This window comes from Nuphar pumila, chromosome 11 (assembly GCF_984573655.1).
Source record: "Nuphar pumila chromosome 11, dmNupPumi1.hap1.1, whole genome shotgun sequence".
Classification (NCBI taxonomy): Eukaryota; Viridiplantae; Streptophyta; class Magnoliopsida; order Nymphaeales; family Nymphaeaceae; genus Nuphar; species Nuphar pumila.
In genome coordinates, this window is record NC_143259.1 from 1,986,349 (window position 1) to 2,058,437 (window position 72,089).

A 72,089-nucleotide genomic window follows, 5' to 3' on the forward strand; every position below is an offset into this window, starting at 1 on the left:
TGGGATTTGGAGTTAGAGTTTGATGGTTTTTGTCGGTTTTCTGTTGAGAAATGGACTCGACTAGGAGCTGGTTTCAGAAGTTTCAACCAAGAGATAAGCTGCGGTCGTCGAGTAAGAAGAAGGACACGACGAACGTGAAGGAAGGGATGAAGCCCACGAACGAGGACGCGCCGTCAAATGTCACTAAGCAGAGGGTCGCGGCTGCGAAACAGTATATCGAGAATCACTACAAGTCTCAGATGAAGAGTTTGCAAGAGCGGAAGGAGAGGTATAGTTTTCGTATTTTCCCCTGATTCCTTTCTTTATTTGGGTTTGGATGATTGTGCTTTTTTTGTCTTATCACTCCTCCTGACACCCCACATGTTGCAAGATTGACTAGGAAAAAAAAACTATAACAGTTTGAATTGCAACATTTATTTTTTGGATGCGCATGGGAATTCCCAACTTTAATACCGTAACAAGTTGATGTTTGCTCGTGTTTTGTTTATTTATGTATGAAATTGACACTTGCATCTCTTTTACGGTTTGCTGGACTCCAGCAGTTGCTACATGTGTGTATATGGGGAACATATTATTTCTATTTTTCTTCCCATTGAAGGGTTTATGAATATCTTTCTTTCAACTTTTACATGAAAATTTGTTTTTTTTCTTAATTGGCAACGTTGTATATCTTTGGAAAGATAACAGTTCATGGATCATCACTTGAGGTATCTTTGGATACATTCATTAAGCAATCTGTTTCAGCTGGAATTCCTGATCCATACGATATTTGAACTTGGATACCTGACAGATGTGTACAGTGTTTTTATTAAGTCCCATATCGCGATCTCCAATCAATTTGAGTTGGAGTTTAAGACCTGATATGTGGGTGTTAGTTTGGAATTATAATTTTGATTTTCAAAATTCAGTTAATCCTGGCACATTTCTATAGCTTGTAAATGTTTAGTTATGCAGGTGGAGATTTAGGTGGACATCACTGTAATTTTGATTGGGAGAGGATTCTGTTAAACTGTATATACATATAATGTATATATATCAAGGTTGTAAGTATCGTATCGTTATCTGTATTAGTCGTGTGGAAATTAGCCTGTAACGTATTGTATTGTAAATTTTCAAAATTTCCAAAAAAAATCAAGAAAATCAGAAAAAATTAACAAAAGTTATAAAAAAAGCATAACACATGAAACAATGATGAATTGCACAAAATACAACCATAAAATCACAAATGAAGCATTTCTTTCTCTATGAGCTACATAATGTCTCTATGAGCTACATAAGACTCATGCCACAAGACTCATACTTTCATATTACAAAAACAAAATATTATATAAAACTTCAAAAATCATCATCATCATCATCATCATCTTCTTCTTCTTCTTTTCCTGCTAAAATTAATAACAACCCATGCAATTGATAACTGACATTGTAAATAAAAGGCAATTACATTATTTAAATTTTAAACACAATTAAAGTCTTAACTAACAATATTAAATTCACATCCAAGTTATACTAAAATGTTATAAGTCATAACTAAACTACTAAGAGTTTATGATAACTAAAAACATTACATTTAATCAATGTCTTACATGCCAATCTTCATCTCTAAAGTTCTAGATTATAAGGATCTTAAAACTAAACTATCTTTTAGAGCCTATTTGCCAAACATTAGGACAATAATTCCTCAGTGATGCATCCAACTACCGCACGATGATCTCTTTATCTTCGGCTATTTTTTTGGCAAGAGGGTCATCATCATCATCTTCAGAATCTGGAACAATGGTTGAAAGTTTTTTTTCTTTACATTTTTGCAAAATTCTTCTTCTTTGAATTTTTTCTAGTTCAACAATAACATCATCATGAAAAGTGGCAGGAATAGATGAATAATCACATGAATGTACATTTTGATGAAGACCTGCAATATGTTGCTTAAATCTATGCAGTCCACCTCTAATAATAGCTTCACAAAACGGACATCTCAATGATGACCCTGGTCGTGTTTTATCATCCATGCTTCTACAATATTGCCATGCAGAATAATTTCAATAAGATGAATATGAAGACAACATCAAAAGATCTAAAATAAAACATAACCAATTAACCACCAAATTAAAATATAGGCATACAAATATTCGACAACAAGTTTACACACACATAACAAACTTAAGTCCTAGCAGTTTCCCTAAAAAAACTCAATAAGAAGCAAAGAATATAATTTTTTGAGTGAAAAAAAGTGTGGAAATGCACTCTTAAGAAAATTGCAAAATCCCTCTCTCTTGCTCACAGATCGACCCCCAAATTGCTTTCACGACTCCTAGGGTGTGTTTGTTCTCCTGTAATGGCCATCTATACAAATGATGGAGTTGGCCTTCAAGAGGTATTTAAAACTCAAAAAGTAAAAAAATAACTTTTAGTTTTAGCTTTTTTAAAGCGTGTCGAAGGTGTATCGTACAATACGAGTCGATGCAAGAGTGTATCATATAATACAGCCAATATAGATACGATACACACTCGTATAGTGATACGAGTGTGTATCGTATCGGTTTCTCCAAAAGTTGCGATACATACAACGCTGACATATATCTTCTATATATATGTGTGTGTGTGTGTCTATATGTATACATACTCATGTATGTATAAATGTGTATTATATATATTAAATACTTGTAATATTTTTTTTTCTTATTTTCCTTTCTTTTTGACTAGTCAACCTAGTATTGACTAGGAATTTCTAACCATTGGAGCAAGTCCAACGGTTACAAATAGAGACGTTGGACTATCTCCAATGACTCTTTTGGGCTTCTTTGTGTTTTTACAAAGGGGGTAAATTCCCTCGTTCATGTAATGCTTCTTGCATTTTTGTGACTTAATAAAATAATATTTTTTACTCTCTTATGCAAACCCTTAGTGGCATTTGTGTGAAATATGCTCTTAGTAGCACTTTGTGAGTGATCCCTTAGTCGCATTTGTGCTTGTTTGTGAGTGTGCCCATTAGTGGCATTTGTGCTTGTGCACTTTGGAATCCTTGGTGGACACTTGTTCGTGCATGAAGGCCTTTTCTTCCTCTCTTTACATAGTATCAAAGCTTGGTGGTGCTTGCTCATTGGTGATTCACATTCAAGTGTTTGTGTGATCGTGCATTGCTCTCTTGAAGATTGGCTTGGTTCGTTGGTTTGGGTGCTTGTGCTCTTGTTCCTTTCCTATATCTATTTCTCTTTGTCATCTCATCTCTTTCCCCCTCTATGTATCTCTCTTACCCTTGTAAAAATTGATGACAAAGAAAGTGTCACCATCGTGCCCATTAAGCTTAACAATACAATCTATGTAATGTGTTCTTCAATTATGAAACACCATATTTGGGGAAAGGGTTGTGAGCAGTGTTGTGAAAAGCGTTGAGGCGTAGCGAGGCGCTCCACCAAAATCTGAGGCGAGGCGTAAGCCTCGAGTCGCAAAGCGTAAGCCTCAAAAAAATTTGTTTTTTGTAACTTAAAAAAACTATAAAAATGATCTAAAATTATAAATAAATAAGAAATGCTTTATTGATGAAGCAACAACCAATAAAAAATAAAAAAATCTCAAATAAATACGGAAAAAATATGAGATTTTTGCTAGATTTATTTTGAATCTTTTAAAATTGTACAGTATAGAAAAAAAATCTCTAATGCTTAAGTAACTAGATGCAAAGGGGTTAAATTCATCTTTATTGTAGGCATTACAGAATCCAACCTAGTAAGATCTTACTTTAAATTCAAATTCAGAGTCATATGGGAAAATATAATACGGAGCCTACATTGACTGGTAATCAGATACATTCTATATGTAATTAGTTCATTATCCTATGGGTTTAAATTCTGATTTGGTTCAGATTCAGATGTAAGACCAGAGTTACCAGTCGAGGAAGCGGGAGCGGGAAGCGATACGGGAAGCGGGAGCGGGAAGCGAGGCACTTTCAAAAATTTAGGAAGCGGGGAAGCGTGGGACCACTTAGAAGAAAATTCCGAACCGTCTCGGAAACGACCTAGGAAGCGAACTGGAAGCGAGGGGAAGTGAAAAAAATGGAAAAAATGGGGAAGCGAGGGGGAAGCGTGGGGGAAGCGCTTCCCATAAAAGGGAAGCACGCTTCCCAAAAAAGGGGGACGCTTCCCCTCACGCTTCGGAAGCGCGACGTTTCGCGCTTCCGAAGCGCGCTTCGGGGAGGCGCGCTTCCCCTTTTGCCTAGGCGCTTCCGGTAACTCTGTGTAAGACTGCATATTGAACTCGAATCTGATTATTTACTACCTGCCAGCTCTACTGAATCCTGCTAATTGGATATGGATTTGTTAGATATTCAACCTAAATCTAAACCAGAACTAAGTTTGAAACGTGATCATTCCAATGCCCCCAAGGCCACACTAAATCTATTGTAAAGAAGTGTAAAATCTCTTATTGCTTAGGCGTTTCATGCACAACCAAAATCAATACAAGAGTGCAAATGGATCAGATTTGAATTTTTTTCCCAAACAGAAACCTTAATTAAAATAAAATCAAATTTGTATATCTTGATACTTTTTCAGATTCATGATCTCAGGCCATTCCCTTTTTTCTCGGTTAGAAATTTTGGATTTCTAACGGTTTTGAGACCTCAGAGATCCCCCAGTTGAATGAAGGTCGGATTTGGGGTGGTCCGCATGTCTAGATCGGATCTTGAACCGCAAGCCATGCAGACACACCCTAAGTGTGTTTGTTCTTGTGTATTTCATCTTCCCATCTCCCCTTTTTTCCTTTATCGGAACATTTTGAAGAGTTTGAGCATGCAGGGCAGTGAAACAAGCCGAGCCACTCAAACTCATAAAAGAGGCTTAACAAGCTGAATGTGAACAATGGCTACTTGGCTTAGCTTGACTCGTATATGCTCGTTACAAATTTTAACACTAAAGGAGATTAGAACTCAACTGAACTGCAGACTGAAATTTTGCACAAAAAAATAACATAAAAGAAAAATATATACAAATATATAAAACATGTACCTCTTCTTCTTCTTCTTCTTCTTCCGAAACCCAAGCTCGGGTTAGGTTGACAGACGAGATGAAGAGAGGTGGGAGAGAACGAGAAGAGAAGTGGGAGACGAGTGAGGGATTGTGAGAGAGAGATGAGTGAGAGGCAAGTGAGAGACTACGAGAGACGAATGAGGGACTGCGAGAGAGAGATGAGCGAGAGACGAGAGAGAGAATGCGAGATGTGAGAGAGAGACTGCGAGACAAAATAAAAAATTAGGGCTTAGGATGGGGGGTGGGGCTGATTTAATAACATCTAAGTTTTGGTCAAATGGGGGCTTTGACCCCCGTTTTACCAACAAAATGAGGCGCATACGCCTCTCATTGAGGCGCATTTCGCCCCAAGGCGTGCGCCTCAAGGCGTATGAGGCGCACGCCTTGAACCTTTTGCGCTTTATATGTGTTCCTCAAGGCATAAAGCCCCTCGCCTTGAGGCGAGGCACGCTTTTTGCGCCTTGAGGCGCGTTTTTAATAACACTGGTTGTGATGATTAGTTGATGGATCCGATTCAGAGCCTAAACTAGTTCTCACTAAGGTGGAGAACGGAAAGGAAGTTCCTCTTTCAGATGAAGAGAAAACTAAGGCTTATCTAATTATGAGAAAAAGTGAAAATAATGGATATGCCAATAAAGCTTGAGAATACCCCAAAAATATGTATTCCCTTAAGGATATTGTACATGTTGCAACTTGCATGACAAAGTTCGAACTATGACTCAAGGTGACAAAAGTATAAGGGAATATTATAATGAGTTATTTGAACTTTGAGAAGAATTGACACTTTTTAAACCAAAATAGCATTGCCCAGAAGACATTGAGCTCCGACAAAAGCAAATGGACATGGGGTATTTCTATCAATTTGAATGGATTGAAGCCCGAATTTGAATCTACAAAATCTGCCTTTTTACGGAAAAGAGAAATTTCCTCTATTGTTGATAAAATAGAGGAGCTAAGTATATAAGATAATAGATTGAAGAAGCATTCTCTTAAAAATGATGAAAAATTTGTATTGGCCGTTTCTAGGCCCATAACCTATACTCATGCATGTAGACTACCACACTTTGAGAGACAAGCAAATGAGTATTACAATAAAAGAATTTTTTTTTGTCATTATTGTCATGAACCAGGACACATAAAACTTGTGTCCTAAGTTGAGAAGAAGGGACAAAAGGAAGATGGCTTTGGTTGAACCACCTCAAGAGACAAAGGTTGTTGATGCTCCTCAAGATTCATCAATTGGAGCAATGTCTTGGTCACAATTGGTGGAAGCTCTTCAACCTCTTCTTGGAGGTCCATATTCTTCAATCAAAGCCGCAATTTCATCTTATTCCACCCTTGGTAAGTCTCCTTGGCTTATCGATTTTGGTGCATCTTTTCAGATGACCCAAAGTCATGATATTCAACTGGATGCCATACTAACTTAAGAGAGTCAAATGTTTTCAATGCTGATGGTACCTCTTTCGAAATTAAATAGGAAATTTTGAGAAAAATCTTTCAAACTAAAAAAAAAATTCAAAAAATTAGATGCATTTCCAAATTAAATTTAAAACTTCTATGTTGGGTGTAGGATCGTCGGTCCGTGAAGTTGATTGGGAAAGGTTATAGAGAAGAAGGCCTTTATTATATGTTTTTTTTGGAGATATCCAAAAATACTTTTTGTTGTAATGTTCAAAAATTAGATATAGATTTGTAGTATAAAAGATTAGGACATCCAAATGTATCCAAAATTCAATAATTTTCAAGTTTGAAAAAAAATTGTGATATTGATTTGTAATGAAAGCAAGAGAAATACAAAAGAGCCACCAATGACATATAATGATCAAAAGAGAGTGCACAAGCACAAGTCCACAAGCACAAGTCCACAAGGGGAGAATACACAAGCCAATCAATGGCAAATACATAAGATCAGAAGAAAGCATTAATAAAAATAGGGACAAGGTGTCCCTTTTTATACATCTCAAAAGGGGCCAAGGGAGCCCTATATAGTCGTTGGAAGCTCTCAACAACTATATTTATAGCCGTTGGCGCGAGACTTTATGATCATTTGATCATAAAGCCCTTACATTAAAAGGAAATTACAAAAAAATAAAATAAAATACAAAAAGATTGAAGTGCCTCTAATGGGCACAACCTATTACATAAATGTGTAATGATAAAAGTACTCTTAATGGGTATTACCTATTATAATAAATTTGAAATGACAGTCATTTTGCTCCTCTACTTTGATGATATGACTATCATTGAATGGGACAAACATAGAGTTGAAAATATTAAAAAAATTCTTAAAACTAATTTTGAAACAACTGATTTTGATTTTTTAAGATACTTTCTAGGTATAAAGGTTGCTTATTCTCCTTGAGGGTATCTATTATTTGAGTCTAAATTTGTTTCTTATATTATTCTCAGGTTTGGTATCACGGATGATAAGAGGGTTGATAGTCCCGAAGTTACAAATTTAAAGTGAAAATTGGTGATGAGGAGCCTCTTAATGATCCAACACCTTATTGACAACTTATTGAAACTCTCTTTTATTTATCAATTACTATACCTGATATTGCACATGCTGCACACACAACTAGTCAATTTTAGCATGCTCCCATATCTGTTGACATGAGGGTTGTTTTGCGTATTTTTAGATATCTTAAAATTTTTATTTCTAGAGGCATGTTTATGTAGTATTCGTCTGCATTAGATTTGATTGTTTATATTGATGCAGATTGGAGAGGTGATCCCAACAATAAACACTCGACCAAAAGTGTTTGTGTTTTCTTAAGTGAATCTCTAATCTCGTGATGGTGCAAAAAGCAAAAAAATGTCTTTCTTTCTTCAGCAGATGTTGAATATCGAACCATGACTACTACTACGATGAAGGTGATATGGCTGAGAAGACTGTTGACCGATATGAAAATCTAAATTCAAGGAGCTTTAAAGATGTGTTGTAACAATAAGAGCACTATCTCAGGATCTACTTTGCCAACAATCACACATTTCATGAGAGAAGCAAACACATCGAGTTAGATTGCCGTTATGCATGAGATAAATACCTTCAAGACACCCTTGATCTACCTTATGTTATTTCAAAGTACCAATTGGTAGATTTCTTTACCAAACCTCTCTCAACTCTTAGATTTCACTTAGCAAACTTTCGGTTATTTTACCGTAAGTTCGAGGGGGAGTGTTAAATTGTATATACATATAATATATATATTCTATATATATATGTATCTATATGTATACATATATGTATACATATTATATATGTATATAAATATGTATTATGTATATATTTAAATACTTGTAATATTGTTATTTTCTTATTTTTTTTACTAGTCAACCTAGTGTTGACTAGGAATTTTTAGTCGTTGGAGCTAGTCCAACTGCTACAAATAGAGTCCATTTTGTATGGTTTTCTTCGATTCAGTTGGTTTCTCATGTTTTTCTGATATTTTACTGAATGAGTCAGTATTCGCTCAAAATGTCACAGATTGGTTTTCACTTGTCATTCTTAACCCTTTTGTCATTGGCATTTTAGTCTTCAAAATCCCTGGCTACTGTATTTCTAATCTTTAGTACTGTGATCTCTAATGTTTGTCTGTCATGGTCCCTCTCCTATGCATTTGACGTTGTCAACATATTCCTCATGCATCATGCGACTGCCATCTATGCTCCTGCATACTGTAAGGTGCAACTATGCCTGTAAGGGCTGGATTGATGCTGTTATGCCTTTTCCAGGTGGATTTTATTTCACATTTGAAGTTACTATCTGAATCTGAATTGTTCATGCTTACCTTCTCTTCATCTGAATAGAGGCTGGTGGAGATGTTTGGGTGCTTATTTCTATGTACCACCAAATTTGTATTGTGAACTCTATTTGAAATTAGTTAATTTCCCATGGGTGGCTTTTTTTTGTCATGAGTTCTGGATTACCTGACATCCCCCCCCCCCCCCCCCCCCCCTCATTTTTTGGTAGTCAAGCTTGTGATGTGCTCTTGGTAGTATTTGAACCCTGGAGGGCCTGGACCCCTTGGTCAACATACTGTCACTCTAGGCATCCAGCTTATTCAGCTCATTATCTGAAGTTATATTGATCTTTTAAAATATACAGTTTTTGATATTGACAATCTTTTCTCATTTTTTTTTTCTGGATCAGGCGATGGACATTGGAGAGAAAGTTGGCTGATGCTGATGTTTCTGTGGAAGAACAAAACAATCTTTTGAGATCTTTGGAGAAAAAGGAGACTGAGTATATGCGTCTCCAGAGACATAAAATGGGTTCTGATGATTTTGAACCTCTGACGATCATAGGCAGGGGTGCTTTTGGAGAGGTACTTTTCTTTAGTATTAGCAATCAGTTTTTCTATTTCCATTGAAGTATGTTATTCTTGGTATTTCTGTTTTTAACCAGTGATAATTAAGGGTTGGGAATCGGGCTGGGCCGACTCACTAATTGATCGGGTCATTGACCCGGTCAACGGTCCGCCCCGTTTACTAACGGGCTGGGTTTTGGCCCGGTTCTTAAGGGGCTCGGGTTTGAAGAGAAGCCCATGGCCTGGCCCAACTGGCGGGCTCGGTCCGGCCTGGCTCAATCTTAAAATGCATAAATGCTTGACTGAAATTATGGGTTAATGAGAGAATAGCAAGTTCCCATGCAACTAATTAGGTAAATAGTAATAATTAACAAATAGCAAGTTCTCATGCAACTAATTAAGTAAATAATAATAGTTATCCAAGTTACTATGTAATAGTTAATTTTAAAAATGTTTATATTATTAAAAAATTAATAAATAACTCTGAGCCCGGACCACATATATAACGGGATGGGTTTCGGCCCGGTACCTAATGGGCCTGGGCCTAAAATCATGGCCCAAACCCAGCCCATGGCGGGCTGGGTTGTCTTGCCCCATCGGGCTGCCGGGCCGGTTGCCCAACCCTAGTGATAATAGTGTCTGGTTATGCTGGTTTGCATTCATTGCAACTCAACTCATTTCATCACTTTTTAGCACATGAATCCAATTGCTCCTACCTTGTATTCATTGTTGTGTTCTATGATATTTTGGATACCTGCAATCTCTGCCGTTTCAGATGTTAGCTTTCTAGTTCTCTTCCATTCTAGTTTTTCCTTTAATTATAATCCTCTCAATACTTTATTTATGGTCATCCTACATTTGAAGTTTGAGCCTGAAGATGAGTCCTCATTATATGTGGAACAAATATGGTATAGATAATAGAAGCTGTTTTAGTAAGGTGGCAGGCTAAGTGAGCATTGAGACATTCTTTCCAATTGGAGCATGTGCTGAAGATTCTTGTTATGAAAAGAAATATGTCCTCTGCTTTTGTTGATTCTAGTTGCATGCTTAAATTGTTGGCAATATGTTCAGTTCATCCAATTTTCATATCAAAACACGTTTTTTCATGAGGTCTTCCAACGCGCTGACATAAATGTGCTACCTTCAAAAGGCTTATGATTTGTATTGTCACCATATTATATTTTGTTTAGCTTTTGACTTCTGAATGTTGGACCAGTTCCTTGTAGTCATGTTCTCCCTGATTTATTTTATTTGGTTGTAATTTCATTTTAATAGTGCAGGTTAGGGTTTGTAGAGAGAAGGCAACTGGCCATATTTATGCAATGAAGAAGCTTAAGAAGTCAGAGATGCTTCGTAGGGGCCAGGTGAATTTTGTTTGATGTGTGAAAAATCCTGTTTCCTAGCCTGCCTTATCCTGACTTCTGTATGTGCTTTATGATGTTGGGTTAGGTTGAGCATGTTAAAGCTGAAAGAAATCTTCTTGCTGAGGTTGACAGCAATTGCATTGTGAAACTCTATTGTTCTTTTCAAGATGATGAGTATTTATATCTGATTATGGAGTACTTACCTGGTGGAGATATGATGACATTACTTATGCGAAAAGATATCTTGACCGAAGACGAGGCCAGATTTTATATTGGACAAACAGTTCTAGCTATTGAATCTATCCACAAGCACAATTATATTCACAGGTTTTTTTAAGTTGACCATATGGCCTTTGAACTTTTATTCTCCCTGAATTATATATTTGGAAAGGGTCCATCTCTGCATAAAATCAGAAAGAATGGACTAAATTCATTGGTTTTTGGTTGCAGAGATATCAAACCTGACAACTTATTGCTGGATAAATATGGACATATGAAGCTCTCAGATTTTGGGCTATGTAAACCTTTAGATTGCACTACCCTTCCAAGCTTACACGAGCATGATTATGGAATGGGGAAAAGTCCTACTGATTCACTGCTGGGGGATGGTCGACCAAACGTGGCACCAATGCGCACACAGCAGGAGCAGCTATTGCATTGGCAAAGGAATAGGAGGATGCTGGTAACATTTTGTTGTCTACTATTCAGAGCCTTAATACCAACCGACCAAAATGGTCTAAGATCAAGAACCTAAACAAACAATTGGTTGCTTGTGTACTTCAGTGGAGTTATGCATCCTTCTTTTACATATATACAGTGTATAAGCACGTGTTGCACATTCACCTTTCTAATTTTTAGCATTCTCATAATTAGTGTCAAGCCATTAGTTACTAGGTTCTCTACATGACCTGGCATTCTGTGAATACCAGCATCCTTTAGTTCAAATGATCCTATGCTAATGCACCAGGGTCTTTGGGCCTTACCGACCTGAAAAATGCAACCAACTGGCTGACCATGGTCAAACTTTTTAACTTTTACATGGGGCTAGATTTGTGAATCCTGTGTCTTCAGTTTATTTCTATCCAAGGCCAAAACATGAGTCAGCCTATATCCTTTATTAACTGAAAATACTAATGTCAAGATCATATATAGCCATTTGTTTTAGCATGGCTGCAAAACTTATTGTTGACTTTTTTTCTAGTCAAATCATCCATTGTAAGATGCACACTCATGACATGGATATCTATCTTGATTAGGAGGATCCTGATCTGATTGATGGAGTTACAGAACTATGTAGAGATCATAGTAGCCACATAGCCTGATTCTCTAAGTATGGTTACGATTATTGGCCCAAATTTGTCTTTAAAATTGAATATCATGAGAAAAACTTTAGGATATATTTTAACATCATCTTATTTAATGATCTCATACTGTTTTAAGCTTATAAGTCAACCAGAGTTACCGGAAGCTTCCTAGATAGGTGGGAAGCTCACTTCTCAAAAACTCGCTTTGGAAGTGTGATACTCTTTGCTTCTGAAACTTGATGAGAACATCGTTTTCCCACGCTTCTCCTATGCTTTCCACACACTTGATTTATTCTTATTATATGTTCTGGTACTCAACTTTTCATGTTGTTTATGTGTTTTCTCTCTCTCTCTCTCTCTCACTTCCATGTGCTTTCTCTAAATTGTCAGTTATCATTTTTAGATTCTATTAAAACTTTAATTCTTACACTAAAAAATCATGAAATTTAATATTAATGAATTTTATTTTAGTCTTTATTTGTGTTTCGTTTTGTTTCCCATTCAATTCTTATATTTTCTTTTTTTATTCATCGCTTCCTATACATTTTAAAATGCATCGCTTCCGCTTCCGCTTCCCGTATCGTTTCCCACTTCCGCTTCCTACTCTGGCAACCTTGGGACCGACCCACAGTGCTGCTCCATACCCGTGATGGTCTTGATCTCAGTGAGAAACAAACTTGTGGCGTCCCGGGCTACCGGACATCTTGATGCTTGCCAATCCTAGTGGGCGCCCCTGTGAGGGCTGTGTATGTGTGGTTACATTATAAAAATTTTCAACAATTTTACTGTGTTCACTGAATCACTTTCTAAAATTTCAGGCTTATTCAACTGTTGGTACACCTGACTATATCGCTCCGGAAGTATTGTTGAAGAAGGGATATGGAATGGAGTGTGATTGGTGAGACTTGTTTAGTCTTTTTGTCTGGCTAAAATTTCTACTGCCCTCCCTAAAATGATCTTTTCTCAATGACACTCTGCAGGTGGTCTCTTGGGGCTATCATGTACGAAATGCTTGTGGGATATCCCCCATTTTATTCTGATGAACCCATGTCAACTTGTAGGAAGGTAAAGATCAGGATTTGGCTTATTGTTAAAGTGTATGAAATTATTGTGGTCTCTTTGCCTTCACTTTGAATTCATGGTAACTGCTTGATCTTTTTGTTTTCCTTTGGATATGCAGATTGCCGTATGTAACAAAAATTATTTACATATTAGATTATAAATGCGTAGCAGTTCTCTAAACCTGAAGCATTGATCTTGAGGGCATGAACTAGAAGGGCACATATATGTGCATGATTTTATCTTTATGTTTATTTGTGAATTGAACTTTCATTTTGAATATCTTGGTACTAAGTTTTAGATCTAAACACACACATACATGGAGTGCATACTTGAGATTCCAGTTTATATTAGGAAATTGCTTCGCCATAATAAACATATTTTTCCAATGTATGAAATGCAAATTCAGATCTCTTAAATAAAAGAAAAATAAAACTTTAGAATATGAAAAAAATGGGACAAGACATTTGAATAACAAGGTGATATGCGATACATGGCCTGAAATGGGGTCCCAGAATAAATGTGAAAATTTAAAGGGAATGGAAAAATGCATTCAATTTTTTTTTTATTATTATGAAGAAAAAACTATTGTGCTAAAAGCAGCATTTGTCATTTTCATGGGAAATTAGATGTACTAACACTGCTACCTGTGGTGGTCGTGTATTTTCGGTCACATTACAGATAAGAATATGTTATCTCATAAGCCTGAAGTTTGCACCATCGTAAGTGTTGTCTTTTTCTGCATGTCTTGTGCCTTGACTCTTCTATTTTTCTTCTACAGATAGTGAACTGGAGAAATCATTTAAAATTTCCTGAAGAAGCTAAGCTATCAGAGGAAGCTAAAGACATAATAATCAAACTATTATGTAATGTTGAACAAAGACTTGGAACAAAAGGAGCTCATGAAATAAAGGTGTTTTGTGTTATTGATGCCGAAATCTTTGTCTGATTTTGACAACACATGAAATATTAACAGCTTGTTAATATTAGGCCCATCCATGGTTTAAAGGCGTCCAATGGGATAAATTGTATCAGATGGAGGCTGCATTTATTCCTGAGGTCAATGATGAATTGGACACTCGGAATTTTGAGAAGTTTGAAGAGGTAGTACATGGCTTTCTTCCTCAAAGGAAGTATAATCTTTGACTATTCTCATAGTCTAGAAAGAGAAAGATATAAGCACATACTATGAGAGTGCAGCTAGCTTTACTGTGATGTACATTGTCTCCTGTATTCTCATAAATTTGTATGATTGGTTTTGCAGTCTGAAAACCAGATGCTAACTCCATCAAGATCAGGCCCTTGGAGAAAGGTAAGCTTGTAATTATCTCCTGTCTGGATGTTATTATCTTGTATGCCTCTGTCTATCTTCACGCCCATGTTCTGTCTATGGAATTTCTTTTTTTCTTTTTTTGGTCTTTATATGAAAAATCTCTTCTGTTTCTTTTTTAGTTTATTTTTATTTTAAGATTTAATTGTCAAATAATTTACAGATATGATTTGGCTCATTTATTTTATTTGGTGCACAGATGCTTTCTTCTAAGGACCTCAACTTTGTGGGTTACACTTACAAGAACTTTGAAATAGTGAGCGATCAAGTTCCAGGAATTGGTCTCTCTCTCTCTCTCTCTCTCTCTCTGATCTGCAGATCCATCTGATAGAATTTAGGGTACTGTTATTTTTATCATATAGGAACATGAGCATTTTCAACTCCTTTTTGTTTAAGTTTGTTACGTCACTTGTGCCTTTACAAACTTTATCTCTCTTCCTGTTTCTAAGTTCTTTCCGTTGAACATCTTTTATGCAGCTGAGTTGAAGAAGAAGTGCAAAACAAAGAAACCATCAATCAAGACTCTCTTCGGTAACATATCAAATAAACAATTTGGGATTGATTTTTGTTTTCTCTTGTTCAGTACCTGGGCTTCTAAAACTCTTTTGCTGATGTTACAGAGTCGACCCCTGGATCTAATGCGCCTCCTCTAGGGAGCTTCTTGAACCTCTTGCCTCCACAACTAGAAGTTGCTGAGGCCAAGAAGCCATCACCTTCATAATGATAACTACTTCAGTGTGGCCAGCATTGTGTTTTATATCATCCTTTTTTTTTTAATGAAGATGATTTGATTTGCAATATAAAGGCTCTGAAAGGCAAGAAATTGGCGCATAATATGGCACCCTATCTTTTTCCATCAAAAGGTAAAAGCGTGGGGAAGTGGAGAGTGATCCTGTTTGTTATTTTTTCTTGATTCAGGTCATGTAAATTAGTTTTTCTCATAAATATGATTCTTTTACCAAACGGCTCTTTAGGTGTATATATCTTATTTTCTTTCTCATAAATATGATTGCAATTTTTTCTCTTTTTCCTACTACTTTCTGTGTTATAAGTCACAAGAAACTTCATTCTTCCAGGCCCCTGGCCTAACATGTCAGTGAGCAGGTGGCCGCTTCTTTGGCTGCTGGCGACCCGATGCTCGTCCATTACTGAACAACCTGTTTGTGTCTCTTGAGACTGGTTTTGACCTGTGCCTTGGGCCATGTTTGCAAGCTGGAAGGTAGCCTCTGAGAAAGTGGTTGAAATTTGCTTTTTTAAGGATCAAGAATTGAGATAAGTTTCACAGGCATATTCTCTACCTGTGAATCTTTTTTGCTTAATGTCGATCTTGTGACCTAGAATCACAGGATTCATATGATTGTCATTCTCAAGTGAGAATTACAATCACAGCTGGCACCTTTTTATGTTAAACTTGAGAAAGCGGTGTGCTTGTGATTTGCAATCACGGGATCTTGAGAAAATCCAAAAATCACAGACTCTCAGGTGAGAAAGTGGCTCACAGGCTTTGCAAATGTTTTAGTGAGTCATCATCGTGCCTTTCTGTTTGAATCGAGGCTTCATAAGTCGAATTTGATGTCTTGGACTGGAATTTGGACGCCGATTCTTAGGGATAACAGGCCTTATGCCTTCCGGGTTAGTGACTTGACTCATTCCAATGGCTGTCAGGCAATAAGTATCTACCATTCAGGTAACCAGACGATCAGGCCTTAGTACCTGATGTTATATTGTTACCAACTGCAAAGAAGAAAACCAGGAAGAAGTCTAAGCGATGTTCAGGTGTCTTGGGCTCAATTTGCAGGCCCAAACCGAGCAGTTCGGATTGGTATGTGCAAGCTTGTCTTTCAGAAATGAGGCCGGTTTCATTATCGATGAGTTTTCCTCAGCATGGGACTATGCTGACTGTTTGAGTCAGGCCAAATAGGAACCAACTTGGGCTTGTGGTCTAGGCTCGCAAATGATTTCGGAGTGTTGCCATTAACTATACCTATGGTTCGGTCAACATGGGCTAAGTAAGAGGATGCACATGTTGGATGGTCTCCTGCTAATGTATGACTGAAGGTCGTAAGTTGATCAAACCACTTCGAGCTAGTGGTGAAAATGAATCGGTGTTAGTCAGACCTTTGATCTGGAACTGATACATTTTTCTTAGTTATGGACCTTAAAAAGAAGGCAATAATGTGTATTGGGATTGGATTTGAAGATATCTGTTTAGGCTTTTCTAGAATATTTTTTTTGATGATGTGGAACCCTCACAGAAGTGAGGAAAACCTCGGGTGGGGCCCACCTAAAAGCTAAAGATACACCCGTGTGCCAGTGGGGTTCGATCCGGTGCCTTCATCTCAGCACCCTCACAACTACCCCATGACCAGCGGGGTTTGAATTGATGTTTTTGTCAGATCCGTGTTTGTATCTGGACTAAATCCATTCAGATTCATATCAATCATAATCCAACCTGCACTTGGTCAGTTAGGGGTGTCCAAAGGATCAGATTTATTAAATATCCCACACGAATCTGAATCCTGTTAGTCAGATTTGGTTAAGAAAACTGAATCCAATTAATAATCGGATTCAGATTTGGTTTAGGATTTTATAACAGAATTCGACAAATGTCCAAATTCAATTACATGCATTTATATGGAAGTGGTGTTAGCCTTTTTCCATCTGAAACTGAATCCAAACCTAAGTCTGATTAGCCACGCCCTATTAGTCGGATTTGGTACAATTGGCTATATCCAACTCGAATCTGAATTGTTTACATATGTCAGTTCTCACCCTACTCTCAAGCAACCGTCATCCAATGTTGTCAGTATCGGCCTGAATCAGACAATACATATAGTATCAGCAGAATTTCGATACGATACTAACCTGAATCGTCTATTTTTTAATAAATGTAAAAATTGCATAAAATTGATTTTTAAATATTATTTTAATGCTTTTAACACGTGTCATGTTCTGATTGACACAAAATATTTTTAGCTGATTCAGAACGATTCACTTGAGAATGGGTATCGGCTGGTTCACCTGAATCTTTGGCCAAACGATTGGATACCGACAACATTGTCATCATCCGCGTCCCTCTTGCATTAATCAGACTTGTTCGCTCCAGTTGAATCAGAATATCTTGGACCTACCAAAATTGACACATTTTTTTAGTATATAGACCTCGATATAGAGTCCAAATGTGGATTCAGATCATACTAAAACTTATCTGATCAGTTTCATTTTAGATTTGGATAAGCATTCTGTCAGATTTATGTTTGGATTTGGATTATGATCTGATCCATTTTGTGCTTTTCACACGTGAAACACGTTTTCAGCCTTTTTCTTTATCAGGTCCAGTATTACCGTACATAGGGATGGCAGTGGGCTTGGGCAAAATGGGGCCCTGCCCCGCCTTGCCCTGTTTGGACAGGGGATGGAGGTTAAAATCAAAACCCGTGTTGGGATGGACTTACGTGTTCCTCCACCCCACTCTCCCCACGCCATCCCTGATCCCCATTAGTAAAATAACTAAAATACCCTTCAACGGTTCGACTTCCTTCTTTAGGGATGGCAGTGGACCGGGAAGAAAGGGGGCACCGCCCGACCTTGCCCCGTTAGGACTGGGGATGGAGGACATGAAACAGAGGTGGAGACGAGAATGAAGGTTAAAATCAAAACCCGTGTGGAGATGAAGGCAGTGATGGAGGGCAGAATTTTGAGACGGGGCGGGGGTGGAGACCTTGTCCCCCCTATCCGCCCCAGTCCACTGTCATCCCTAACCGTACAGAATTTGAGTTGACATTGAATTCTACTTCATCCCATCTAGTTCAGATTGGGGTTCAGAATTGGTTTCCCTGTCTAAAATTGGGGATGGCAGGTTCAATTTCTAGTGAAATATAAAAAAAAAACAGCCAATTAATAATCAGATTTGGACAGTTTCATCCTATTGTGTCCTATTAACAACCAAATCCAATTACATATAAAAGGCAACTCAGCTGATAGGATCCAAGATCTGGTAGTATTCAAATTCTACATCAGATAGATCATATTGCAGCGTGTATTCAATCCCCTTGCAACCCTATGCACTTGGTGAGTGAGACTCGCTATCTTTTTTCTTTTTTTCCGAAGAAGAAAGCTGGGGTTAGGCAGACCCCTACCTGTTTATTGATTAAGAAAAACCAAAGTAATTACAGACAGAATTACAAAGAAGGCCTCCAACCAGGAGGCATATCCAACCAATGCTGTTCAGACTTTACAGGCAGAGAAGAATAATTCTCAGAACAATCCTCCCTCGTTGGTATCGACTTTTGATGATATCGAATTCAGACCTTGAGGTAATTTCCTGGCCGCAGGCTGCTGACCTGAGTGATGTGGTGCAATCTCTAAAATAGTGAGACTCACTATCTTTCTTAGGTCTCTACACACCCTTGACATTAAAAACATGATAACAATAAGTTGGTAGGTTTTGGTAGGTTGATATTCATACTTATACCATGCAGTCACCTTATCACTGATTATGCAGTATATATTACTACTAATCCAGCAAACGCTATACAATGAGTTTAAGAATTACTGTCAAAGTGCACAGGGTGGAATTAAGAATACCAAAGTTCACGAAGATTTAGAACAGCCAACCTACCCACATCGTTTTTCAAGAAGAATTTACATTAATAAAACTAGACCAGATCACATACCCAGTCCAGGAAATCGGCAGTCAGTTTAACAATTACATCTGGATCAGGACATAGGACAGTTCTGCCTGTATCAATCGTTGGTGGGATTATTTAGACTGCATCTTCATAATAAAATCAATACTGTCATTGGGATGTCCCCTAACGACGACTCCGACATGCATTGATTAGACTCAGCATTGAGAAACCAAGAAGAAAAGAAATAGATGTGATGAAGCATCAAACATGCATGCAGAAAGAAGACAAAGAAACGGCAAAGAATCAATGCCAAAAGATAATAGTCCCTTGCTATTTTATAGCCTTGAAAAATGACCTTTTGCTGCATCCACATAAAATGGCGGACAGGGGGCAGACGGGAATGGCCTGTGATAAATAACTCGTGGTATTTGATTGAAAAAAAGAGTTTTGAACACTCAGAGAAGATACAGAAAACATACAAATTCCTTCGGGTTATTGGCTTATTTCAATCATACGTTGAAGGGCTACCTTTGCAATCAAACGGCAGATTATCCAACCATGAGTCATCCATGAGAAGAGATGAAGATTCAGACTCTGTAGGCCATATAGAACTAACATCTATTTCATCAAAAACAACTGGCTTACATTTTCCATCTCTATTATGACAGATGGCTTGTAACCGGAGATTGCAATGCACAAAAACCAAGTCATTGAACTTCTCTTGCTCCAACCTGTTGCGTTTCTTGGTCTGAACATTCTCAAAGATGTTCCAGTTCCATATGCACCAGTATGAGCTACAAGGCTGACTCAATATCCGCATTGCAGCCCTTTGTAATACAGGAACCTCATAACCATAGCTAGCCCACCAAGCACCTGGGTACACAAAACAAATGTTTAGGTGAGGGAAGATTTGTAGTTATACTCAGTATAAAAATCTCCAAGAAGTTTAAAATATATGTATACAAAAACATACAAATATATAAGCTAAGGAGGACAGTATGGAGGCGACAGAATGGAGACATTGAGAAGGAGTTCTGGGACATGAATATGTGGGAGGAAAGGACAGGAGTAAAAACAAACATATTACAGTACACTTGCTAGTATTGCCAGAGAAGAGAAAAAATGTCTAAGACCCTTTTTGGCATATTGCATGAGGACTTGCAACAATGAAGGCACGAGCAGGCGATAATTTTTGGATGACAAAAGCTGAGTCTCCAGATAAGGAAGAACAACAAAAAAAGATGCCAAACAAAAGTAGTTGGGAAAGCTTGATGTTATATAAAATCCAGAATACATACCAGGAGCATTTAGTGTCCTCCCCATTATAGCAAACTCATTGCCTAGGGCACCAAGTGAATTTATGTACATGGGAATCTCCTTTGTCAATTCCACCTTATCTCTGTCTTCACTAACCATTTTCAGCATTGCTTCATTAAAGCCATTTCTCATTTTGGGATCAATTTTAAAGTTGGTATTGTAGAAGATAGAAGGATTGAGGAAAGCTGCAGCTGCATGTAAGGGAGAATGTTGATGCATGCTCCATCTTCTATCTATTATTTCCCAGATAGGCACATATTTTTCTTCAATGCCCTTGTAATATGCCTTGATTGATAATTTTGCTCTTTCTATGCCTTCATATATATAACCCATGGCAGGCATGTCTCCGTCAACAATCCTTAAAACTTTCATAAGAGGTTCTGCCAAATTTATTGCTTCATGTGCTGCTTTCCAAAAACGTTCCAGGTATACCAGCGATTTGACAGCTTGGCCATCAGGTCTTTTGCTATATATAGATGTCATCCAATCTGAATGAGAAAACATATGCTTCAAACAATCCTCATGAACAACCATTGCCCTCAAGGAAAGAAAGTTTGCTGCAAATCTTGAAATCTTTGGTCTAATAAGTTCTTTGCCCCCAGTAAACTTCCTTGTCAGGTTAAGCACCCATGAATGATTATATATGTACCTTGTGATGCTTCTTGCCTCCTCTATAACTGAACTTACCCACTCCTGCTTGCTTATATCCTCCAACATCTTGTCAATGCAATATGAAGCACATGGAGACCAAAACAATGAAGGATACTTGGAAGTAAGAAGCCTTCCTGCATAAACATAACTAGCTGCACTATCAGTAATTACCTGCACAACATGCTCCACACCAACCTCTAAGACGACTGATTCAAGCAACTCAAACAAGTAATGAGCATCATCAGCATGTGATGATGCATCCACACACCTCAGAAAGACTATTCCCTTAGGAGAAACAACTGAGAAAACTATAAGTGATCTGGATTTCCCATCTGTCCAGCAATCTGATATAACTGTACAACCAGTATCATTCCAATCATCTCTAAACTTCTTATAGTTGTCAGTTATTTCAAGTTTCACTTTATCCAAGAGGCTGGTCCTTATTCGTTCATAACTTGGGGCTTTATAGCCCACACCACATTCTGCTATTGCATCCAGCATTTCCTGGTAATAAACAGATTTGGCAGCACAAAATGGAATTGCATTATGAAAGAAAAAAAGACCAATTTTCTTATCAGCTTCCGCATACTTTTGCTTTTGAGCATTATCTAGTGTTGGCTGGGCACTTGGTGAAGGCCGTGGAAATAACAAAGATGGACAAGTGCTTCCACGTTCCCCACTTGAATTAGCATTAGGATGAAAACCACCACTAGCTGAAGAACTGTTATGTGGGCTATTTGGTGCTTCAATCTTCTGCTTCTTAGTAGTTTTCTGCTTTTTAGGATTACTCAATATGCTCTGTATAAAGTCTCTCACATCATTGGGGACTTCAGTGCACGGAACTATGTCTTTGTTCTTGATCTGAGCTAGATGAAATTTCATCCGATACACCCCACCACTGAACTCCCTCTGGCAATAGTTGCACCTGACTTTCTGTCTTGTTGCATCGACCAAAACACAGTGCTCCCAGCAAGCATCTCTTCCTCTAACCATTGTCCTGCAGTAGATATCAAACCTCGAGCTCAGATATTGTCATAACTAAGAAAAACACTCTACCAAATGTAAAAGACACCCATTCTACAGAACAAGAACTTTCAAATACAAGACTTGTATTCAAAATCAAAGCCAACAAAATATTTAATTTTTTTTGAAAACTGGGAAATTCTAAATAGTAATATCAAGAGAATGGGCATATTTTCAAACAGGTAAACCAGTATGCATGTGAAGACGAGGAAATTCTAACCTTGTATCCTGATTCCAAAATCTTTAGCTTACCAATTCTGCATAACAAGAAGTGGTAAAAGCGTGAATCTTCCATTTCTAGACATCACAAAATCCCAAGAAAGGACTGAAACACAAATTGTAAATGTCAAGAAGAATATGTAAGGTGATTAATTTAGGTTTCTAACACTTGAGAATGCATGAGAGACAAAATCCTACAAGCTTATATAAGAAAAATATAGAGCAATTACTTGATTAAGAAGAAAATGTCCTAGACATCACAAGCTCGATAGCTCAAGCCTATTCCTGCAATAGAAGTATAAACTGTGATTTACTATATTTTGTAGCACTTGATTCACCTGATTCAGAAGTACAAAAAGTAGAGCTCTTGTGATGACACTTACTTCAAGTATAACAAGAAGATGAAGCCTTTAAAACCCATTATACTCATCTTAACATAATCATCTGATATGCTACCAAAATAGGGAGATACACATTGCACCATGACCTTGGTGAACTTTGCTGCATCATCATATCTGAAAAACCAAGAGATAAAAGAAAAGAAAAATTAATATAACAAAAATCATATAAGATATCAGAAGGAGCTTCTTTATCATAATTAGCAAATCCCCCTTGAAAGAGGATCTTGAGTGCAGGAAAATAAATCCAACATACAGCAAGATTGAGTGATGGTCCCAAAATGGCATACTTCGCCAAGGTTGCACATGCATACCTTTCCTAGCTGCAAGGTCTGATATTTCTTTTCCAAGATATTCTTAACTCTATAAAACTTGCAAATATCATAAAACTGAAGTAAGAAAATAACATTGTTGCTAGGGAAGGCATACTCCAATGATTTAAAGGCTATGCATTCTAACATTTGTGGCAGTGTTATAAAAAAAGGGCCCTTAGGCGCATTTTTTTTTTACAACAAGATTTCTGAGACATAATCAACAAGATTTTTGTAGGTTAATCTCATATATTTTTCAGTTATTTCAGTTATGTAATCAGTTTCTTAGTATATTTTAACTTTTGATGGTTAATCTCGTATATTTTTCAGTTATTTCAGTTATGTAATTTGTTTCTTAATATATTTTAACTTTTGTTGGTTAATGTCATGTATTTTCCAGTTATGTAATCTGTTTTTTAGTTACTTTTATATGTTAATCTCATATATTTTAACTTTTTAGGTTAATCTCATATATTTTTCAGTTATTTCAGTTATGTAATCAGTTTCTTAGTATATTTTAACTTTTGTTGGTTAATCTCATATATTTTCCAGTTATGTAATCAGTTTTTTAGTTACTTTTATAATGTTAATCTCATATTTTTTAGAATAATCTCATATATTTTAACTTTTGTTGGTTAATCTCATATATTTTTCAGTTATTTCAGTTATGTAATCAGTTTCTTAGTATATTTTATCTTTTGTTGGTTAATCTCATATATTTTCCAGTTATGCAATCATTTTTTTAGTTAGTTTTATATGTTAATCTCATATTTTTTAGAATAATCTCATATATTTTAACTTTTGTAGATTAATCTCATATATTTTCCAGTTATTTCAGTTATGTAATCAGTTTCTTAATATATTTTATCTTTTTTTGGTTAATCTCGTATATTTTCCAGTTATGTAATCAGTTTTTAGTTACTTTTATATGTTAATCTCATATTTTTTAGTACTTATTTGAGATTTTTTATTTCTTATTGGTTGGTATTTCATCAATAAAGCATTTCTTTATTTATTTGTATTTTTAGATTTTTTTATATTTTTTTTAAAGTTTTCAAAAAAAAAATTGAGGCTTACTCTTTACGCCTCGCCTCAGTTTTTGGTGGAGCGCCTCGCTACGCCTCAACGCTTTTCACAATACTGATTCGTGGTAATGCATTAAAGACTAAATGACATGAGAATGCGTCAAATGTTTAATAGCTTCAAGTTTCAACCTTGGACATCATGCAACTAAATAAGAACCAATCACATCAACCAAGAAGAATACTCCGATGAAGCTAACCAACGCACAAGGCCAAAGTTGCGCTATACGGAGCCTAGTGAGCCTCTAAGAAGACTAGGCAGACTAGTTGGTACTTCAATTAAAAAATTAAAAAATTAAAAAATATACAAATTATTTAAACAAATTGCTAAAATTAATAACAAACATGTATACAACATAAAATCAATCAACAATAAGCAATAGCCAAAACCCAACATGTCGTCGAACAATATAAAGCAATTATATTAAATAACCTGCTCAAAAAACTTAACAATAAATGAACAATTGAATAAACAAACCATACAACTAACAATGTGAATGAACAATAAAAATAAAATAAAATCATATATACAAAAAATTTAACAAAAATAGACATAATATAAGCAATAAACAAATAATAAGAAGTGAACAATTGAATAAACAAACCATTCAATGGATAACCTGCTCAAAAAAATTAAGAATAAATGAACAATTGAATAATTCATAAACAGTCTTTCAACCAGAAATATAACTTAGAAACATAAATGCATAACCCAGAAACAGTCAAACAAATTATACATAAATCACATACACAGATAGAATGTGTATGTATAAATTACACACAAATCAGATTAGAGACAGAGAACCCGAGAGAGGGAGACCCGACCCGGGTCACCCGAGAGAGGGAGAGAGACAGAGAGAGAGGGAGAAACAGAGAGAGAACTCGAGAGAGAGAACCCGAGAGTGGGAGAAAGAGAGAGAACCCGAAAGAGAAAGAAAGAGAGCGCGAAAGAGAGACGGAGAACCTGAGAGAGGGAAAAAGAGAGAGATGAAGTACCTTATTTTTCTTTTTCTTCTTCTTTTTTCTTCTTCTTCTTGCTGTTCACCGTCGAGAGGGGGAAATGGGCGAGAGAGGCACACAGCGAGAAGGGGAAAGGGCGTCACCGGGCGTGCCCCTTCCCCTTTTATAACCCCGCTGTCAACGTATTTAAAAAAAAGACCGAAATAGACTTTTTAGGCAGGACTTAGGCGAGTTAAGCAACACCTCTATGGGCAATAAATATAGTGTTGTTTTTTAACTGGAAAAGGCCTATGGGCAAATTTGATTCATAAACAAATCAAGGATTAAACAAAATGCTAAAAGTGATGGATTAACAAAACTGAATTTGATATACATCTATTGGTTAATTTCCAATAAGTTGTACTCATTGCAATATGAGAATGCCAGCAGATCCTATCAGCAGCCACCACGATTGCAACTCTTAGGGTCTGTTTGAATCTAGGAACTGGGACAGGAGTCAATGCATTTGGCAAAAAGTTGGTCAAACTACCACCTGGTAGCTGTTTGGAAACTGGTAGCTAGAGGTGGTAGCTCTGGATTCCATGCTTTAACGTAAATACAATGTCACTTCCCATCCCAAATGCTACTAGTTTCCAAACAGGACCTTATTTCCATGACAATATCTATCCGTTGTTGCGAAAACTCATTTCTTTCACCTTCTCAGCAAAAACAATCATGAACAAATTCTTTCAGGATCATTCCTCTATCTAGCAAAGAGTAGGTCTGAGGATGAAGTTTTTATAGTTTTCAAGTTACAATAACATTCGCGTTTTTGGCATAAATAGCCGTTTCCACTTTGACAGTTAAGATCAAGTAAATTTTACCAGTTAAACTCAATATATCTTTGTAGGTCAGATGCATCCCAAAAATCTATCAAAATGTAGAAGATTATTAAATAAAATTTGTATATAACCCACTTCGTAAAGAGCCACAGAGATAGTTGCATTTTGCTCAAATTCATACTATTAATGAACCCAATACTGGGTTTCAAATCAAATTAACCACAACTTAGCATAACATAATGGAGCATAGAGTCTGAAAGACCATGTTCTCTCAAGAAAGTAAAGAGAGAGATGTAAACCCCACCAATCTAATCATATTTTTTGTTTTTTTCTGAGAGATTTTTAATTTCTCGGCGATATTTGTGACAATGCATCCCACCAACCAAAAAATTGAGAAAAAAAATGCTGAAACAGTGAATTTTCTCCCAACACCAAGTAGAATAAAAGAGAGCATCGACAACCGAAACAAGAATCAGAAAAACGGAACCAAATTAACCACCAGAACCCCCCAAAAAAATCACACAGTATAACACACCCCCCCAAATTCAATTCCTACAAAAACCTTACAATACCAACAAAGGCAACCAAAGGACCAAAAGAAAAAAGCCATTTTTACCAGACAAATTCAATAAACCCACTACACGCGTCCAAACGCCAGAAATTCTCCAAAACACACACACAAAATCGTAGTTAAAACGCTGAAAAAAACAAATATTAGAGCTTAGCAGAGAACGGAACTTCGGCATAAGATTGAAAGGAACCACGATGAAAGAATCGACTGAAAAATGAAAAGAAAGAAACTCACATTTCCGGTCTTCTTGATTCTTCAATAGACGCCTCCGTTGCCTCCAGACGGAGAAATCTAGATTTGCCGAGCGAGCATCGCCGGAATAGGAACCAGAAAAAAAAAACAAATTTTGCGCGCCTAAAATTGAGCGGGTGGGCAGCTCCGATCTCTCGCCGTCGTGGAAACAGAGTCGTCGAGTTCGCGTTTTCCTCTTTCGCCCAACAAAGGCATTGGAGCTGCCATTGGCGAGTACTCGAGCAAGGAGCGGACCAGCAACCCCCGATCTAAGAGGGCTGTCTACGGGTCAAATACAGATTGGATGCTAGACTACGAATTCGATATTAATCGGTGGAACTGGTCGGGTATCCAACCCATGATGAGGGTGCACCCGATCGAACCCACCCAAGCAACAACCAACTTCGTGAGAGTTGTGTTGAGTCGAGAAACTTTATAGTTGTCGATGGGTTCGGTTTGTATCGGGTATTCGATCTGACCCAAACCCAAATTTTTAGGTATGAGCATAAAAAGTGGCATCCCTAATAATATTTGAGACAATAAGAACCGGACTTGAGCAATATGCAGGCAGAGTTTGGGTTATAGAAATGGCATGTTCTCACAAAAACCTACAAATATGCCAGAATTCTCTGTATGTTCAAAATAATTTATTCTCAACTTATTTACGACCATTTTACTCTTCGCAGCATATTTGTGCATACCTTGCGAATCCCTTGACGTTAGTACAAATATATTGTGAACCTCTTGATGTTCACATGAGAATCTTTTGATGTTCACACAAATAGCGAACCTCCTGGTATTCGTACAAATATGGTTAAAATCAAACTAAAAAAATTTACATGATATTTATGGGACATTCCACCGTTCATATAAAATGTCTTATGAACCTTCAAAAGTTTATAGTCACATAAACCTTTGAATATTAGGAGGTTTGCAATATGCGAGGAGGTTCACAATATATTTATGCGAGTCCAAAATCATGCGATTATAAACTTTTGGATGTTTATAAGATATTTTATGCGAATGTTAGAAGGTTCACAACATATTGTGCGAACGTTGGAAGGTTCACATGCACACATCAAGTGGTTCACAACATATTTGTGTGAATGTTAGGAGACTTGCTAAAATATGTTGCGAACGGTAAAATGGTTTTGAATAAGTCAAGAATCAATGATTTTGGATATGCCGAGAATTTTAGCATAGTTGTAGGTTTTTGCATAAACATGCCATTTTTAGAGGACAATACAATCAATTTTAAAAGAATTTTTTAACCTTTGAATTGAGTGTGTCATTAAAAATCACATACATGTTAATGGGAAAATACAATAGAAATTAAAGTTGAGCAAAAAGAGATGTTAACACAAGCTAAAAAAAGATTTTGGACACCAATTGGGCAAAACTATAAGACATATATAGTATGAGTAAAAAAATCATTATTATGTGAGAATATTTAATCAAGCAAGGCCAGGCCACTGACTTTTATTTAGCAAATCCAAGGGCATCCCCCCATCACCGACCACATATTGGCTGTTCTCCGGTTGGTAAAAACCCTTAAAGTCCTCCCTCTCGTACATTCAATTTCGACCTTGTGGCAAGGGATGCCACCCATGGCTTTCGAACTTGTAACATCCTGTCAACTTGGTGACATTCACATGTCGCCCCTACAAGGAAGATGAGTGGAAGTCTTGTGGGTGCAAGGCCCCTATGAATAAGCCCATATGAGTTCCATGCATCTGACTAGGTGTTCAAGCTAAAGCATATCGCAAGCTCGATGTCCAGAGTGTTTGTCCCTTGTCATAAGGCCCACGTGATGGAGAGACTTTTCTAGTGAGTAGGAGGAGGGGGCATTTCATGGGGTTTCACAAAATATAAGATCACGATCAACATGGTATTTCTTATGAGTGTCAACGGGTTGGGTTTAACCCAGACCCGTACCTGACCTATATCAAATCCTAAGGATCCTATTACTATATAAAACCAGGTATGGTTTGTGAAATTTCATACCAAACCCGAGTTTTGATCAAGACCCATGATTTTTCAATATAAAAGGATACAAAAAAATGTTACCACCGGATCTGGTTCATGTAATCCTTATAGGGTCTGGGTATGGTTTTTCTTATGGTAATCCCAATAGGATCCAGGTTCAGATCTGGTACCCATCGAAATAGATCAAGGCTTTGAGTGGGAGCACCAAAGGCCATAAGCCATCCCTAGATGATGTCATAGTTGGATGCAGCTGAAAGCCGAACCGTCAACTTCAACAACCACAAATCATACCGTCTAATGGAGTTTGGATTTCTTATCCTAGTGCTTCTTTTCTTTCTTGGCCTTTGATTTCCCGGAATGCTTGGCTTTTCTTCTTGGTTCACAAGGAACTTCATCGTCTTCATGCGAATGCAATTTCAACCAAGTAGGCTTCTCTGGCCCGAGAATGCAGCGCTCCCACTCTTCCTTCAGCTTGCATCTGGAGGTGATGATGACGGGAATGAAGGCGGGAATGTACTTACGCTTTCCCCCACCCCGCCCAGTCCCGTTCCCGATCCCAGTTAGTAAACCTTTCTCTCCTTCTTTAGAGATGACAGTGGATCGAGGGAACCGGCCCGCTCACCCCATTTGGACCGAGGATGGAGGACATGAAACAGGGATGGAGGCAGGGATAACGGTTAAAATCAAAATCTATGGAGGGATGGAGGGCAGAATTTTGAGACACAAAATACTATGATCAAGACCTTAATATTCTTGACGATAAGCACGTGCACACAAGCACGTGCACACTTTTACAATAAGAACCCTTTAGAACACTTGCCCACAAAGGCACAATCCACCAAATCTCACTAATGCACACAAGCATAAAAATAAAGAATTTGTATTGAAGATTTTGAAGAGCATAAGCTCCAAAAAGAATACTTTATAGAGGAGAGAAAACCCCTATTTATAACACAAAAAGGGGGGGCTCTCCAACGATCACAAATGTGACTGTTGGAGGGGCCCAACGATCATATTGGGTCCCTCCCAAGGCAATCCAAAAAGAAAAAAAAAAAAGGTAAAAAATAAAAAAGAATTACATGCACATTCCAAATGGAATATGCGCAAAAATAAAAAAGACTAAAATACTTTTACGACTGATTATATATATATATATATGTATCTTTCTTTATATATATAAAATATATATATGGACATTACAATGATAATGGATTACAATTTAACACCCCCCCTCAAACTTAGGGCATGATGACCGAAAGTTTGCCAAGAAGAAACTTGAATCGCGGAGAACACAAAGCTTTGGTGAAGAAATCTGTCAACTGATATTCTGAAGTTACACATGGAAGATCTATAACTCCTTTGAGATATATTTCACGAATATAGTGACAGTCCATCTCAATGTGTTTAGTCCGCTCATGAAATATATGATTTTTGACAATATAAATTACACTTTTATTATCACAACATAGCTTGGTGGGTCCTTCAACATTGATCCTCATGTCTTCTAACAGTTGATGAATCCTTACGATTTTCATGGTAGTAGTTGTCATGGCTCGATATTTAGCTTCAGTAGAGGATAAATACACTTTTTGTTGCCTCTTACATCTCCATGAGATCAACGAGTCTCCTAAGAACACACAAAAACTAGTGGTGGAGTGACGGTTATTTAGGTCACCTCCCCAATCAGAGTCAGTATAAGCAATTAATTTTAATTCAGAAGAGGAGGATATGAATACTCCCTTGTTTAGAGTACCCTTTATGTATCTTACAATCTGCAAGATGATACTCATGTGAACTGATGTAGGTGCATATTAGAACTAACTTGAAGTATAAACTGTATGAAAAATATCTGGTCTAGTAATACTTAGATACATCAATGACCCCACAAGCTGTCGGTAGGAGGTGGGATCAGAAAGAGAAATACCATCATCAATCTTCATTTTGGCTCCCACTATAGCAGGAGTTTTACAAACCTTGTCATCTGTAATACCTAACCTGTCAATAATCTCAGTGGTAAGCTTAGTTTGAGACAAAAAATACCCTCTATGAGAGTATTCTACTTCAATACCCAAAAAATAACTTAGGAATTCCAAATCAGACATTTCAAATTTATCCTTTAAAATTGATTTTATGCTTTTAACCTCTTTAGAATCACTTCTGGTTATAAGCATATTATCCACATATAAGAGCAGAATGACAATTCCTGCATTGATTTTTCTAACAAATAAGGTAGTGTCAGTGAAATAGGATAAAAAACTATTTTCTATCATTACAAAGTTAAACCTATCATACCAACCCTTGGGGGCATGTTTTAAACCATACAGTGCTTTACGAAGGCGAAGTACTTTTCCTTTGAGAGTCTCCATTCCTGGTGGAGCATCCATATATACCTCTTCATTCAGATCACCATTTATGATGATACGAGTGATGATGAGTCAACCTAGAATGACTCAAGCGATAATGAAACCGATTAAAGTGATGATGAGCCCGCAATTATAGCACAGACCGAGTTTGCCCGATGCTCAGGGTCGGCTCTGTCTCCCTTCTTCTCCACTGTGCAGCTGCCTCAGGCAACCTCACAGTTGTTGGCGGTTGCTATAGGGCACCCCCCTTTGTCCACCTAAACGTGACAACACTGCCATGTTTTGTTTTTGTTTTTTTTAATCTCAGGCCACCAAAAACTAGTCGACGGTGAGAGTAGAGGGAACAAACCCCTCTTCGCCTCCTCACTGCGAATGGTAGGCGACAAGGTCCTCCTCCTGCCCCTGCCATTTTCTCTTTTTTTGATCACCGACAACTTGCCGGTTGCCGGTTGTGAGGACAAAGGGAACCCCCTCTGTGCCTCACTACTGATTTGAGCGGCAGGGACATGGTCCTCCCTGTCCTTGTGCCTCTGTAAATTATCGACAACCGCACAGTTGTCGACCCCTCTTTTTTTCTCAAAGAAATGGGGGAAGATGTGCTTACCTGGCCGGCGATGGCATTCCTCACTATCATTGCACCTTCTCCTCTTTCCTCTCAATATCTCAATTTCTCTCTCTCTCCTATTTGCCAAAATCGACAAAGGAGAGAGAGGGGATCCATGGCTTCTTATAGCCACGGGTGAGGGGTAGACGTTACCCCCTTCTTGTCGCCTTTAAAAAGCATGTTTCCCATCTCTCCCTCTCACTTTCCAAACATGAGAGAGAGAGGGTAACACCCTCTCCCTTCACGCCTCCATTGAGAGGTGTTTCCCCTCTCATCCTCCTCACTTACCATACATGAGAGAGAGAGGGGTAAATGCCCCTCCTCCCTCTGTAATTGACCCTTAGGTGGGTTATGCCCAACTGGGCAACGTTATAATTTCACCTCTCTTAAAAAAAGATTTGTCCCGAATCTTACTTGAAAAAATTATACACGAATGTCTGCCTCACTCTCCTATGTAGATACATTCTTATTGTGATGCTTCCATCTTATCATGACCAGCAGAATAACCTTCTTCCTCAGTTTATACTCTTTGAATTCTAAGATCTTGATTGGTTCCTCACTAATACTGAAGTCTTCTTGGATATCCAGCATTGATTCGATTGTGTCTAGTATGTGCAAAGGATTTGGCACATACTTTCTTAACATGGATACATGAAACACATTGTGCATCTTAGACAATGATGGGGGTAATGCTAACTGATAGGCTACAAACTCCATCTTTTTCAAAATTTTGAAGGGTCCAATATATTTTGGACTTAATTTTTCTTTCTTTCTAAACCTCATTATCTCTTTAAAAGGTGATATCTTCAAGAAAATATGATCACCTTGCTCGAACTCCAACTCATGTTGCCTCTTATCTGTATAACTTTTCTAATGACTCTGAACTGTTAGGAGTCTTTCACGGATGAATTTGATATGTTCTTCCATTTGTTGAACCAATTCAGGCCCTAAGGTCTTCATTTCACCTACTTGATCCCAACACAGAGATGTTGTACGTCTCCCATATAAAGCTTCGTAAGGAGTCATACCAATGTTGTCCTGAAAACTATTGTTATAGAAAAATTTTATTAATGAAAGAATTTTGTGCCAAGAGTCATAATACAATAAAATACAAGCTCACAACATATCCTCTAGCATTTGAATGGTCATTTTCGACTGTCCATCTGTCAAGGATGGAAAGTTGTGCTCATCTTCAATTGAGTCTTCATTGCTTCTTGAAAGCTTTGTCAAAACTTGGAGGTGAATTTCAAATCTCTTTTGGATACAATGAAGTCTGGCACTTCGTGCAATCTCACTATCTCTCTAATAAAAAGACGAGCCAACTGCTTGAAGGAACACATTATCTTGCAAGCAAAAAAATGCGCAGACTTTGTCAATCTATCTATAATCACCAGATTGCATTCAATCCTTCCTTGATCATAGGAAATCCTGTAACAAAATCCATTGTTATATCCATCCACTGGGTAGCGGTTGCAAGAGTCCACATCCCTCTTCATTCTATTCCACCAGAAGTTGTCCTTCAAGTTCCTATGCATCTAAATATTGTCAAGGTAAATGGAGTACCTGGAATGATGCGCATCGTCAAAAAGTTGTTTCTTAAGTTTCTCATCCTTAAGAATACATACTCGATCTCGAAATCTCAAAATACCTTGGTTGTCCACTTTGAAATCTGAAACTTCACCTTTAGATATTGCTGATTTGATTCCTTCTAATTCTTGATTTGAGAGTTGCTTCTTATTGATTTTGTCCCAAATTTCAGACCCTAAGGTCGTTTGGACAAACATCAATTGACCTGGTAGGCATTGCACTTCTACTTTTTGCTCGATAATGTTGACAAACATGTTTGATACGAATAGTCTTTTGACTGACTCTGCTTTCTGACTAAGTGCATTAGCCACCATGTTGGCTTTTCCTGTATGATACTTTAATTTAAAGTCATAATCTTTGAGTTGCTCAAGTCATCACCTCTGTCTCATATTCAAATCCTTCTAGGATAATAAATATTTTAAATTTTGATGGTAAGTATAAACATCGAATTATTCTCCATATAAGTAATGTCGCCAAATTTTGAGTGCAAACACTACCATCGCTAACTCTAGATCATGAGTTGGGTAATTTATCTCGCGCACCTTTAATTGTCGAGATGTGTATGCCTAGATTTGTGGTCAACTCGAATAATATTCAGATCAATATTTTTATACCATGGTATTTTGGTTCAACTTGAGTTGGAAATCAATGCAAAACCGAACAGTTGACATGAATGGATATTATTTTTTATATTTTCAATATATACTAATAAAAATATTGTTAGGTTTAGATAGGACTGCAAACTGGTCTTCGAACACAAACGAACACACACCCGACAATCGAACAACTACAGATTAAGAACGAGAAGAGAGAAAGAGGAAAGAGAGGACAAGATTTACGTCGTTTGGAGGGAAAAAACTGCATCCATGGGCAACAACGATGTTAAAGGTTCACTAGAAAAAAGAGAGATACAAAATTTTTGTTCTTGCTCTCCATCTAAAAAATTCTACAAAGAACCGTCCAAAAAAATGAAGAGGAGTTAAAAAAAATAGCTGTCACCCAAAAAACTAAATTAGTAATCGTCGACCTAATGAGGTGAGGACGAGTCATCCAACAAATCCTCCTCTTGGTGAGTCTTCACGAAACTAGCTTCATCATGAACATCACCATCTCCACCCCCCGTTTGGGGCCTTTATCAAATGTAAACTCCAACCAAGTCCAAACAATACTTGAACTTGGCCACTGGAAGAGACTTAGTCAACATATCTGCAGGATTATCAACTGTGCTAATCTTCTTGACTGAAATTTCACCGTGTGCAATCACATCTCAGATGAAATGATATTTCACATCAATGTACTTAGTTCTCTCATGAAACATTTGATCTTTGGTAAAATGAATTGCAATCTGGCTATCATAATTAACAACAGTCACTTCCCACTTTAGACTAAGCTCACTAAACGGCCTTCTCAGCCAAATAGCTTCTTTCACTGCCTCAATAACTGTCATGTATTTTGCCTATGTGGTAGATAAGGCAACTGTAGATTGCAACGAAGCTTTCCAACTTACAACACAATCACCAACTGTGAACACATAACCTATAAGTGATCTTCTTTTATCAAGATCTCCTGCAAAATTTGAATCAACAAAACCAGTCAAAATATCACTCCTCCTCTTAAACTTCAAACAGTAATTAAAAGTACCACGCAGATATTTGAAAATCCATTTCACTGCTTGCTAATGACATGGGTAATATCTGGCTGTGTGCAAACCATTGCATACATCATGCTACCAATTGCACTAGAGTAAGGGATATGTGACATGTACGGTTCTTCTTTCTTAGATTGAGGAGACAATTCTGCTGAAAGCCTGAAATGAGCAGCAAGAGGTCTAGATACAGGCTTAGCATCAAACATACTAAACCGTCGAAGTACCTTCTGAATGTACTTTTCCTATGTTAAAAGTAGTTTCCTTGTCTTCCTATTTCTTAAGATCTCCATCCCAAGAATCTTCACTCAACTGAACTTTTAACCTGTTGATCTCAGACACACCCTTCACTGCTATGAGCATGTCATCAACATAAAGTAACAAATAAATGCAAGAATCATTAGATAGTTTTCTGAAATAAACACAGCTATCACACTTGCTTCTCTGATAACCATGCTCAATCATAAAAGTATCAAATCTCCTGTACCATTGTCTAGGAGACTGTTTCAAATCATATAGTGACTTTTTCAATAAATACACATGATCCTCCTTGCCTTCAATCACAAAACCTTCAGGTTGCTACATGTAAATTTGTTCTTCAAGTTCACCATGCAAGAAAGCGGTCTTGACATCCATTTGTTCCAATTCCAAGTCTTAGGTTGTAACCAAAGCTAACAAAACACAAATAGAGCTATGCTTTACAACATGTGAGAACACTTCATTATAGTCAACACCCTCAACCTGACTATAGCCCTTTGCCACCAACTGTGCTTTATATCTTGCATCTTCTACACTTTAAGTACCTTCTTTCTTCTTGAAGATCCATTTACATCCAACTAGCGTTTTACCTTTAGGAGGCTTCACCAATTCCCATGTGTGATTTTTGTGAAGAGACTCAATCTCTTTATGCATAGACACTAGCCACTTTACAGAATCATTACAAGAGACTGCTTCTGAATGTTTGATAGGCTCATATGCACTCACAGTCTATTCTGCCACTGACAAAGCATAAGCAACCATATCTTCAAAACCATACCTTTGTGAAGGTCTAATATTTCTTCTTTGTCTGTCTCTGGCAAAAGTGTATTGCTCATGTCGTGAAGTTTTTTCAACTTGTGTAGTCCTTGATGTTTGCATCAGGACTGGACTGAGAAGACGATAGATAGTGTTGAATAGGAGTTGAGCCATCACTCTCAAGCTCCACCTGCTCGATGGTACCACTGCTAAAACCTGCATCAATAGGAACAAGAGACTTCTTTCTAAGATGTAGCATAGCAGATTCATCAAAAAAAACATTTCTCTCTAACATAAACTTAGGTGATTTTGGATCAGTGCACCACAACCTGTATCCTTTTACCCTTGACCATACCTCCTCTGGAGTCTTGCACTCTGTAGTTGTGGATGGAGAACAATTCACCAAATAGCAAGTTGTAGAGACTGCTTCTGCCCAGAACTCCTTTGACAAACCAGCATTTATCAACATACATCGGGCTCTCTCTAAGAGGGTTCTGTTCATACGTTCTACCACTTCATTCTGCTAAGGTATTTTTCTGACTGCATGATGTCTGACAATACCTTCATTTTTGCAAAACTCTTCAAATTCTGATAAGCAAAAATCTAGACCATTATATGTCTTGAGCCTCTTAATCGTCTTCGCAGTTTGTTTTTCAATTAACACCTTTCACTGCTTAAAGTGCTTGAACACTTCATTCTAGAGCTTTAGCATAAACATCCAAACCTTCCTGGAGAAATCATCAATGAAGGTAAGCATATATCGAGCACCACCTTTAGATGGAACACGAGAAGGACCCCAAAAGGTCTGAATGAATGTAGTCCAATGTACCCTTGGTTCTGTGATCTACTGTGTTGAAACTGACTCTTTTCTGCTTTCCAAAAACACAATGCTCACAAAAATCCAATTTTCCTGTACTCTGACCACCAAATAGACCTCTTTTACTAAGAAGTGTCATGCCCTTCTCACTCATGTGCCCCAACCTAATATGCCACAATCTTGTGGCATCTGACTCTGTTAAAGAGGAAGAGAAAACTGCAGCAGCACCTGTAACTCTACTACCCTCGAGAACATATAAATTTCTAGATCTTTTTCCCTTCATTAAAACAAGAGCACCTCTGCAAATTTTCATAACTCCACTTTCAGCTGTGTACTTGCACTCATTGGAATCAAGAGTGCCCAAAGATATGAGATTTTTCTTAAAGTCTGGAACATGCCTGACATCTGACAAGGTTCTCACTATCCCATCACACATCTTAATTCGGATTGTTCTAATGCCAACAGTTTTGCATGGGGCATTGTTTTCCATTAAAACAACTCTACCATCAATTGATTCATAAGTGGAAAACCAGTCCTTGTGAGGACGCATATGATAAGAACAACCCGAGTCTAATATCCATTCACCCTTGGATTTACTAGCATTAGAAGAAAAGAGAACAAAGTCATAGTCATCTGAATCACTTTCAACAACAGTGACTTCAACAAGTTTTTCAATTTTCTCTTTGCTTTCATTTTTCTGCTGCTTGTTTTTCAACTTAAAATACTTAGACTTAATGTGCCCTTTCTTATGACAGTTCCTTGTCCATTAACTCTTTTGAGAACAAGGATGCCTTAACATCCTCCATGGAGATAGAATTCCTCTCATAAATCAGGGTCTCTCTAAAATGCTTGAAAGACCCCGGCAAAGAACATAACAATAAAAGTGCTTGATCCTCATTTTCTATCTTCACATCAATATTTTCTAAATCCATAATAATAGAATTAAATTCATCAAGATGAATCTTAACGGATGTACCTTCAGTCATACGGAGCATGAACAACCGCTGCTTCAAATGCAACTTGCTTGTGAGCGGCTTTGTCATGTACAACGACTCCAGCTTGAGCCACAAGCCTGCAGTCGTCTTCTCATGAATGACCTCCCTGAGAACTTCATTGGATAAGCACAACTGAATCGCAGCCAAATCTTTCTCATCCATCTCCTCTTGTCTTCTGCAGACATAGAGGTCGGCATCTTGTCTTTTCCCAACCATGCTTTCTGCAATCCCTGTTGCATCAAGAGTGCACGCATCTTGACCTGCCATAGACCGAAACTCACGTTCTGATCGAACTTCTCAATCTTAAACTTTGCTGACATGGTTATGCGTTAGTCTAGGACCATTACCACTGAACCTGGAAGGTTCAAATGGGACTGCAAACTGGTCTTCGAACACAAACAAACACACACCTCGAACAACTACAAATTAAGAACGAGAAGAGAGAAAGAGGTAAGAGAGCACAAGATTTACGTGGTTCTGAGGGGAAAAACTACATCCACAGGCGGCAACGATGTTAAAGGTTCACTAGAAAAGAAAGAGAGATAAATTTTTTGTTCTTGCTCTTCGTCTAAAAATTTCTACAAAGAACCGTCCCAAATAAATGAAGAGTTAAAAAAATAACTGTCACCCAAAAAACTAAATTAGTAACCGTCAGCCTAATGAGGTGAGGACGAGTCATCCAACAAATACATTTTCATATTATCAGAAGTTAGTTTTATTGATCAAAAATTAAAAGAATAAAATCCCTGTCCTCATCTCTTATTCTTCAAAAAAAAAAATCAGACTCATATGTCGAACTCGAATCATGTTTCAGGTTGTACCCGCATCTTTGTGATACACATCGTAATGTGAATGTTACTTTGGAAGGGAAACCACTCATTAGAAATTTTCAATTTATAACCCGAAGAAACCACATCTGGCACAAAGACCTGGTCGTGTTGGCTCAGCCTGCCATATCTACGTCATCATGTCATAGCGTGAAACTCCAATGATAGGACCCCCGCCCCCGGGGCCTATGCTGGGTGTTGGCTTGCACAGAGGAGAGACACCCATAGGAGTTTGAATCTTGACCGCGAGTTTAGCAGCTAAGGCCCCATAAGAGTTGACTGTGTACTATTGGTTAAGCAAATGATAGGTGCCGTTCAGCAACCTGAGGAGCTTTTGGATCGGAAACTCTTTTGCTCAAAGAAATGCTCCAGGTGACGCAAATTTTGTCACAAATTACGGATCCACTCTCCCCATAAAACCTGGATCTCTCGGATGAAGGCAGCCAAGGAAGGTCGATTTCATATCTAGAATTGTGCGACAACATTGCAGTCTAAATTATATCAATGTGAATTCAAAGTCAGAAATCATGACTTGATAGTGTGTTACTTTTTGACTTATAGTTCGAAAGATGGGGACTGTGTAGTATGGAAAGATAACCCCCCCCCCTTAGGGAAACCAATCATTAGAATTTAAAACATTCTTCAGTCCCCTCATCTGCAGATTCTGCACAAACGAAATCATCATCATTCATCTTCTGGAAGAAATGAGAAGACATAAAAATACGTTTTTGCACGTTATATACACATAAGAGGCATAACAAAAAATGAAATGGAAGAAACCAAGGGTGATGAGAAGAACATGCTAGAGTTTAGACTACATGCACGTTATGCCTTCCACGTCTACCTAACGCATGATATGCGTTTTCTATATCTCTGTATTCACAAGAACAAGAACAAGAGAATATAGATTGTTCCCTTGAAACACATCCCTCAAGAATGTCTTCCATATGTCCATCTCCCATGCATATCAGTGAAGAAGAAGAGGGCAAAGATGAACTTTTTGTGGTTGATACCAAATCATCGAAAACATCTGTGATTACAATGAATTTCCATACACCATTGCAATTCAAATAAAAAAAACAACCGCCACCCGGAAAGCTCACCAACTTCAAGAGTACAAGCCTACCTTCTTCTGCCAGTTCGTTGCCGAGGACATTTAATGGTTCATTCAAAGGTAACAAACGTGGACACTTACAGAGCATGAATAGTGCATCAACTCCGAGGAAGTGGTCCTTTCTGAAACATGGTTCACTCACACATAGCAAATCTTGTTGCATGGGCGAGAAATCATACGATTCCTTGGATGAGTTTGAACTTGGAAAGACGGTGAGATACGAGGAAACTGAAGAAACTGAATCAAGGATGAATTATCGTTATGATGACAGTACTTCCATCAGTGGCAGAAGCAGTGCCGAAAATGAGTACACCAGCATAGAAGATAAGGTGTACCAAGTTGAAGAAATCGAATGCTGATGAAGGCAGTTCCTTCAGTTGCGGAGCAATGTGCATGTTCTAGCCGGGCCTTTCCAAGGGGAAGCAGGTAAAGAAACAGAATGATAACAAAGAAGAGGCTAGTGGTTATGATGCAGATAAGATGGTGATGTCTACAATGGCCTCCTTGGAAAGGTTTGAATGTGGATCTTGGTCATCTCCTGCCATTATGGAAGATGAGGGAGGATCACATGTTAATCTCTACTTTGATGTGTTGGAGGGTGATGACGCACATTATCCGGATTCAACTGCATTTGTTCTCAGCAATGATAAGGTGCCTGGGTTGAGCGGTGTTCCAAAGAGGAGCACATCATCTTTTCCAAGATTTGTTGATACATCTCGCAATGTCTCTTTCTCCATCAGTTCCCCCTCAGCTTCCAAATTAGTGATTTCACCACGCCTTAGGAAAGCCAGGGAAGACTTTAATGCATATTTGGAGGCGCAAAGCTCTTCATAAGGCACAATGAAGCGACCAACTTATCACAACCACAATATTCATGTTGATGATACACACGAAGGTAAAAGTACTCATAAATGTGTACAATTTTGCACCTCTAGTGAACCTTTTGCACTGTAATGAGAGGATTATGGATTTATTAGCTCTTGAATATGAATATATAAGAGCGGCAGTATGAATTTGTATGAAAATAAAACATGGTTAACACTTGCCTAATGACATTGAGGATGCATATGACAAATGCTTGTTGAGTCAATGTTTCCTGTGGTTCTTCAAGAAGATTGAAGCAAATGTTTGTTTCAAATCAGTCGTGTTTCTCATAAAAAAAAAAGTCTTGTTGATCTACCCTTTCATCATGACAGTATACAAAAAATCAGCCAAACTGTTTTCAAGAAAAAAATATCTTTGAAATACTGAATAAGATGGACATAAATCTTAATTGTTGAAAAAAAAGAGTAAATACATGACCTTTTTCTGTGCTATCGATCCTGTCCCTTTAAAACCATAGAGAAAATAAAAAATAATAAAAGAATTACTAAGAACCACATGGCGGGACCAGCAAGGGAATTTAGACTTTCCAGGGAGTAAAGTAGGAACTCAAAAAAATTGAAGGAAATCTTTTTGACTGATTTGATGGATAGGGCCATCAATGGACTCTTGCAGTCAACCCAATCAACCTTCCAAGTGTAACTTATACAAGTAACCTGACAATATTTTTTAGAATGGGCAGCAACTGATTACCATCATTACTCCATGTCATTAAGTAGCAGTAGATAGGCACCATAAACACAGTTTCATTCACCACAACAATGACAGATGCCTCAAGAGTCAAGAACCATCCCACGCTCTGCTATTTGTTGCCTTCATTTTCTTGGATTGCCTCTAACACACTCATGTCAGTAGACTAAATCCTTCCTCCATTGAAACAGTTGATCACGTGCAAATTTCTCAACCATCTTCCGCCATATGGAATGACCATGAAAACCCTCAGCTAGATGGTGATGAGTTTATTGTACATGGCTATGTAGCATTAGGAACATATCCTTCTCTTTTCATGTGCAGCAGAAGGCTTTCCAAAGATTCGTATATCTGTTCTGCCTCTGGATGTGATTTATCTTCAACAAAAAATGTGTGAATCCTCTTGTCAACTTCAATCCAGCTGCAACCGGGGCTTTTCTTTAGTCCCCTCTCTCTCATCTTTGACCTCACCATCCTCACATCATCCCATCTCCCAGCTGCAGCATACATATTTGATAGAACGATGTATGTAGAGGCATCATCAGGATCCTTCTCAAGCAGAAGTTTAGCAATTTCCTCACCCAGCTCTAACTTCCCATGCTGGTTACAAGCAGAAAAAAGAGCTCCAAGCAACCCAATATCTGCTCGAATAGGCATTTGTTTTAGGATCTCATATGCATCATGCACCCTTCCTGCTCGACCGAGCAGATCGATTACACAAGAATAGTGCTCAAGAGTTGGATCAATACCATAGTGAATTCTCATCTGATCGAAATAGTGACGACCTTCACCAACCAGTCCACCATGACTACACGCAGAAAGAAGAGCAAGGAATGTGACGCTGTCTGGTTTAGTTTCAGACTTCTCCATTTGCTGAAAAAGATATAGAGCTTCCAATGTATTTCCATGGGAACCGTAGGCTGTGATCATGGTAGTCCACGAAACAACATCCCTTTTTGGCATCTGATCGAAAACTCGTCGTGCATCATCCACTGCCCCGCATTTCGCGTACATGTCAACAAGGGCAGCTACTACTATTTCCTCATTTTCAAGCTTGTTCTCCACTATATATTGGTGAATTTCTTTACCAAACTGCAGAGCTGATAACTGTGAGCATGCTGGTAGGATACTTGCAAAAGTGATAGCATCTGGTTTGACACCATCATTTCTCATGTCATCAAAGATTTTTAGAGCTTCATCATAACATCCCCGTGATACAAGTCCTGAGATCATAACGTTCCATGAAACACGGTTTATCTTTGGCATTGTCTCAAAAATGTCCCGAGCATATTGCAAAATCCCACACTTAAGATACAGATCAAGCAAAGCAGCATCACTGAAAATGTCTGTTTCTACTCTGTTTCTGATAATGTATCCATGCACAAACTTTCCAAACTGTAAATTACCTGACTTTGCGCATAGTGATAGCAAAATACTCAGAGTCGTTGAAGTGGGTCTCACTCCTTCCATAATCATTCTGAAAAAGAGGTCAAGAGAAGAATTACAATCTCCGCTTGTAGCATAGCCTGATATCATCAAATTCCAGGTAACCACAGTCTTCTTGGGCACCAAATCAAATACCTTCCTGGCCATCTCCAAATACCTGCACCTTGCATACATATCAACAAGTGAAGAATTCACAAACACATCCATCTCATACCTAGTGCTGATCAAGGTCTCATGAATCCTTCTCCCCTTCTCCAATGCAGAAAGACGTGCACATGAAGAAAAAAATGTTGTGTACGTCACAGAATCAGGCTTGAATCCAGAGGCTCTCATTTTGTCAAACAAATCAAGGGCCTTCTCATACTGTCCATCTTGGTAATAACAAGACATCACGGTGTTCCATGAAGGAACATCTCTCTCAGGCATTTCATCAAACACTCGGCCAGCCTCAAGAAAAAGGTTGGATTTGGCATACATTCCCACTAGAGCACTAGCAACAACAACATCCCCAAACCCACCTTTGATCACACAACAGTGAACCTTTTTCCCATCTTGGACACACCCAAGTGCTCCAAATGCTTTAAGAACACTAGGAAACGTATAACCATCAGGTTTAATGCAGGAAATACTCTGTAGTTCCTCGAAAAGCAATTGGGTTTCTCTGTACATCTGATTTCTAGCGTAGGCTGCCAACAAGCTGTTCCACTGTGAAATATCAAGTGGGTTTTCTATGTTCTGGAAAACTAGCCTTGCAGATTCAAGGCAGTCTAAAGAAATGTAGAGGTTTATGAGTTTTTTACATAGAAACATGTCCTGTTGTAGACCACATGATATTATGTGCTTATGCAGTAACTTACCTTGTTGTAACGACTTGTTAGAAATGCAATTTGTTAGTAGAAGTGCCAGCCTTCTAGTGTCCATGACAAGATGCACTACGTTATCAACATGACAACTTTCTCCTAGTATATTAAGACCTAACAATTATAATTAGCATTAGGTTGAAAACCATCAGCAGTAGAACTGTTATGTGGGCTATTTGTTATCTCAATCTTCTGCTGCTTAGTGGTTCTTTGCTTTTTAGTACTCTACGCTCTGTATGAAATTCTACACATCACTGGGGACCTCAGCACATGGAAATATATCTTTCTTCTTGATCTGAGCTAGATGAAACTTCATCTGATACACACAACACTTGAACTCTCTCTGGCAATAGTTGCACCTGACTTTCTGTCTTGTCTTGTTGCATCAACCAAAATAAAGTGCTTCTAGGCTTCCAGCAAGCATCGCCTCCTCTGGTGCTGCAGCAAATATCAAACTTCAAATTCAGATGTTGTTATAAGTCTAGTCACAGACGCCACCGATATTTTCAAAATATAATGCAATAGTAAAATCAGCAAACGATGTTAAAGGCAGAATATCAAAGTATTCTAAAAGTATAAAAAATTAAATATATCGTGATAATATCACGATATCACCAGTTACCTTTACTTTTTATTTATTTTACATCTTAAATGTGTGTGTTTTATATTTTTTACTTATTTCTTTTGTTTTCTAAACATGTTATTTGTGACTATGGTGATCAACTGTAAGTCATCCATTAAACAGGACAGGAGCTTCCAGATACAAGACTTATAATACGTCAAATCAAAGACAACAAAATATTTACAAAGATTTTGAGAAGTGACAATTCTATATAACAATAATCTCAAGAGAATGGGCATCTTTTAAAACAGGTATACCAGTATGTATGTTAAGGCAAAGTGAAAATCCAACCTTGTGTCCTGATTCCAAAATCTTTCTTTTACCTGTTCTGCGTAAAAGAATGAATCTTCCTTTTCTAGACATCACAAAATACCAAGAAAAGATCGAACACAAATTGTGAACTACAGGAATAATATCTAAAATAATAATTCAGGTTTGTAACACATGGAATGCATGGGAGTCAAAATCCTATGTCCAAAGCGACGAATCAACATTCAATTCCTACGAAAACCCTAGAATAAGACAATCGAAAAACCTCAAGGAAGCCAATTATATAAGAAAGCGTAGACACGCATCCAAACGCTAGAAAATCCCCCAAAAAGAAACCAAAATCGTAGCTGAAAACGAGGGAAAGAAACTGAACAAAAAAAGTAGAGATCAAAGAACAAAGTTTCAGCATAAAATCGAGACGAATCGCAACGAAATAATCAACTGAAAAAAAAAAGAAATTGCACCTTTTAGGTCGTCCTGATTCTCCTATGGAGGCCTCCATTGCCTCGACGACCGAAAAACCCTAGATTTGCTGAGCAACCATCGCCGGCGGCGATCGGAAAAAGAACCCTAGAGGGATCGGAGAAACCAAAAATTGCGCGCCAAAAATCGGGATCCCTCGCCGTCATGGAAAACGAGTCGCCAAGGTCGTGTTTTCCTATTTCGCACAACAAAGACGTTGGAGCGGTCATCGGCGAGCAATTGGCCGAGGAGGCGGACCGTTGGCTGCGTATCGGACACGGCTTGAATAGTGGATATACGAATCGGATATTATTTTGCCTTGGCCTGAGAGAGGAGCCACAATTCGCGCCTTATCGGAATTTTCTCGGCAGAGAAAAATATTGCGATAAATTAATATTTTTTCCCAGAAAAATCTAGAAAAAATATGGGTGTATTTAAATTTAAAGAGTATAAGAAAATATGTAAAAAATACAAAAACATTAAATTTATGGAATTTCTAAATATAAACTTGATTTAATAATGTCGCTGTGAAAAAACAATACTTTCAAAATAGATGATATTTTAAAATATCAAGTATTTTTTTCATATTCGGATTCGGATGATTTTTTTTTTCAAAATTATATCAGTTTTTGCCTGTCATGAGCGTGTCAGGTGTTATGTCATGTCACTAATACATAGACCAAACTAGCGCATCACTTTTGTTAGGGTGGGCAACGGGCCAGCCTCGCCCGTTAATGGACTGGGCTGTTGATCGGTCAAAGCCTGCCCGGTTCAGTCCGGCCCATTGAAAAAACCTCAGCCCGTGTCCCTCCCATTAGGCCTGTGGGCCTAGTTGGGCCATGGAAAATATATATTATATATTAAATATATAGTTGAAATAGTTATAAATATAAATATATATATATATATATCACATCTATACTGTCAGAAAAAAAAAAAAAACTCCAATACATGTTTAATTTAGCATATATATGAACCGGGCTAGGCCACAAGCCTGGATGGAGCTGAGCTTGAGTTTAATTTATAAGCCCAAGCTCGGCCCATGGCGGGTTTGGCTGAGCCGGCCAGCGGGCTGCTAGGCCAATTGCCCACCTAAACCTTTTGTTATGCCTCCATCCAAAGGGAGCTTCTTTCCTTTGAAAGGGTCACTTTTTTAGAGAAAGTGCTTTCTCATGAAGGAAAGTATGGACTAGGGGTGGCAATTTCTGACACGACCCGCCAACCCGCCTCTTAGGCGGGTTCGGGTTGGGCTTAAGCCAACCCGTTTAATAAACGGGTTGACCCGCGTAACCCGTTTATTAAACAGGTCGGGTTCGGGTTGGGGGTATGCCAATGCGCCAACCCGGCTGACCCGTTTAATAAACGGGTTAGGCGGGTGGGTCAACCCGCCAACCCGACCCACCAACCCGCCAACCCGCCAACCCGTATGCCCGACCCGTCAACCCGCCAACCCGACCCGCCAACCCGCCAACCTGCCAACCCGATCTGTCAACCCGCCAACCCGACCTGCCAACCTGAAAACCTGTTTACCCGACCCAACCCATTTATTAAATGGGTTGGCGGGTCGTGTCGGGTTACCCGTTTATTAAACGGGTCGGGTTCGTATTTGCCACAGCCGACCCGTTTAATAAACAGGTCGGGTTCGGGTTGAGGTATGCTAACCCGCCAACCCGACCCGATTGCCACCCCTAGTATGAACCCATTATGACAAGAAAGTTATTTCTTGTGTACATGTTTGTTTCACCTCTTGAAGGAAAGAAATTATATTTATTATGAAAGAAATTTTCTTTGGTAGGAAAGGGCATGAAACATAAAAATCTTTATGTTACCCCACTAGTAAAAATTGTCTTCTCTTTCGCACAACAAAGGCATTGGAGCGGTCATCGATAAGTAATTAGCCAAGGAGTGGAGTGCTCATGCCCCCAATGGTGCTGGTTGCGTGTGGGACGCAGCATGGATAGTGCTATGAACCAATTCAGCAGGCAAGTTGTTTTTTTGCATTTATTATGTGGATCCCATCACGTATTTCTCATGAACATGATCATTTCACCCTTTTTAGTAAAAAAGCTATTTCCTATGAAAAAACTTCTTTCATGGAAAAGGCATGAAACAAACACCCACCTAATCTCTATGTTCCCCCGGTAGTAAAATTTCTGGAATGCAAGAAATTATGGATTTTCAATGGCATTCAAATATTTACCAAAATGTTAGTTCTTCAATCTCTAACAGGAAAAAGAATTTGTAGTTTATGCTATTGAAAAACAAAACACAGTTTAGAATTCTTATATGCATTTTCTATAGAAAGGAAACACATGCATTTGAAAATAGATCACACACTCACAAGAACACACAATTAACTTGGTTCTGTCAGGCAAGACCTAAGCTCTCTCTCTCTCTCTCTCTCTCTCTCTCTCTCTCTCTCTAGACATCCTAAGAAGCACTCTGCAATTTCCAACCACGAATTCATATTGATTTGGTTTTCCACATTAGAGTTACAATTGGAAAAAGTCCTTCCAGCAGAGAATCTCTTAGTGTTGGGAGGACGCCTTCACGTTAGAAGTCTTCTCATTGTGAGGAATCTTGAGAGGCGTTGTCACTCTAAGAGACTTCACATTGGGATGAGTCTCTTTACATTTGGACTCTTCCTGATGTGGGGAATAAGCTTCTTTGGACTATGGTCCTGGATTTGGATCAGCTATCTTAACACCCATATCCTGTTTTGTTTCACAAGAAAACACTCATTTTCCACAGAAACAATGGTTGTTTTCCTGCAAGATGTGAAATAAACACGCTTTGTGGAAAAGTGGTCAGCTTGCGTGGCAGTGCAGTCAGAACTACGGTTTTATGCAGGGAATGCCCTTCTAGAGCTGCATGCCCTTTCATGTAGGGTCATTTGTTATACTCCCACCCAAGGGAAGCAAAAAGGGATGTCTAGGAGGCAAAGTATTTCCTTATTGAGGAGTTGTGGGTCAGTTTTCCTAAGAAATATGTGGGCTTCACTACATATTTTTCATGGACATGTTTGTTTTAACCTCCATAAGAAACCAATCTTCTTTCTTACGAAAGCGGTTCTCTTACACAGGGAAGAGCACGAAACAAATGCCTCAGAGTTCCTTTCTCATAGCTTAAACAAACGTCCCATTAGAGTGCCTTTCATGAATTCAAACCATTGGTGTCCAATGCATTAATTAGAGTGCCTCCTCTTAGCTTTTGGTGAGGAAGCAATCCCATTATTGGGTAACAATTACTAAAGAAATACTACATGCCATCATTTGCACATGAAAGTTTTACTGCAAGGTCCAAGCTGGGTGTACTCTCTGATGGGTGGGTAGGAGGGACCTCAACGGTTTTACCAACTGGAAGTCAGCCAGGGTTTTTTTTCTCATGAATTATCTAAAAAAAGAGTATTTATTTTTATTCTTCTTTTCTGATACACGTGAAATGTAAACAAAATCATGCCTCCCCACCGTTTCTTCATTGGATTTCCTGATGATGGTCACACTTAATATGGTTTTTCCAACCTTTTTTTCCTTTTCTCTTTTTGGATAACAAGAGAAAACCACCTCACTCACTCGCAAGTTCATTGGTGTAAAAAGCCCAAATCCCCAATGATCAGCAGAGAGTATACCAAACGTCAGCTTCGAGGTTTTTTTTTTTAAGGCAAGATGGAGTTAGGCAAACCCCTACCAGTTATACAACTATACCATTGGGTTTTGAACGTGGACATGTTCCTACCAGATAAGAAGAGCCTCCGTTCACACTGAGAGCGAATCCTGTCAAACGTTGGGTGAGATTAGCAATTTCACCATATTAGTTGCTTTAGATAACTCGTTATCATCTACATATGTGGATATTAGTTAATTTAGATACCATTGATAACGAGTTATCCCATATTTTGATATTAGTTTCATCTACATATGTGGATAATGAGTTGTCCTACATTTGTGTGTTAGTTATTTTAGATAACTCGATAACGAGTTACATTTGTGCATTAATTATTTTAGATAACTCAATAATGAGTTATTACTTGTGTATTCGTGGGTTCATCTGATAAAAGTTATCCTGTTTTGGCCGACACATGTAAGTTGTATTTTATGTCCTCTTTGTAACAACCTATAGTTAAGAAAACTTTAATGAAACTATCATCTCTTTGATCTTCTCCTATTCTTCGTTTTTCTGCATGGTATCAGAGCAAGGACTTTGATCTTGCGCACTTCATCGTGTCAGACCAAAAGTTTGGTCATCACACGTTTCCAAGCAACTGTCGGTGATTCCCGTTTTTTCACTGCGTTGGTTCATCTGAAACATCGTTTTATGCGTTCATAATTGTTTTAAATAGAATACACTAACACTTCTATTAAATGGTTGTTAAAATCATTTAAAAACTATTAAATACAATGACATAATGTGCGTAGGTGTCGTGTCGTGTCATGCCTCTAAAGACACGCAACCAAAATGGCATGCCACTGTATCATAGAGATAAAACCTGGAAAAAGGTCCCCAGCAGGATGTTGCTTCACGGGCTGATATTTAAACACAAATTGAATATGATAAAGAGCCAACCAGGCATTACCTGGGCCTACAATTAGGATATAATGTAATCACTTTCAACTGTGTAGGGCTACCAAGATGAATTATGCTTGAAACTTGGGCCGTGTAGTCTCTAATGGGATAGGTCAGGGGGGACCATTGACCTTTGTTTTGCAATGACTATGTTTGGGGTTCTCTATCCATTGAAGAAGTCAAAAGCCAACCTTGTGGGTGTTCATCAAAATGGTATTGTTGCTAAGAAACCGCATTGGTAGGGATTTGGGTACTCACCAAATCATACACACAAGTAGGGGTGGCAATCGGGTCGGGCTAGCGGGTTGACCAGTTGGCGGGTCAAAATACCTCAACACGAACACGACCCGTTTATTAAACGGGTAACCCGACATGACACAGTTAACCCGTTTAATAAATGGGTCGGGTCGACATGACATGATTACACGACACGGCGACCCATTTATTAAACGAGTTGACCCTATAACATAGACACGATAACCGCACAGGTGCACACCACCACTGGAGTGGAGAGGTCTCGGGCTGCGGGTTGATGGGTTCGTGTAAACGGATTGACCCGACCCGTTAGGAGTTAGGGTTAGATAAGTTAATATATATATATAAACGGGTTGTGGGTTGCAAGTTAGCGTAAACGGGTTGACCCACCCGCCTAACCCGTTTATTAAACGGGTTGGCGTACCCCTAAGACGAACACGACCCGTTTAATAAATGGGTTAGGCGGGTCGACCCGTTTACTACACGAACCCGTTTAAACTAAACCCTAACCCGGCTAAGAAGCGGGGTGGCTGGTCTGGTCAGATTTTGTTATTCCTACTCAAGCTTAGAGAGAACAGCATTTCAAGTTTAGAGAGAGAGAGAGAGAGCATTTATGCTGACACAAAAAGATGCGAGAATGAAATTATGCTCACACAAAAAGATGAGAGAGAGAGAGGGCAAGACTAGGAAAGCAGGTTAAGGGAAGCCCAAAAAAGTAGGTTTGCCTTGGGAGTTAGGGATGCCAACGTGTCCAATCGGTTTTACCAAATTCGAGATTCGAGCGCTTCGCCCTTCATTCGTTCTCCCCACTTTCAATTACACCACCACCACCCAACAAAAAAAAAGAGGAGAGAGAGAGAGAGAGAGGGGGAGGAACCCAAGGGAAGAATAGAGAAGACCTCCAACCCCTTCTCTCTTTCTCCCTCTAAACCCCCTACCACCACCAGCATCTTCAACAACTCTCTCTCTCTCTCTCTCTCTTCCCCTTTTCCTTTCTCTCTCTAAACCCAACACCATTACCACCACCAACACCAACAATACACACACTCTCTCTCTTCCCCTATCTCTCTAAACCCAACACCACCAACAACAACATTGCACACATATTCACCAACTCCTGATTTTATCCTCTCTCTTTCTCTCTGAAGTTGATTACATGTAATACTTATATTTCTATTAATTTTGTTCTCATTATTTTCTGTTTCTTAATTTCTTGATAATTCTTTTATTTTCCCTACCGCCACATAAGAATAAGATGCGCGAGATATTCGATCAAATTTCGGGGCAAGATCGTGTTCTTCGGAGGGTTTCTCTCTCTGTTGCCTCTCGTCCCTATATTTTCTTTTTTTTTTCCCTATAGTTTCCCCTGAACGTTCCCCTGTTAGGAAAGATCGTGTTTGGGTGTCCGATTTGTGTTTCTAGGGTTCCGATTGTGATGGTGTTTCGTAGATTGGATCTTTCGTCAGCAGCAGAATTAGGGTTTCGGTCGTCTAGAAGGAGGGAAATTGAAGTTCTTGGCGTGTCGGTGATGGGTGTCCTTGTGTTTGGGGGCTTTGAAGAACCGTGACTTGGGTTTCTTTCTGGGTGTTTGGCATCCTTATCGGTCTTCGATGGGCGGGAACTCGTTGAGCCTTTCAGGAAATTAGCTTTTCTGGTTTCTAGTGTGTAGAATTAGGGGTTTCTTGTTCGTATTCGAAGGAGAAGGCGTGGTAGAAGGGGCTTTTGGGTAACGTCGTCTGTTTCGAGCTGTTTGGGCTAGGGTGCGTTCGATTTGGGCGATATGGAGCACGTGATTGGCGGCAGGTTTAGGCTCGGCAGGAAGATCGGAAGTGGATCTTTTGGCGAGCTTTATCTAGGTATGTTTTCGTTGATGGTCTTTTGTTTTTTCTTTTTTGAGAATTTTGGTATCTCTGTTCTTGGATTATTAATTTAGGTTTTTTCATTTCAAATATTATTCGATTTCTTTTTTTTTTCTCATTCCGTTGAGTGAATTTCCATCGAGAGGAAAATGCTATCTGGTATGAATTGTTGAAAGATTTAAGATTGTTGATGATTGTAGGATTAGGGTCTCATCTTTTTTATTCAGATGAAAGGCCTAATATATTTGGGGATTTGGGTGATGGAATTTATTGCAGGTCTTAACATTCAGACGGGAGAAGAAGTGGCTATTAAGCTGGTGCTCTCTCTCTCTCTCTCATTTTTTTTTTTCGGTGGATGGTTATGATTTGGCAGGGGGTCTGCTTGTAGTTTCTCCTAGCAATTATTTCTGTTGTTATATGGCCAATTTATAAGGGTGTGATTATCTAAGAATGGGTGGTACTTTAGCTTTGGGATTTGGCTGCATTTTCTGCTCCCAAGAGTTTCTTCTTTCTTTCTTGCTCTCTCGTGTATTTGATATTTTTATGCTGAATTATTTGTGAGGAAGAACTGTTGCGAGTGAACAATTGGAAATTTTATATTGTGGGTGGTCATGTCATGATAAAGTAGAAGAAATTTGGACAAAAGAAAGAAAAGAAAGAAAAATTATAAAAATAATACTTCAAACAATCCGGTGCATTGTTCTTTATGAGAAATGGCATACTCTTCTTCTTGTTTGTTTCTTCTAAAATTTGATATGAGGATTTTATTGGCCACTGGGACTCTGTTCAGTAGAGGCTTTATTAATTTGTGTATAGTTATAACTTTTAAACCTGATATACAAAAGAGAATCATATTCTGTTAATTTCCATTCATCTAAACTCTGTTATCGATTTGATTAGTAGAATGTCTCAAGTTTAGCCATGGGAATGGGGATCAAATTCTTATCATTTTCTATCTCAAAAAAGGGTGTGGGGGATAGAAAAGCGAAGATATTTTGATCAGGGCCTTTATGTCCTTATACTGTGACGGTATAACTTGCTATAATTCCTTCTTCCTCCTGTATATTGCAAATTCATTACATGTAAATGCTGGCCTGATAGGTTACCTCCAAAATTTGTTTTGTACCTTCACATCTCCATTAAGTCCCTGCATTGAGTTTTTTCCCCTTCACTGTGAATGCATACTGTGCTTGTGGAATGAAGTGTATGTTTGGTCGCTATCTTGTAATCATCAGTTTTATGTGCTGTATGTCCTCTAAAAGAGTTCACCTCTTTTGTACCTTATAGGAATCTGTGAAGACTAAGCATCCCCAACTTCACTATGAATCTAAATTGTATATCCTTCTTCAGGGAGGAAGTGAGTACCCTTCTACCTTATCCAGTTCTTTTATTAAGCCTAGTTCACAACCATATGATTTTCTGTTTTTAAAAATGAAGCGGGCATTCCCAACCTGAAATGGTTCGGTGTGGAGGGTGAGTACAATGTAATGGTTATTGATCTTCTTGGACCAAGTCTTGAAGACTTATTCAACTATTGCAACCGAAAGTTCACACTAAAAACTGTACTGATGCTTGCAGATCAACTAGTAAGTAACTGTTCTCTTCTATTATGTGATTTTGCAATGGAACTACTTGAATTGTCAATTCATTTATTAAACATCTTGTCTGGCTGCACCATTTGTCTGTGGGAGTTTGAATTTCCTATCATATCTATTTTGATTTAGATCAATCGAATTGAATATGTTCATTCAAGAGGTTTCCTTCATCGGGATATTAAGCCAGACAACTTCCTCATGGGTTTGGGGAGGAAAGCAAATCAGGTAATGGTCTTACACATTTTTAGCATGTTTCAGCTTTCCAAGATGATGCTTTGGCGTTTTTACATCTAATAATTGTTAGACATTATCTTGTTTGGCATCTTATTGATGTTTCATGATCCTATGGCCTTGATAAGCTGTTCTTGCTATATTTATTAAAATCAATGGTTACAAGTGAACAATGCAACATATGGCCTAAAGTCTTGAGGACCCTGATGGTTCATTAAGCATTGGTGAATGTGAAAGATCTGATTAGTTTGTCTTCTTGGAGAGCTTATGATTGCCAACCGCTATAATACAGATAGCTTAATCTATTGTCGTCTGAAGTTATTATCTGCATAATCATGATCAAGAATATTGTCACTGGGATATGCTTAGCCAGGGAATTTCTTGAGCGATTTATAGAAGTTGGTTTTAGTGAGAAAATCTTGGCAGAATACAAACACATACATTAAAAAAAAAGTATTTTGGAAATACTCTAAATTTTTTTAATTTCTTGAACTTATCATTGATGTAGCAATATTTGCTAGAAACCCACTTCGATGAGAAATGCAGTTTTTTCCTAATATTTCAACATTATATTCATTTTTATAATATCAAGAAAGTGTCCATGAGTTTGAATTTTTAGGTTTCAATGCACAATGCCATCAAGAATTTCTTTTAAGTCATAATGGTATTCTATTAAAATGACATTGGTAAATGTTGTGCTACCTCTATCAGAAACAGGTCTGGCCATTTTGAAGCTGATAGGCATTTCATTTTTTGAAATACATGAACTTAACAGTTGCAAAAACCAGGATTTTAGTAGGAGGCGACACCCCTCTTTGTTTTGAGTGCGTGGAACCATTCTGTTTTGATTCTTCACCACACTAAAGCTGGCAGGAATTTGCCTATCATGTTAAAATTCAGAAATAACTGTTTAAACAAGCTGACTTTTTGCTAAATTTACAAATAGTGCTATCTTTTCATATGTCTGTTTCTTGATTTGGGTTATGAACCCACTCCCACATATCAAGAGTTGATTTCCACTTATTTACCTATATGCTTAGAGCATACTAAGTAAGCATTTTTTTATATCTAACACACAAAAGACTACAGTGAAGACTAAGTTCAACTTGGTTGCTCCAATATAAGAGATGCAAGATGTGGAACATGTAACAAATAGTATTAACAACAAACAATAGGTAGGAGAAGACAGAAAAGTATCTGGATGAGTATGATGAGTTCCTTGTTGCAACAATCTTGTGCTATGGGATTTGTATCTCCCTGTTTCTTGTAAACAAGGGATATTTGGCTTGTAATTCCATTTTAGGACAACAATGGAAATGGAAACGTAGGTGAAATAACAAATTACCTATCTTTCTGTTTATCATTTTGCATTTATAGTCAAATATATGCTAGAAATCCTTGTAAGCTTCTACCATATCCGGAAATGTGTTTGGTCATTACATCCATTAGAGCATAAAACTCTCCTTTGCTCTTCCCAATTTAATGTTGATTGAGATTGTCGGCTTTCTGGCCCATCCACTATGTGGAGTGCATAAGTATGATCTTTCCCTTTTCTGATCGTGTGGTACTTAAGAGTTGTATGTATAGTGTTTCTATCCTGGTCTTTGCACTGCTAAGAGATGCATAAACTTGTTGCATAAAGTTGCAACAAGGGCTTTCGTATCTTTTTTAAGATGCTATATCTGTGGAAAAAAATTTCCCACAGGGGGCTGTGGTTTGTTTTGTTTAGGATGTTATGGCTGCAAAAAAAAAAGGGTTGTTTGATTCCTTGGTTCCATCTTCAGATTTCAGTTTTGCGATTATTTCCATGTTAATTTTGCTGAGCCATTCAACTTTGGTACTTCTCTATCATAGTGTTCCTTTTGATGTTTTGACTGTTATAAGAACCCATTGTTGTTATGTGCTGTCTGATGCAGGTATACATAATAGACTTTGGCTTGGCAAAAAAATACAGGGACCTTACAACTCACAAGCACATACCATACAGGTAGCTCTTATTTTTTATTTGGTAATCCTTTTCTCTGTTCATTTCTGTTTCCTGGATGCTGCTTTCGGTTTGCATCATTTTCTGTATAATATTTTCTCTTCTTATGTTAAGGGGAACATCTTTTCTTTTTCATTTTTTTTACTTGTGTGTCTATGCATCAACATCTTAATAAGCTTCTTGGTTTTTAATGTGAGATTTTTGTAAAATTTGTTTTTCATATTTCATGTATAAAAGTTCTTCTGAAATAAATTTAAAAATATTACCTAAGAGTTGAGTATCTTGAAAATCTGCTTCTGACATACATGTAAAGATTAGGCCTTTTCCTTTGTGCTGGGAGACTTTTATGGTGGAAATTCTTCTCCTTTGAAGTTTCCTAATTGTGGCCATTTGGACTTCTTTTCATGTGATAGAACGGGCGAGGGATGTGAAAATGCATCTTGGGAAAGCATACTTGGTTGAGTTTTATTGGGTATATTGAAAGCATGTATCTGAATCTCTCTCTCTCACACATATTCACGCATGTGAATCTTTGTCTGATTTGAGGACGGAAAAGTGGAAAGTGGGTGGTTGTTGCTTCGTCTGTTTTCTGTAATTCCTTTCTCTTGTTTATGCCTTCTCCATTTTCAGCATAAGGCTTAATTATACATTGCAGGGAAAACAAGAACCTTACTGGAACAGCTCGCTATGCCAGTGTTAACACTCACTTAGGAGTAGGTGAGTTTGAAGCATGATCATGCTTTGTGGTATTTTCATATTTGGATTATTTTTTCTAGGTTCTCTGTTTGTCGTGGCTCATATTTTCCTTTTTTATCTATTAGAGCAAAGTAGGCGAGATGATCTAGAGTCTCTTGGTTATGTGCTTATGTACTTCTTGAGGGGAAGGTGACTACTGAAACTTAACATCAACATTTACCTTGTTGTGGTTCTTCCTATTGTTTTACTCTTTTTCTAAATTATTGTTTTCCATGTCAGCCTCCCATGGCAAGGTCTAAAAGCTGGAACTAAGAAGCAGAAGTATGATAAGATAAGTGAGAAGAAGATGTTAACACCCGTAGAGGTATGGTTTTGTACATGCCACAGTTTCATGCATGCACTTGGTCATTCTACCTGGATTGTTACTAAAACGTGCACAAAATTTGAAGTATGAATCATGAAAATAACTTCATATTGAATCAGTTAATATGCAGTCTGGATCAGTCTCTTGTGATCTGGCAACTTGGCTTTTCAAGTCACATTGACCCTGGTGGGAGGGCTACAATCTCCTGAGCAGGGTTGTTTGTCCCATTGCTTAATTTGATTGATGGGATACACTTGGGTGAACTCCCAAGTGTACTCAGATAATCAGTTCTGTTAGATCATCATGAATTATTGGTGTGATTCCTGAACAGGTTCTTTGCAAATCTTATCCATCGGAATTTATATCATACTTCCACTATTGCCGGTCCTTGCGATTTGAAGACAAGCCAGATTACTCCTATTTAAAGAGACTATTCCGTGATCTCTTTATTCGAGAAGGTAATTCTACTCTATGGTTGATGCTATTTGTTTGTCTGTACATCATGCTGATTCCTTGATAATGTAAAATAGGCATCTCTAGGATCAAATTACTGACATTATTTAAATGATGTAGGTTTCCAATTTGATTATGTGTTTGATTGGACGATACTGAAATACCCACAGATTGGCTCAAATTCAAGATCACGTGTAAGTGCTTCCAACCTCCGAGCTGTAGTTTGCATAAACTCTTGTTTCCCATTGTTCTGGTTGTGCTTATCTGCTTTGTACTTTTGCAGCCATCACAAAATACTGGAAAAAGTGGTGCAGCTGTTGGCCCATCAGGTGAAAGAACAGAAAGAACATCAGGTTGAACTTGAGCTTGTGTTTTATTTCACAGTCAACAAAATTCCTCTTTGGATGCTTTGCAATGCCATGGTTTCTTTGACTCCTATTTCATTTCCAGTTGGACAGGAAATTCGTGATAGATTTTCAGGTGCAGTTGAGGCATTTGCTCGCAGAAACAGTGCAGGTTTGGGTCAACTTACTGATCATTCCAAACAGAAGGGTTTAGAAGTTGATGTGCCTCCAGGATCCAAAGATGTGGTAAGGAATATGTTTACATAGAAGTAAATAAAAGGTTGCTCTTATGCGCTTGTATACTGTTTGTTGCCGTGGTATCTAGGATCCTGAGTTATTTCATGGGTTTCGTCTAGTTGGAGCAATACTTTGCTGTATTAAGCCATGTTTTGTTATTTTCACCCCTTCAGCAGATGCAACTTATATCAGAGTTAATTAGCCTTTGTCATGAGAAGCGTCTTCTTGGACTCATTGGTTTGTCAATTTCTTTTATCAAATTCAAAGTTGGTGGCCGCTCAGATCTGTGGACAGAAAATTCTCTGACTAGGTCTAAGTGTCCAGGTCGTCCTGTCTGAAATTGCTTCTATGCCCATGATCATGAGCAAATCATCTAAAACCTGACTTCCGGTAACCAGGCTCGAGTTTGTTTCAGCCTTTGGCCGGTTCACTGTATATCGGGTACATTGTTCAGATATTGGGCATTATTTCTTTCTGGTATTTGTGATACTTTTCTCGTTGACACTGCTGATAATGCTCTGGTGAGACCACTACTTGATCTAAATCGATGGTAGTTGGCCAGATGATTAAGTATTGGAAATGTTGAAAACTTTCAGGTGTCAGATGCTGAAAGAGGACAACCTTCAACATCCAGAAACGGAAGCACCTCAAAGAAAGCAGTTGCATCCAGCAGCAGGCCCAGCTCCTCGGGTGATGCTGGGGACCACAGTCGAACCACATCCCGGGCCACATCAGGTTCCAGCCGTCCGTTAACAACGCAGCGTGTCCAACCCGGCTACGATGGAAAGCCCTTGAGTCTCTCCCGGAATCTAGCATCAAGAACCTCCCGGGATGACCTGAGGAATTTCGAGCTCCTCTCTGTGGCTGACAAGAAAAAGTGAAAAGAGGCAAAATGGTGGTAAGATACTGCTCTGCCCTATGAAGATGAGAAAAGGCTCATCCGAATTTCTATTAGTGTTCCGAGTTTGATCATATATAGCCTCCTGCATCTCTGTCTATATTGTCTTTGCTTAAGATGCTGATTGATATATGTATATGGGAAAATTCAAAAGATCCAATCGTGATACTTTCACAGCTGAAATTCCTCAGCATTTCTGACAGATGGAAAGAAAGGATTTTTATGACCATCACACCCCCATGTGCTGAGGCGGGTCCATTGCTATGTGGTGTGAATTGTTGCCTTTCTTCCTATTTTGTTTTCTTTTTCCCCCAATGGTAATTGTGATATACGAGACTTTCTATTACTAAATCATTGTTCTTGTATTGTTGATGTTACTATTGCTAGGTTAGGCTACATGCAACCATTATCAAACAAATCATGAGTAACAATGACTGAATCAGAAGTTTACATATTGTTTTTCTTATAATAGTGTATGTTCACGCAGGCACACTCTGTTTCACGCGCGTGCATGAGAGAGAGAGAGAGAGAGAGAGAGAGAGAGATTTTGATGAAATAGCAGACTAAAGGTAGGATTAGGAACATCTAAAAGTCCAACTCTTGCTCAATCATCTACACGTGTACTTTCATCTATGTTCTCAATTCGTACATTAAGGCTATGTTTGGGAGCTTTGAATCTGTGGTCGCACATTAGTCAATTTCCTTTCAAATTCTTGTTTTGGACCCTTCAGAAAGAGGATATAATGGCCGAATCTTTCTTGAGAAAAGATTCCTGTTACTTTTGTAATCTAAATGGTATAGAGTCATTGTCAACTCTCGAAGTCGGTTGGTCTTTTCTTTGTGTGCCCCACTACCAGATATAATGATATTTTGTTTCTGTTAGATCTGGAGTGGGATTCTTACTTGGATGCATGCAGCTTATACTGAATCTGAATCGGATTATAGTATATAGTTTAATAGACCTGACTTATATAAACCGGGTCAGATCTTATCAGATTGAGATTTGGTGTGGCTGTGAAAATCCTACTGACAGAATCGGAGTCCGATTAGCATTCGGGTCCAGTTATGCTTACTAAATCCAACTAAACAGAGCTCAGATTCGGTCAGGTATAGCTTCCATGTCTACCACTGTTTAAGCCATAGTTGATGTAGCTCCCATGTCTACAACTCTTTAGAAGCTGCCTTTGCTTCAATTTTTCCTTTGGGGACTGAAGACAACTGTTTAGAAGCACAAGCAGCTTATGTTTTGCCGATAATGTTCAAATAAGAACCTACCTTTCCCCTCACCTGGCTAACATGAGATAAATATTTTAAAATATCATAAATACTCTTTTACTTTATTTCAACTAATTAACTTGAGTTATTTTACGTAGTTAGCTGAATATACTTATCATGAATTTGACCCCAAATATGGATATATGCTATCCAAAAGTGAAAATATGGGTAACATCTATTTTGGACTTAGTTCAGAACTCTAATCCATTTTGTTTATTAGTAAGTTACTAACAGTTAAACATTTAAAGGTGGGTGGATGTCAGTTCATAACATGTGAGAAGGGCAATTATGTATTTTTAGTGAATAGGTGTAGAATAGAGATTTTTCAAACATTTTCTACGGTTGTGTGTAGGGGGGCAATGGGTCGGATTTGACCCAGACTCAACCCGTACCAATCTCCATAGTGTCAAGGTTTGGCGACAAAGTAGGTCCGATTAAAATCCAGGTCAGACCCAAAGGGTCCAATTAATATAAAGATCTGGCTACGGATTGTGAAATATAAAGATCCGGGTTTGGATACACACCTGGATCAGAACCAAATCCGACCCATTGACACTACTAGTGGTTTGTGAGGTAACTCAAGTCAAGGTTCTTATTTGATCATTGTCAGGAAAGCTTAAGAGTATATCAGGAAATTCAAAGAAGTTGGTACCTGACATGACATTTGAGGTAAAAGATGGGTCAGCATCAGGAAATTACCCAAGAAAAAGACATTTAAAAAAGGAATACAGTTTCATGATTTCACCTAAGCGGATAACTGCCCACCAGAAAGCCATAAGATTGTACGGAGACGAGCATATCGATGAGTAGAACGACCCTCAGTGTACCGATTCTTCTTTTGATATTTATTGAGTAGAATCCTTGGTTCAGGCGCCAAGCCTCAAAAGCATTGGCAGAAAATCGATATATTTTGATAAAATATAAAAAATACTAAATTTTAATTTTTATATTATTATAATAGTTTAACACGTGTTATATTCTGATTGACAATATTTTTATTTTTTATTTTTTTGGCCAAACGATTACTGACAACATTGCTAAAGAGAATGACGCTGCGAGGGTTAAAGCTTGAAACATGTCGGCCCCTTTCCCCCACCAAGAAGCCTGCTGCTTTGGCTTTGTGGTGAAGGACACACACCCAGGGTATCGAACTCTTGGCATCCTTTGGCTTGAACACCTTACGTTGTCGCACCTAGCCAAGTGCATGCAAAGCCCTCTTATATGTACGTTTAACTATCATTATCTAATTAACCATGAGCTACATGATAAAACCTATACATAACAAATTAGACCCAATGAATGGAACTTTACAAATGACAATTCCTTATATAATAAATAGAACACCAGATTTTGAAGATCAGAGGAGACAATTACTTGAATTTTTTCTCTTAGATCTTGAAAGTCTTAGTATTTGGATTCCTACTTAATACAGTTAGCAGCAATATATTATCTAATTTGGAGATTATAATGAGTTTGGCAGATTATATAGAGAGAGAAATGAGAACTTATAAAATACAAAACCTAATAAATGAAAGATGATAGTAGATTTCAGTATTTTTTTTCAAATTTCCAACCACAGAGATGTATTCAGCATGATTGATTTACTAGAAATCAACACTTCGTTCATGCATTTTAGATTAAAAAATGGTATTTGAAGCCTCAAAAAATTATGAAAATTGTATGTTGTTGATATTTTAAACCTTTTAAGTCAATCTTTATGTTCTTATCATGATAATAATTTCTCACAATTGCATAAGCATATCTAATACAACTATTATTAGGGATGTCGAATATCATATGAGGTGCCTCTTATTAGAGATTCATCATGTTTAATTGTCTCCCAGTTAAGATTGCAAGGTCATCTCAAATGCATGTATCAGACACCCAGTTCAGTTGTCACTTTTGCCTATTCTTTTGGCTATAGAAAAGTCAGTCAATATCAGTCATGACATAACCATGAAAAACAAAGTGAGCAATATGCAGACTTGCTATCATATCCACTTGTGCTGACTGCCTCTGGAACTCTCTCACAACTTTCAGCTGCTGTGTAGGTGCCAATTGCTGCAATTCCAAATATGCAAACATGTAACCAGATTGTCAAATTAAGAAGTGGTGAATGATGCACCAATTCACGCAAAACAGAAATGCCATTTGGGGTCCCGACCAGAATCCGAGTTCATTAAGCGGGTTTGGTAGCCAAATCTGGAACTGATTAATAATTGGATCAGAGTTGGTATTAATTTTTTCATTTAAACCCAACCCCAAATCCAATTAAAACCAACTAAAAACCTTACCCGATTAAGTTGTAAATACTGGGTTTTCAGCCAGTCAGATCTGGGTTTCGTTTTATCATTTTCCATCTGAATCCAAATCAGATTAGGTCAAACCCTATTAACTTGGACTTAATAATACCTATATCCGGCCCGAATCAGAACTGTTTACATCCTTTTTTACGGGCATAACATAACATGTTCATATTCTAATTGACACATTATGATATGTATGGAATGTCACGGGCTAAAAGCGAAGCCCCCCGTGACATGCTCCAGTGTACTCCAACATCGGAATGGCCTTTCAAACGCACAACAAAAATTGAGCTAATTGTCGCTCATCAAGTGCACGAACGTAGTTGCACAAGCATGCATGTGCACAATCACATAAAGAGAGAGGAGGCAAAAGAATAAAGGAAGACAATAAAGAATAAACTTCTATAACAAAAATTAATGAGTACAATGGGACTCCGAATTCACCTTGCACCTGAGGGGTTCTTAGGCCAAAAACCATTACATGCACTAAAAGTAAGCAGAAGAGGTATTTACATCATATGCAAAAAGTGAAAAGCTTGGCAGTTCAGAACACACTCCCCTGCCTAAGTTAGTGTCTTTTTCAACAACAATCGTGAGTGGTACTCCTCCACAAGTTGCATCTTTCATAATACCTTCATCCTCGAAGTATTGGTCCATCAAATAAATAAAATTCTCGAGATCTCTCGAGTTCTAAGTATCATTATACTTTGTAGGTTTAGGCAACTTCATACGCGAACTATCGACATATGTCACTGCTCCACTAGCTAGAGAAATCCTCAATTGTTGCTCCAACTGGTCATTCTTTCATCAGACAACATTCACTTATGCGTCCATGATGTTGAACCTTTCTAGTCAATCATCAAATTTGGTGGCAAGATTTTTCACAGTCCTTCACCCCCTCTACTTCAGTTTTGATTTCATGAACAAACATCACAAAAACAATAATAGTATCATTAACCAACTTCTTGGTCACTATATCCGCCAGCTCAGCGACATCGTACATAAGAGTTGTCACATGATCATCAGCTACGAACTCGTCTTCGAAAGGAACCTAACTTCCCGAAGAAAATTTCTTCTACTTCGGAGGCATTGTCATTCTCTACGTCGACAAGGTTCTTATACTAACTTGTCACATACTAAAAGTGAGGGCCTTCGTTACGTGCCCTAGTGTATTGGAACGACCTTTCAAGCACACAATAAAAATTGAGCTAATCATCGCTCCTCAAGCATGTGGATGCAGTTGCACAAGTGCGTGCATGCAGTTGCACTTAAAGAGGGCGGAGAGGCAAGGAAAAATAAGAAATAAAAAAATTTTATAAGCAAAGTTAACGAATACAAAGGGACCCCGAATTCACCTTGTACCAGAGGTTCTTAGGTCAAAGACAATTATATGCACTAAATAAAGCAAAAAAAAATATTTACATAAAAGTGAAAAGCTTGACGGTTCGAAACATGGACAATATTTTCATATAAAAAATTATAAAACACATAATTTTGCTCAACACTGAGCACCATCGGTGTTTAAGAAGTAGCATATTCATGGCTGCCATTGCTCTCATTGCACCCTTCACACCAGCAACAGTTGAAGTGGTGGCGTGCATTGCCTGCAAGAGCAAAAACATTGCTATACAATAAGGAAATTATTCTTTCTTTTTTTAGTTAGGCCAAGAGAAACCTCCTTCACCGACTGCACATTGATAGGATGGTAAAAATTATAGATTGCCTCCTTGAGTCAATTGGGTTCATAAGTTGGCAGTTCAGAATTTGTTGAAATGAGAATTTAAGGGACATTTGACATAAAACACATGAATTTTCGATGTGAAAAAAAAGATAAAAAAAGTGTAAAATATGAAAATTAGGATCTTCCTAGTTCACATGGTTATAGATATCGACATGAATATAATACAACTGATATACAAATACATGACTTTTACGAGAAATAAGACATGATAACATGTACCTTGAAATTTTACTATATAAACATGATAAGGGGGGGGGGGGTGCTACCCCTTTTTTTCGTTAAGTCCAGTTAGAACCATATGAAAATCATACTTTAAGTATTTTTTTATTGATCTGAATAGTTTGATGTGTTTAGCATTGCTTATTTACTAAGAAAGAAGCTTTCTTTCAAATTGATTTGATGTAAAAATATAAATATTTTATCATCAAATTTTAGTGTAATATAAAAAAAAAATCTTAATCAAATACATGTTCTCTATTTAGTAAACAATGATAAGCAAGTTTTAGATCAAGTAAAAAGTACCTAAAAAGTATGATTTTTTTTAGAGTTCTAGTGGGACTTAAACAAGAAAAACGACAAGATCATCCCCTTCTCTATAAACATATGTGATTTTTATCATTTTTAATAAATACAATGTATTAATTAACAATAAATGACAACTAAAATACTTTAAAATATAAATAATGTCAAGCATGTGCCATATGTCAATATGTCACTATGTTGTGTCATATTGTGTCGTCTAGACATAGGACAACAATGTTTGTGTGGCTTAGTCTTTCTATGCTATTTCAAATGGATGAAATTATTTAAAGTGAAAACTTTTTATTTTTTTAACGAAAAAATGATGATACAATAGGACAAAAATGATGAGTTTTTCAAAAAACCCACAAATAGGCAAAATTTGTTGGTGTCCAAAATCTCAAATGTTAAGCATTAAAATGATAATTTTAACCTTTACACGTGTGGACCTCCCGAGGATGTGCAAACTTCCTCTGACAATTTACTACTGATTTTCAACCCTAAAATTGAAGGGTGGAAAAGTCTGCATATATTTTATGAGGACGAGAAAGTATGCATATATTTTATGCGGACTTTTTCTTTCTCATAAAATATACGTGAACGTCCTCATCCTCATAAAATATATGCAAACTTCCTCATCATCATCTATACTTTATGTGAACTTTGAAAAGTTTTTCTTATAAAATATATGCAGACCTTCTCATCCTCGCCTGTATTTTATGTGGACGTTCTCATCTTCGTAAAATATATATGGACTCTTCATCCTTGCCTATATTTTATGTAGATTTAATGAGGTATTACTCATAAAATATATGCAGACTTCTTCATCCTCATAAAATATATGTGAACTTTTTCATCATTGCCTATATTTTATTCAAACTTTCTCTTCCTTATAAAATATATACGGGCTTTCTCATCATCGCCTATATTTTATGCGTACTTTCTGAGGTCTTTCTCATAAAATATATGCAAACTTTCTCATCTTCACCTATATTTTATGTAAACTTCCTCATCCTTATAAATATTAATCATTTTTATTTATATTTTATATGGACTTCCTTATAAAATATATGCAGACTTCCTCGTCATTCAATTTATCGATCGAAAATCAGTAGTAAAGTACATCACAGAGGAAGTCCGCACATGCGAAGGTTAAAATGATCATTTTAATGTCCAACATTTATGATTTTAGACATCAGTAGATTTTGACAAATTATAGGATTTATTGAAAAAAACATCTTTTTGTCGTACAATACAATTATTTTTTAATGGGTTTACATGTGTACATAAGAAAGCTTTACTTACCTAAAAAAACAAATAAATGATGATGAAAAGTTTTCTCAATCAAACATTTATTGTCTTTCAAGTGATAAGAAGATTATATTCTTTACGAAAAATTAGAGTCATAGACCACTTTTGAATGTTACACGGTCTCGAGGATTTTGTGATTTTGAAAACATGCATTTCAGATATTTGTGTCCATGTGGTATGGGTGATTCATGAATGTCACAAAGTTAACAGGATATCGTAAGTTTAAAACCCGTGAAGGGGATCCCTTGCTGCAAGGTTGAAGTTGTAGGTATTTTTCATCAGGCACGAGAAACCTTAGTGTTTGAGTGTACCACTTATGCAGATAAATGGGATAAACTAGAAAATAACATTATTGTGTATAATAAAAGTTTTCACCTCATCTCTCTTCACCTCAACATATCCTATAAAACGAGTTAAATAAAACAGGTTAGACTCATGCAAGTCTGATAGGTGAATGCATCAAGTACATTAATTACAACCATGCATATCATAATAATGTATCTCATATTAATGTACATCATAATTATGCAAGTCACATTTATGCAATAATCATTTTATAAGATATCTTAAGCACATAACTCAATATTTGAGATATCAATAATGTATCTATTCAAGATATCAGAAATAAGCATTTAAACAAGATATTCAATTATATATATATCTCATCATTCAATAACATAATAAAAAATTGTGTTATTGAGTCATTATTTTTTTTAATTATCGGTTTTGAGTACTCAAGAGGCAATCATTGGAAACAATTGATATTACAACAGGTGTTTATTATAAAAAATATTTTTTATTTACGAACTAATCAAATATTCAAAGCAGGTGATCCATAACCGAAAGTATATGTCAAAAATGTGTCTTTTATAATAAGATTGCAATTCAAAACTAGCTACAGTCTTTTAAAATGAGAATTATCACGTATTAACACATTGATAGCTCCAATTCATTAAATCTATGAGTGACTAGAAACAAACTCAAACACCTTGGCTCTCAAAACATATAATATGTCACTAAAGGCTTGTTTCACCTAGGTTCTTCAAGGTAGACCTTAAACTATTAAGCTCCTTAGCCCAAAAACAGATAACAATTATATTAGAAGAATGCATGCATATTTAACCAACCAAATTAGATGCCTTTAGCCCATATATAAGCAGGCAGACCATCACTGAAAGTAGAAACCAAAATAAAAACGAGTTAAATGCACCAATAATAAATCATCTACAAAAATAGTATAATGCATTGCGTATTAAGTGGGTCGATAGCGCACACGTCGAACAGATGCAGAGAAAGGGTTGGTTCCTGGGCAACACAGGAAACTTCGACCGACCAAGGCTGGACTGAAGTCAAATTGTCTCGCCAAAATCGGCGACGAAGCCATGAGGCACCCAAATCTGGGACTGGGAACAAGTTTGATGTTCTTCAAAGAGAGGGGGAGGAGGACAACCCCATGATAGGGCTTCAACAGGACAAGGATGACGACACAGTCGAACCCAAACTCAATTCCAGCAAAAGAACAGGGGTTTCACCACAGGACGGGGACAAACTTACATACCGAACCTCTGGCCGGAGATGAGCCGACTCCACCGACCGACACTAGAGAATCCCGGCTCCCCAAAACGACGTCCGACGACACGGCCCCAGATCCAACAAGTTTACCCACCACTCATAGAGGAGACCCACGACAGTGACAGCGTACCTCCATCCCAAGAATACGCTAGGGTGGCGACCCTTCCAGAAGTAGCCTCTGCAACAAGGTACCCCTTTGTTACTTGTCCCGTGGACACCTGTCCAACTAGACTGGGAGGTATGGTTGGGACAAAACTAGATTCCCCACCAGCCTTCCTCACCAATTCTTGGGGGTGCGGGCCAAAAGAAAAGAAGCAGGGTACTGGAGTTCGGATCATGTCAGATTCCTTCAAATCTGAATATTGGAATCCGATCCAAAAATACCGTTAAGGCTTTCAAGAAGGCCCCAAGCAAAGAAAATAAGGACTGTTTACATAATCTAAGCACCAGGATGAACAAGAGGGATGCAACTCATGTACGCATGTGCCGGATTGACTCGGAGCCAACGATGGACCCGGGACTGATCCTCCCACAGAGGATATATAAACCATTGTAATGATTGTTTAATTGAGTAATGAATTCTGCTAGGGGTTCGCCTAACCCCAGCTTGCCTTTCAAAAAATAAAAAATTTGCCGCTAGTGATAAGAGGTTTTACCTTTGGCTTAAAATAAAAAAAAGGGGTGTCATTATGGATAGGTCCTAGACCAAATCCGTAGAGATACTTTAACATACTATTTATTATGGAAAGCAACAAAAGATGGGGTGTCCCGAACGCCCGTGTATTTTTTTGCCACTGTTTGATCTTGTAAAAAAAAGAAAAAATGGGAGCTTTTTATTCTAGGATGCCAAGCTTTTGATTGGACATTTTATGATGATATGATCATGATTTGTTAAATATTGGTACTTAGTACATTAATCTCTCAACCCAAAAAGATAGATAGAGGGAGAGCAGTTCAAAAAGCAGCCTAACTTATCAAACATTTTAAAAAGCTGCCTAACCTCTACCTATTACGTTCTAACTGCTCATTTTAATGTAAGCAATTTAAACCAAGTATAATACCATCAAAAGTTTAGGGTACATTTTTATTGAAATGTGTATCTGAAAATTTTGGTACGAGTTATAAGTATAATACCATCATATATTGTTACAAAACAAATGCTAAGAAAAGCAAAAGTACTAGAAATCAAAATATCATCTATGTATAATTATAACAATGGATCAATGTCTCAAGCAACATGTAAGAGCAAAATATTGAAAGCAATTCGTTTTAAAATATTAACTAAATAAAGAGAAAATATTGAATAATCTCAAGCTAATGATGTAAACCAATGTTATCAGTATCAGTGGGTATAGTCTGAATTTTGATATGTTGCAGGTCTGAATTGATTAGTTTTTTAAATTATTTTAATAGTTTTAACATGTGTCACTTATTATTTTTGGGCTGATACATAACAATTTAACTGAATATATGATTCAAGGCCAATACCGATACTCACAACATTGATGTGGGGGCTGCCACTTGCAAGAATTTAGGAAAAGTATATGCAAGTATGATTGATATTTTGCATGTCTTCTCAAATCTCAATCATGAGATTGATATAAAAAGTATAAAACTTATATTTGAATTAAAAAACAATAACCTTTCATGACAGCCTTAATGAAAGTGAGAATAGCTTGTACAGGGTTTCAATGAAAGTAAGCTAGATCCACATACATAAAAAACAAATGGTAAGGGTTGATGCGGTCTTATTATCTCGTATCTTTCTTTGTTTGATAGTTTCACTCGTATAAGAAACTGGTTTCTTATATTTTTAGAGACAAGTTTCATAAACCAAGTTTGGTTCTCGTTTCACTTATATAAGAAATTATTGTGATCTGGAAGGATCACGATAAGAGCTCCTCTCAACCGACCTTTGCTACCTCTCCACATATGTCATCGGCTACCTGCTATATTTGTGGCTTATCACACTGGGCGTTATTGCATGTTTACGCAGCATTATTCTTATCAAGGATAATGTTTTTATCGTCCATGACTGTTTATAAATACTCTTTTGTAACCGATGAATTTGTGTGATAGAAATAATATGACCCTGTGCATTCTCTCCCGTGGATGTAGGCTTAAAGCCGAACCACATTAACTGATGTGTCTCCTCTCTTTTTTCTTTTATTTTTCTTATTTTATCATAGTATCAAAGCATGCTCAAACGAACCCGTAACCCTCACTGCAAGTATCTCTAACCCTTGTCGATGGGGGAAGGAGAGAACAAGTTAAGTTCTCCTGCACATGTTGCGTCAAAGATAGTAGTGCAAGAGCAAAACCCAATGCTCAAGATCACCACCATACCATTAAATGGATCCAACTACCAGACATGGTCGAAAGCTGCCACACTTTTCCTCAGCGAGAAGTCCAAACTGGGGTTTGTCAATGGTAAGATCATCCCTCCAAAACCTGAGGACCCGGACTACGATGAGTGAGAGTCGAGGAACCACCTCATCATGTCCTAACTGTTGAACCCCATGGACCCCAATATCATTGAGGGTTTCCTATTTTTTTACACTGCCAAAGACATAAGAGACTCTTTGAGAGATATTTACGGTGAGCAAAACAACCTCGCCAAACTTTACCAACTCTAGCAGGATATCACTCACCTGACCAAAGGTGATAAGCCGTTCCATTCATACTTTAGCTCCCTGCGTGCTATGTGGGACAAAATGAATCTATATCATCCAATCACTAACAATATAGACATCATTAAGAAGCGTGTCAAGGAGGACAAGGTGTTCAAGACCATTGTCGGCCTCGAACAAGAGTATGACAACTTGAGAAATCATTGAAATTTATGTTCTTGAACTGAATATCATATAATTTTATTATTGTATGTGTTAATTGTATGTAGATATCGGATATTCTATTTGGATCTTCAATGTTGGAACCTTTATACCCTGTTCAGAACTTCGATTTTCCATTTGAATCTTAGTTAACGGATCTCAAACATTTTAAGTGGATAACCAATAAGGAATTTTAAGCAAATGGATTGGATCTTTGATATTGGATCCTCCATATCAGGGTCATATTGGATAGTGGATCCAGGACAAATGGAGTTGATCCACGATGTTAAAACCGGATTTTAGTGAGGAAAATTTCAATATCGGATCTATAACACTTTCATGGGATCCGTAGTAGCTCATGCGAAGTTTAGACCCACAATATTTCTTTTGGATCCTGGACATCGGAGAGGTAAAAAGGGTAGGGAACCAATTAAAATTTACTTGGATCCGTTATAAGCCACGTGAAAACCACAATAGTGTAATCTGGATCCACAGTTCCAAATCATATGATCAAAATTTTGGATCCATGGATCCAGATTTAGTAAGGGGACTTGCGAAGCCGAATGGACTTTGGATCCATAATAAGTTGGTAGGGATCCATAATAATGTAACTGAATCCACTGAATTTTATTAGAGTTACATTTTTAAAACTTAAATATCTAATAAGTTAAACGTTTTAAAACGGGTCCGGATCCTCTGGTGGACCCGGACATGCCCAAACCTTGACCCAGCTGTGATGGGTCGCGGGTCACGGGTTCGGTCAAACCAAACCCGCAACAGTGGTGCGCTAAAAAGGTAAAAACACACACACATACATTTGGACCCGGGTTGGCTCCGGATCCGACCCGGATCTGCCAACCCGTTAGGGTTAAAAACTCGCATGGCCAGGGGGTTCTTTTAAAATTTCCCCTGCGCCGCTCTCCCTCTTCCTATTTCTGCTGGGGTTTCCTGATCAACGCCCTCCCGCACCCTTAAAATCACGCAAGGGTGAGGGGAAGCCTTCACCCCTGCACTCTTTGGCCTCTTGCTCATCGATGGCCTCAGCCAACACCCTAGCTTCCCCTCCCGTTCCTTTCCAGCCGCCAGCAGCAATCGCTGCCATTTTCCCTTCACTCGTGTACTCTTGTTATCTCTCTCTTTCACGATTCAAGGAAGAGACTCTGCGGAGTCATGGCTGATCGATAGTCGCGGCAATGCCAACAGGGTCATCGTCGTCGAAAGGCCTTCCGACCACCTGCTGTTCGGTCACCGGTCACCTCCTCTCGCCAGCCATCTCCAGTCGTCAGCGACAACTCTTCCGCCGGAAAAGGTAGGGTCTGTACACTTTTCTTGTTCGGGGTTAATTGGATCCGGGTGTGGTTTGGGTTAATCAAGAAAGAAAGCCTATTTAGATGTATCGGAGTTTGGGGTTTCTCGTGTGTAACCCTAATTAAAAGAAGGGTGGGAGTTATGGTTGCCGGAAAACTCGAGTTTGTCAATTAGGTATTCCAGCTAACATTTTGAACTGTAGGGACCATCCGTTGCCATAGATCTTTTTCGACAGACTGGGTATCCCGGTTACCCTGCATTCCATTGGTTAGGTTGCAAGAAATTCAAATCAACCGGTTTATGTTTTTTTTTGGGGGGTTTCTGTAGATGTTGCCTACGGGAAAACCCTGTTTCATACATAATATGATCTGGTCTTCGGTTGTATTTCGGATATTTACTTTAAAATATGTTACAATCGTGAGTGTGTATTTTTTTGTAAATAGCTTCTTTTTTTCATATATTCTGTTTACGAATCCTGCTAAATTCTTTGTTAAGTTATCGATAATAACGGAATCTGGATTTTTGGTTCTAGTAAACTACAACTCAGTCGATCTTTGTAACTGCATTAGTTTGCATAATGTTAAATAATTGATAGTTTGATTTGGGTAATTTTGGTAACTGTTCCTAGCAAAAAAAAATGTGCATACTTTCTTGGGTAATACTTCTGATCTGAGTAGTTGGCATTAGATGCATAAATTGTCATTCTGATAATGCTTGAACCCTGAATAGGATATTCATTATTACCGGATGATTTTCAATTAAGCTGTTCAGATATGTTCCTTTTGAATCACTCTACTTATACATATACCTATATCTATATATATGAAAAAAATTAACTAAATATATATATATATATATATATATACACACACACACACACACACACACATATATATATATATATATATTTACACATATCTGAATAAAGACTGACTTGTGAAGTCTGAGTGAGCATTC

General features: G+C 37.8%; 4 protein-coding genes across 5 annotated transcripts in view; 2 read left to right on the forward strand and 2 right to left on the reverse strand.

Annotated features, from left to right (window-relative positions):
* The window catches only part of LOC149821592 (uncharacterized), a 16,187-nt gene extending 762 nt beyond the window's left edge, over positions 1 to 15,425 (forward strand). The window contains exons 2-14 of the mRNA XM_089981173.1: positions 1 to 268; positions 9,178 to 9,352; positions 10,615 to 10,698; positions 10,784 to 11,025; positions 11,149 to 11,380; positions 12,821 to 12,900; positions 12,983 to 13,067; positions 13,843 to 13,974; positions 14,052 to 14,165; positions 14,326 to 14,373; positions 14,591 to 14,672; positions 14,869 to 14,922; positions 15,012 to 15,425. The exon at positions 1 to 268 is cut by the window's left edge and continues 113 nt beyond it. Of these exons, the coding sequence (XP_089837299.1) occupies positions 51 to 268; positions 9,178 to 9,352; positions 10,615 to 10,698; positions 10,784 to 11,025; positions 11,149 to 11,380; positions 12,821 to 12,900; positions 12,983 to 13,067; positions 13,843 to 13,974; positions 14,052 to 14,165; positions 14,326 to 14,373; positions 14,591 to 14,672; positions 14,869 to 14,922; positions 15,012 to 15,112 (1,647 nt within the window). The 5' untranslated portion in view covers positions 1 to 50 and the 3' untranslated portion in view covers positions 15,113 to 15,425. The remainder of the gene's footprint in view (positions 269 to 9,177; positions 9,353 to 10,614; positions 10,699 to 10,783; positions 11,026 to 11,148; positions 11,381 to 12,820; positions 12,901 to 12,982; positions 13,068 to 13,842; positions 13,975 to 14,051; positions 14,166 to 14,325; positions 14,374 to 14,590; positions 14,673 to 14,868; positions 14,923 to 15,011) is intronic.
* A 3,241-nt stretch (positions 15,426 to 18,666) lies between these two features.
* Positions 18,667 to 26,846, reverse strand: LOC149821593 (uncharacterized). Of its 2 annotated transcripts, XM_089981172.1 has the most exons (7): positions 26,610 to 26,846; positions 22,616 to 22,747; positions 22,463 to 22,517; positions 22,234 to 22,270; positions 20,321 to 21,987; positions 19,668 to 19,895; positions 18,667 to 18,799 (listed from the first exon to the last, which is right to left on the reverse strand). In XM_089981172.1, the coding sequence occupies exons 5-7, from the start codon at positions 21,981 to 21,983 to the stop codon at positions 18,783 to 18,785; spliced, it is 1,908 nt and encodes a 635-aa protein (XP_089837298.1). In that variant the 5' UTR covers positions 21,984 to 21,987; positions 22,234 to 22,270; positions 22,463 to 22,517; positions 22,616 to 22,747; positions 26,610 to 26,846; the 3' UTR covers positions 18,667 to 18,782. The 2 variants fall into 2 exon arrangements, with proteins under 2 accessions (XP_089837298.1, XP_089837297.1); XM_089981171.1 differs by lacking the exon at positions 18,667 to 18,799 and having other exon boundaries at positions 19,332 to 19,895.
* Positions 26,847 to 40,817: 13,971 nt separating this feature from the next.
* On the reverse strand, positions 40,818 to 44,887 carry LOC149821594 (Tetratricopeptide repeat (TPR)-like superfamily protein). Its single transcript, XM_089980841.1, has 2 exons — positions 44,793 to 44,887; positions 40,818 to 43,874 (listed from the first exon to the last, which is right to left on the reverse strand). Exon 2 carries the CDS (start codon positions 43,495 to 43,497, stop codon positions 41,413 to 41,415), a length of 2,085 nt encoding a protein of 694 aa, XP_089836967.1. The 5' UTR covers positions 43,498 to 43,874; positions 44,793 to 44,887; the 3' UTR covers positions 40,818 to 41,412.
* Positions 44,888 to 50,431: 5,544 nt separating this feature from the next.
* Positions 50,432 to 58,620, forward strand: LOC149821595 (casein kinase 1-like protein 10). The gene is made up of 14 exons (XM_089980961.1): positions 50,432 to 51,464; positions 51,744 to 51,784; positions 52,755 to 52,824; positions 52,905 to 53,053; positions 53,192 to 53,287; positions 55,210 to 55,280; positions 55,933 to 55,994; positions 56,099 to 56,162; positions 56,253 to 56,337; positions 56,669 to 56,795; positions 56,911 to 56,984; positions 57,074 to 57,143; positions 57,241 to 57,380; positions 57,968 to 58,620. The coding sequence occupies exons 1-14, from the start codon at positions 51,389 to 51,391 to the stop codon at positions 58,250 to 58,252; spliced, it is 1,410 nt and encodes a 469-aa protein (XP_089837087.1). The 5' UTR covers positions 50,432 to 51,388; the 3' UTR covers positions 58,253 to 58,620.
* The last annotated feature ends 13,469 nt before the right edge of the window (positions 58,621 to 72,089 follow it).

What these genes read in the sequence shown, in the direction of transcription:
- LOC149821593 (XM_089981171.1), bottom strand. Translation starts at nt 21,983, where the DNA reads ATGGTTAGAGGAAGAGATGCTTGCTGGGAGCACTGTGTTTTGGTCGAT. An exon ending in GAGGACACTAAATGCTCCTG is followed by an intron (nt 19,896 to 20,320) that starts GTATGTATTCTG and finishes TTGTGTACCCAG; the next exon opens with GTGCTTGGTGGGCTAGCTAT.
- LOC149821594 (XM_089980841.1), bottom strand. Translation starts at nt 43,497, where the DNA reads ATGGACACTAGAAGGCTGGCACTTCTACTAACAAATTGCATTTCTAAC.
- LOC149821595 (XM_089980961.1), top strand. Translation starts at nt 51,389, where the DNA reads ATGGAGCACGTGATTGGCGGCAGGTTTAGGCTCGGCAGGAAGATCGGA. An exon ending in TGATGCTTGCAGATCAACTA is followed by an intron (nt 53,054 to 53,191) that starts GTAAGTAACTGT and finishes ATTTTGATTTAG; the next exon opens with ATCAATCGAATTGAATATGT. An exon ending in TAACACTCACTTAGGAGTAG is followed by an intron (nt 55,995 to 56,098) that starts GTGAGTTTGAAG and finishes TTTATCTATTAG; the next exon opens with AGCAAAGTAGGCGAGATGAT.